At 43.6% G+C, this 60948-nt stretch overlaps 3 protein-coding genes across 4 annotated transcripts; all 3 read right to left on the minus strand.

Moving 5' to 3' along the window:
- Positions 1-3580: 3580 nt before the first annotated feature.
- Positions 3581-36406, minus strand: hcn2b (hyperpolarization activated cyclic nucleotide-gated potassium channel 2b). The gene is made up of 8 exons (XM_076278254.1): positions 35769-36406; positions 32993-33416; positions 27943-28104; positions 20165-20383; positions 11619-11765; positions 10996-11236; positions 7850-8014; positions 3581-5218 (listed from the first exon to the last, which is right to left on the minus strand). The coding sequence occupies exons 1-8, from the start codon at positions 36338-36340 to the stop codon at positions 4206-4208; spliced, it is 2943 nt and encodes a 980-aa protein (XP_076134369.1). The 5' UTR covers positions 36341-36406; the 3' UTR covers positions 3581-4205.
- A 1703-nt stretch (positions 36407-38109) lies between these two features.
- bsg (basigin) lies at positions 38110-50435 on the minus strand. Of its 2 annotated transcripts, XM_076278257.1 has the most exons (9): positions 50219-50435; positions 44565-44915; positions 43306-43474; positions 42241-42329; positions 41982-42118; positions 41598-41871; positions 39820-39844; positions 39558-39632; positions 38110-39411 (listed from the first exon to the last, which is right to left on the minus strand). In XM_076278257.1, the coding sequence occupies exons 1-8, from the start codon at positions 50280-50282 to the stop codon at positions 39572-39574; spliced, it is 1170 nt and encodes a 389-aa protein (XP_076134372.1). In that variant the 5' UTR covers positions 50283-50435; the 3' UTR covers positions 38110-39411; positions 39558-39571. The 2 variants fall into 2 exon arrangements, with proteins under 2 accessions (XP_076134372.1, XP_076134371.1); XM_076278256.1 differs by lacking the exon at positions 44565-44915 and having other exon boundaries at positions 50219-50432.
- A 680-nt stretch (positions 50436-51115) lies between these two features.
- On the minus strand, positions 51116-59457 carry LOC143116893 (E3 ubiquitin-protein ligase RNF126-like). The gene is made up of 9 exons (XM_076278255.1): positions 59368-59457; positions 57951-58009; positions 56564-56624; positions 56180-56415; positions 55995-56063; positions 55838-55907; positions 54543-54636; positions 53485-53600; positions 51116-53212 (listed from the first exon to the last, which is right to left on the minus strand). Exons 1-9 carry the CDS (start codon positions 59443-59445, stop codon positions 53066-53068), a joined length of 930 nt encoding a protein of 309 aa, XP_076134370.1. The 5' UTR covers positions 59446-59457; the 3' UTR covers positions 51116-53065.
- Positions 59458-60948: the final 1491 nt, after the last annotated feature.

A 60948-nucleotide genomic window follows, 5' to 3' on the forward strand; every position in this document is an offset into this window, starting at 1 on the left:
GGGTTCAATGAAGGGGTAAATGATTTGTGCTCAGAGTCTTTTCAGTTATTATTGAGTATGGCGTTTTCAATCTCTCCCATTTTCTCAATGTCAACATTTGCTGTTTGCAAATGGAACCAACACAGTCCTTGAATGCAACTGTACACAAAAGATCAAGAGTACACACACGCCAAGACGGCAGACATCAAACATAATCCAAACCATTTTCTTTGTACTCATTGATTGTTTCCACTCATTAACATATGTAATGTATAAAAACATTACATTAAAAAAAGCTTTGTTCTGTTTTATCAGCCCTTTCAAATGAACATTCTTCCATGATTGAGAATGTATGTTGGACACCAAAAAAAAAAAAAAAAAAATCAAACAACAAAATCAACATTGAAAAAAAAGACTGCTTTATCAAATTAATAAGAGATCCAATTACAACAGATCTAAGAGATCTCATTCAGTGACTCTTCATAATGACCCCAACTAGTTTGTTGGTATTGTTTGGTCACTGGGCAGCTTGTGTTAGTGGTGTGATAACCACAAGGCAAAGGTAGAATGGAGTGTTTTGCCCTGTGTCAATCTGCAGTCTATTTCAGGTTTTATATCATCATTATATTATATATGAGTTGCATTTGCTAGCTTTTTAGATTCCCTATTATGAACTGGAAATAGGGCAGAACATCCATAGATGTTCTGAATAATAAAGGTATGGGATAATGAGATGCTGCAGGTCCCTATACTGCTTGGGCCTCTGTGGATGGTCTTCATTCATTTGTAGTGTTCTGCCTGAGACACATTTTCAGATCATTGGTCACCTCGAGCAGTGTCTGACTGTTTCATTTGCGAGGCTTGGCAGCATGAAATCTATGTTCTGGCCTTTACTAATCCACACTCGAGCTGATTTGTCAGACGTTGCACGCTCATCTTTAATCAGTAGTACTAATTTAGTCCTGCCACAGGAAAACAACACTGAGAGAGACTGCATCATTCCACATCACCCTAAAGCACGGAAAGATGTTTTTTTGTGAATTATCAGTGTCTGTCTTAATCCTAGGGTCTTAATTAACGTAGAAATGCATTATAAAGTTACAAGTGTCCTTCACAAAACATATGGGCATGCATGGAGTTTTATTCTGAGCATTTCAAACTTCACAAGCGGAACTTTTGAGGTTGGTTTTGAGGTCTTAGTTTGTGTCAAGCAGGGAAAAAGGTCCCCAAAATCACAAAGAGTTTAAAAAGAGATAACACACACACAGTAAGAATGTACTTAAGAAGAGGAGCATTAACCCATAGCAGTCTCTGAGACCTTTGGGAAAGCTTTTAGTTTTTGCAAAATCATTGTATGATTTGTATTTTACAGGTGGTTTGATAGATAACAGTTTATACATAATTTATGTGAGAAATGTGTTTGTTCTATCTAGAACTGTTCTCTGAGGGAACAGGTGTTCATTTATTCATGTTTAAGCCAAGAATGGAATTCTCGCTATGAATAAAATGCAGTTACTAGAAATTGTGAAGGACAGGCGAAGGTCTTATCTTGCACTTTAGATTCAAATAGTACAAATATGCTTTATATATTTTCTATAAATATCTTGGATGTACTGCATTCTGTAAACTGTGCCAGACTGCTCATATTTGTTGTCATGTTTTCTTGCAAACATATTCCACTTATTTTCAGTTTAAACTTGTTTTGTTAGTTTCAAATCATTAATGCACTTTCAAGTCTGCACAATATAAATATGCTTACTTCATTACATAAGAAACATGTAAATAATAGATGTTTATTTTCTTTGTGCATTTTCCCATAATTGTCATGTTTTGCATATTACGCTTCATGTAATCCATACATTAGGAACGTACGCTGAATCTGATCAGACAATGCAAAGCTCTATTAACATAAATTATTCAGTGACCTTTACCCTCCTGCATATTATGAGACACAAACCAACCTGGCTTTGAATATAAATCCATTCATAGTCATTCTAATGTGTTGGCATGGCAGGGCATGGTAAAGAAATTCAATGTTAGGCAGGCGTTAGCAGCCTGCTGTAAATCCATTGTACCGAATGAGGCGTCAGCCCATACAGAGACTGCACAGGTATTTTTGAGCCAGGAACAAATGCATAGCACCGGAAATCACCGGGGTTAAGAAGGGCCTCTTGTTATTGCTGCAGGAAGGGCCACACATTTCATATAAGTTGGCAAAAGGAAGGGAAAGGAAAGGAGATCAAAGACAAGAAGGAAAAGCAGCTTGTCTCCTAACGGCGGCCCATTTGAGGGGAAGACTACATTGTTTTCTCACACAGCCAAGAAGATAAATAAACCTTTACTGTGCACACATATCTGATTCCTGGTCACCATTGAAAATGGTAAAATATTTTGTACTTGTAATTCATGGCCACTTTTATTATTAAAAGTGTATGCATATCTCTCTCTTTCTCAATTAAAGCATGGGGTGTGTTGACACTTTTTATTGACTGTTGTCGAAATAGCTATCTTCAGAACAGCCTTAAAGCAATTTATTTGATGCACATGAGACATACAGTACAAGCCCACCTGGGGTCCCTTTCAAATATTAAGAACCTAACAATCTTATTATTTTATTGCCATTATAACCTCCTTTTCCACAGACTCAGTCTTTCCCATCAATTCCAAAAGCAATCTTACAGACATACTCACTATAAATAAGTTTGTAGGACAGACATACGAGTTTGGAGAAGTGACGGCATAACGAAGGGCGACGGGGGCGGAGGCGCTGAAAGCGAATCAGGAGGCTGTTTATGCGGAGTCAATCAGGGGAGTTCATGAGGGGTAATGAAGAGAGGCAGGACTGAGGGGGGTTCGGTAGGGACAGCGCTGGATTATAATAAGCCACACCATCTCTGATGGATCCCAAAGCTCTCCGCCACAGTCCCAGTCCACTGACGACAGGTAATCATTGGCAGTGCACCATTTGCAAATAGCACATTTGCAATTATAATAATACAAATAATAAAAAAATGGAAAAGTAATAATAGTGGTAAGCCTATACCAACACACACCCTAAGGATTTGGGGAGGGATGCTTTGTTTTGGTCAAAAGAGAAATGGGGAGTTCGGATGTTTCAGCTTGTGCAGAGAGCGTTGCTAGACTGGCAACTTTGGAGGAGCTGCTTAGAGTAGCATTCAGAACATCACATAGCCATTTTTAACACCACACTGGAAGTCATCCGCATCTTAACTCATTCAGATCCAACATGGAGTGAACACTGTACGAGAAGGGTCTCAATCTGGCATCTGGTATTAGAATTCAGCCGTGTTTTAAGTCAATGTTATTTGTAGAGAGCATTTGATGTAAATATCTTTTAAATATCTGAAATATATTTGAAACTTTTTTGATGTGTGAGATTGACACAAAGTGTCAGGAGAAAAAATAAGAAATGTTTGAAGAAAGGTGCACATGCATGGCACACACATATGGCTTCTAAAGTCGTCTTATAGGCTATTTTAATGCATTTACGTTGGCTCCATCATTGTGTTCTGATTTAAGACTCACTACACGCCACCTTCCTTTGGTCTGAAGAAAATGTAATGGGGTGAGACTAGTTGAAAAGACACCTTTTTGTGGTTTGATTATTATTGATCATATTTGGTTGAACCATGTACTGTACCTAGATTCTACATGACACATTTCCAAACCAGCTACTGTTACGTATTAAATCTGATTTACAGTTTATAGAGAAACAAGAAAATCCCCAAACACAAACTGTTTAGGTCACTGTCAACAGAAAGAGCTCCCTGATTTTTCATTAGTCCCAGCTCATGCAAAGTTTGCATCGTTGAACTGCACCTATGAGATCTTGTACATACAGTGAAGTGGAGACTACAGCAAACAGCAAAGAAAGCGAACTGGAGGGCAAGAGAAGGACACGCCACGTCTACGTTTTTGCCTGTGTGTGTGGAACCAGAAACATCCCAGCGTTGTATTGTACAGACTTTGTGTGAACCAGTAGTGTGAATCGGTATACTGTTGCTGCTTGGCCTTGTCTCCACTTTCCTGCGCAATTCTCCAGTTTCACTTGCACACATTCTTATACATTCTCAAAGAGGAGTCCATGGGTCACAGGAGAAAGAGGTGGGGCGTGGAAGGGCGGAGGTCAGTTATTAGTAGGTCAGAAAAGCTCCCCATTCTAAAAAAAAAAAACACATTGTTCTACAAAGTCTCCCTCCTCAAGGTCACAAATTGGAAGATAGCCTTGATCTTATTTGTTCCGTCTCTGGGAGGCTGACTATGGAGTCTTTCTTGGGCAGTCCAGACTCGTACGGGGCAGGCCTGAGTGGGGGCAGGGCGGCCGGCGGGAAGGCCCCCACCGACATCTGATGGGTCAGCGCCATCCTCTGGGGCACAGTGCTCCTGAACACCATGGGTCCAGCCAGCCCAGCCTGTGCCAGTGGCAGAGGGCCTATGGATGTGGAGGAGACCCGCGTGGACTGTGGGGGGCTGGGGGCTGCCGCAGTCGCCATCGGCTGCATGCCCAGACCCATGATGCCGATGCCGCCGCCGCCGCCGATGCTGCCGTCGTGGGGGAGGGAGAGCTGTGAGGCAGACAGCGCCCGGGTGTCCTGTAAGGAGTGCGTGCTCCGCCGGTGGACAGTGGGTCGGTGCGTGGGACTAGGCGCGTGTTGCTGCTGCTGGACCAGCGAGAGCTGTGACCCCGACAGTACGCCGCCTCCCACGGGGCTGGAGCTGTACTGGAAAGTCCTGCCCGCCGACGCCAGGGGACTGTGGGTGGGTGAGGCGAACGCCCCCCCGGAGAGAGCCGGGTTGGTGGCCTGCTGCTGCTGCTGCTGCTGCTGCCCTTGTCCGGCCTGAAGCGGCAGGGACGACACGGGGCTGGAGACGTTCTGCAGGACCTGGAAGCGCCTGACCATGCGGGGGGACTGCAGCGTGCCGGGCCCCACCAGCGAGCTGGCCATCTGGGGGCAGAAGCTCATGGCCACGGCCTGCTGCAACGTGGCGATGGCGGAGCCGGTCGAGGGCTGGCCGCTGGAGGAGGGCGAGGCGAACATGCTCCCGCCATGGAGGGAGGACGTCATGGACATGGCCCGCGGACGCTGCAGGTCCACCTGCTTGACCATCTCACGGTCGTACTTCACGATCTCCTGGATCATTTCGTTCTCGTGGTTGTTGAAGACCCCAGAGTTCAGGTCGTGCTGGACTTTGTGCATTAAGACCGAGTTCTTTTTGCCTGTAAATTAAAAAGAAATAAAAAATGAATGACTGTTAATCCAATCAATAGAAGACCTTTCACAATACAAGACAGACTTTGTGAGCAGCATCTTAAGAATACATCACATTCAAAAAGTCTGAAAAGAGGAACATTTTGCTGCTGGAACTGGGTAACTATTCTGTACACCTCTTTGGTGGTACAGTTTGAATCATCATCACTTACATCATGGCCACTTTGAAATCAGGTAATATTCAAGCAAGTCTCCTTACTGCAAGTCAAATATTTAAACCACAAGACATGGTTGAATTTTTAAGAAATAACTGAATAAAACAGCACTCTCTCCTCCTCTGCCAGACTCAATTCACTTGATCAGGACAGACAGGTTTGTCCACCTGGAAGCCCCTGATTAAATTTACATTCAGAGTTATGAAAAGGTGCAGGGATACTCCCCTTTGTGTTCATGCATAGGAATCCATTATTTATGGGAGTAGATATGTTTTACTTTCCCACACATACATGTATGCATGTGTGAGAATGCATAGGCTTTGTTTATGTTGTGTTTACCAGAGTATAATTAGCACACAGACAACGGCTTACTAGAGAGTGGGTCAGAGCCACATCTGCTGTGGGTCTGTTTCCGCATGGGCTGCTGTTTGGGCAGTTTTTGGGAGCCATTGTTTTCTGTTCCGCCGCACCAACTTACTCCACACAAAACACTTCTGCTCCCCATCTCGCCCATTACACACACACACACACACACACACACACACACACACACACACACACACACACACACACACACACACACACACACACACACACACACACACATAGTGTCCTGTGGGGGTGTTAGGGTTGGGAGGTTGAGTGGGCTGCTTTGTGCTGAGTCACATTAGCTGTGAGGCGGGGAGGAGGGGGAGCATGTGCCTCTGGCCCGTCAGCCTCTGCGCCTCACGGCCTCACGGCCTCTCAGCCTCTGCTGGCAGAAAGCAATTTGCAGCCGAAATTGCCTTCATCATGGGGTCCCCGCGCAGATAGCAGGGGCCACATCTGAGGACCATCTCCAACAGCCATCTCCCCGGCTCTCCAGCGCGTCAATAACGCTTAGCCGCAACACATCAATAATGGGCATAATTGATGCTCAATTTAGTCCTCTACACTTTTTTGTGTTCATGCTTTATTTTGTGCTACAGCGCTTCTCATCGTTGCCAAATTGCACTCCGTCGTTATTTCTCTTCGGGATTGTTTAATTTAGGCGCCGCACCCACACAAATACAGTCAGCTCTTGCTCTGCATTGTTCTGTCCTTCTTGAAGTTTTTTTTTTTGGGGGGGGGAAGTCCACTACCCAGAGTGACAGTGAGTCAGTGACTGATCCAGAATGGCACCAGAATAGCATTGAATGGGGACAGAGAGACACAATGGAGCTCAAGTAAGCTAGCTAGGGCTCTAGGGCTAGGGCTGCCTCGGTGAAGAAGTGGACTTCCAAGAGGTCCATATTAGTTGTTCAAGACGTAGAATAAGTTACAAGGAAATAGAAAAACTTTGCTTTCATTCTAGTATAAAAGTACTGCGGTTACATTTCAATCTGAGGAGAAAGACCACATTTTAGAATGTCGGAATTGAATCGTTATTGGTTACAGTTGGTTATTTCTATTTGAATCGTTATTTCCTTGTCAAGTATTATTCTCTACGGTTTACTATCACCCTAACCTTTTCAGATAATATGAACCCAATTAACACTGACACACCCTTTCATTCAGTTTATTACATAAACATTTGTTTGAGCTGCACTGCCTTGTCTAGCTCAAACATTTCATATCTGCGGGCTATTAAACAGGAACATGGACTGCTGTGTTGTGGGTTCAAACACAAACAATGAGAGGAGCGGAAGCTGCACACACTTCATCAGCGAAGCCCCCGCCCCCCTCCCCTCCCCTGGAACCCAGGAAATTAATTGATCTAATGTGGCTTCCATGGCAACCGTGTGCAGGTGGCAGATGCATGTATCACGCTCCTTTGTAAACATCTGGCGTGTTATGCGGCCGCATGTGACCTCAGCGGAGCGCTGACCTTGAGGGAATCTGAAGTGTGTGTGTGTGTGCGGAGAGGGTGGGTAGGAGGGGGTTGCTCTGTTTAGCAAATGATACACTCTGCCTGATGACATCCATTCCACACTCTAGGTGACCTCCATGGCGGTGCCGTAGTGTAAACACAGCAGCACGAAGCCACACATTTGTATGCAGCTCTTTTTGGCTCCATCTTCTGAAGATTTTGCTGTAATTTGCCACGCAGGATATTGGGACGACTTCTTTTTCAATTTTCAATTCAATTTTACTTATAGAGTGCCAAAACATTACACATGTCTCATGGCGCTTTACAGAATAAGAGAAGACCCATGAGTAAGGGGCGAGGAAAAACTCCCTAGAATTGGAGATACATGTGGGAAGAAACCTCGAGCAGATCCACGACTCAAGGGCCTGACCCATCTACCTAGGGTCAGTTACAGAACAGTAAGGTCTGTATACATAATAAATGCATAAGTTAGTTAGATGTAGAGAATAGAACATGGTGTTTAAAGCCACCTGTCTTCTGTGTCTTTAAAGGCTTGTCAGATGACCATAGCACTCATACTGTAAGGCCTACTGTACCTATTCTGTTGAGCCGGTCGATGGCCACCGTCTCGAAGGCCCGCCTCATCATGGGGTACTCCTCCAGCACCTCGTTGAAGTTGTCCACCGAGAGCGAGTAGAGGCGGCAGTAGGTGTCGGCACGGACACTCGCCGTTCGTCTCCCGCGGGTCAGCAGACAAATCTCTACACGCGCGTGGACGTACGCGCGTGTGTGTGTGGGGGACAGACGACAGAGAAAACAGACACAAAGTGAGGCCCACTCACAAGAAGTTTTCCAGCCCAGAGTGCAGTGGACAGAATGTGCAGAATAACTGACCCAGACCCCTTTCCCTCGTAGACTGTTGTATGTTATATGATGTATAATTTTAGTTACTGTGAGTCTACCCCCAGGAATCACGCTTTGTTAGACATCGTGTCCTTGGAAGGCCAAATGCATAAACACAAGCTGCTGATGGTGCTGTTATGTGTATACAGCTCTCTCTCTCTCTCTCTCTCTCTCTCTCTCTCTCTCTCTCTCTCTCCGCCTAATGATGGTCCATTTTCTTTTGGAGCAGCCACCAGGTTTTTTGCACTCAAGGGAAAAAATATAATCAAAACTATAACCCGAGTTAAAAAGTCAAGGAGGAACTATTTTTGCTGTAATAATGCAGCACATTAACTGAAAAATATCTTCTGTTTTAAACTTAGACTTAAGGACTCACAGGGAAATCTTGGCTACAGTACTTGAGCTTGCGATTTGATATTGAAATGACTCAAGAACATTGATATGGATTTTCACTTCACTGTCTCAGTCAATACAACTGAATCATTCCAATCAGATATATTTGACAATTGAAAGAATGAAGGCAAACTACTGATGAGATATCATTACAAACAATGCCGAGGTTCACTCAAAGAGAGGTTGGAACTTTTCTGTGTGATGTAGTGTTGTCTTGGTAACCAGTGCTGCCTTTTATCCTGGCACTCCCCTCATCTCCCTCAGCGAATGCCTACTGTATGTGTCTTAATCCTCCGCTTTTAGTCAGACACTTTCAGCTTATCATTTATTGAGTTTGCGGAAATGTCTGGGTGCGCTCCTCATGTTAATTTCTCCGGCAACCCTTACGTACAGCCTGGGGTGCTGGGCAAATAACAGGTGCAGTCAAGTGAATGGGCAATCTTGGCTAGAAGCTGCCGCTCTCTGAGACATGTTGTGCATGCTCGTGCAGAAGCCACATGAAAAGGAATGGAGGCTGTGTCACACAGAGGTACTGCACAGTAAAATTGCACATTGCTAAAGTGCACAGTAGTTCAACATAAGATAAGCACACACACACACACACTGAGTCAATTATTGCATTCATCTTGCATTTTACAGTTTTTCAGTCCCTTTTGTATATTTCTCAAATCATCAATGGAACAATTGCATACCACCCCGATTCCTTATGAAGCAAGTAATATCACTGATTACAATCACAAGGCTGATCAATTACTTTTCACCTTCATTCATTCATTCAAAAAAAAAAAACACTTCTGCACTGGCGAATGCAATAGAGACAGTCATAGATGAAAAGTGCAGTGACTGAAAAACTGTAATCGTGGGCTCCTGTCAGATCTGCACTGCAACCTTCAAGTTGCGTGTGTTTAACGGCGTCTAGTTATTGCTACGTTTGAGATAATGTCATGGGTAATTTTCACTCAGAAGCTCAAGATTGGCATTTCAGTCAGAAGGCAATATGAGGCTTCTGTCCTTGGGTGTCTTGAGCAGCCACAAATATCTGATGAGGGATTTACACTCGGCAAGATTAATGGCCTCCCTTCCTGGCGCAGAAAGCCTGCCTGCTGGCGTGTCATCGTGACTTAACCCCAACGCTTGCCCCAATGCTTTTCCCTGACAACAAAGCGCTCTCAAGTCACGTCACAGGATGGAAAAAAAATCCTCCAGCCTATTAGGTGTTCCATTTCCAAAGCATTCCTTAATCCATACATCTATACATTCATCAATCAATCACCACCTTTCAAAGCCTGTCTTACCTACCATTCCGATCCTATTAAGACAAGTGTAGCCATATTGCGATGTGCTCTGCGAAGCTTGTGTGCGCGCGTGTGTGTGTGTGTGTGTGTGTGTGTGTGTGTGTGTGTGTGTGTGTGTGTGTGTGTGTGTGTGTATATGTTTGTGTTGGTTAGTTGGTTAGATTAAAAGTTGGTGGCGGGGGTGGGGGGTCTGACATTGTTTAAACAACTGGTCTTTTGTAGCCTACAGTGAGAAAAAAGGGATGACTACCTCTTCCTGACACAATGAGTTTGACTAGAGAATTCCACAGTTGACGTTACAAATTGCGCTGTCTTGGTCGTTCTGCTCCACTAATTAGCTGTTATTAATTGACCACATGTTCAGCCTGTGGTGCATTCTTCCTCTTCTGCTCTGCCCGTTGGCAGCTGGCACATTTCGCAATACCACTAAGCTCTATTGGTCTACTGTGGGAGGTAAAAATGGGGGCGAGGAATCAAGCCTTTAGACCTCGCCTGAAGAGACTGGGAGGAGAGAGAGGAAGGGGAAACTGGGATGGCAGCCATTTTCTGGGTCAACATCGCAGGGTCTCTGCTCACATGCTCTTGAGGGCCATCTGAAAGTGGGACAAGAGCCACTAGAGATGGAGAAGAGACCTGCACGGGCAGAACCGCACCATGAATTTAGATGAATATGGTTCGGGTTGGCTGGTTCCGGCTCACAAGTTCACTGTTGAAAGGAGGGCTGAAGCCTCTGAGGGAGAATTTCCTGGCAAAGCTATACTACTATAGCTATACAGCCCTGGCAGCCCTCTGGCATCTAAAATGAAAATCAATGCTCCGATAGAGGAATGTCTGAGCTCTGTGATCTGTGACAAAAGGTTCAACAGGATTTGAACGTATTAAAAATCTAGGAACCTCCAAAGAGATGGACACCACTGCCTGACAGTTATTTTAAACACACTGGCAAAGACTTTCTAACATCACTAAGGGGCTAACATTGCTTAGGCTTCGAATAGTTGTTATAAAGTAAAGTAAAGACATGTTGTGCATGCTCAAAAAAACACCAAAATTACGCATTTTAGGGCTCTTCACAAATTAAAGTTATGTTAAGTCTCCCCATGACCGACCATGAGGAGACTGATTTAGGGTTAGGGTTAGGGTCTGAACTCTACCTCCAAAGTAGGAGCCGTCGGAGAGCTTCATGCCCATAGTCCCTTTGGTGATGACGCTCACCACCCCGTGCTGAATGAAGTACATCTTCTTGCCAATGGTGCCCTCGCGGACGATGTAGTCTCCGGGCTGGAAGACCTCGAAGCGCAGCTTGGTCAGCATAGCAGTCACAAAGTTGGGGTCAGCATTGGCAAACAGAGGCATGGAAGCTACTAGCTTGCGACAGTTAAAGTTGACAATTTCCTGAGAGAGGAGTTAAGCAAAGGTAGAGAGGGTTTTTTGGCAGGTAATGAGAGAGGGTGGTAAAATATTAGTGTTATTAGTGTTCCATAATTGATGTCAGTGGTTTCCTTTGATAATTACAATGATGATTGAATTGAACTTCCTGAAGGTATTTCAAATCAAATAATGATGTCAAACAAACATAAACATTGATATCAAACAAAGCTTTGTTGACTCACAGGGTGCCAAAATAATAAGTTAAACAACCATTTGATGAAGGTCTAAAATGAGTTGTAATTTACAGACACAATAGCAAACAGTAATTTACAGAATAATTTCATTTCTGTATTATAGTACTAGACGGAAGACTGCAATAAGACTGCAATAAGTAATACGGTTTTACCTCTCGCAGTGGCTCATTGAGCTCCTCTAAAATGCTTTCTTCATCAAACATCTTCCCCTGGTATCTGTGCTCATAGTAATCATGGATTTTCTGCCGAAAGTCCGCCGGCAGTTTATGGAAGGACATGTACTGCTCTACTTGCTTGTACTAGAGGGAAAACATAGAGAGGGGTACAAAAACAGATTGCAAAAGTTTTGATGTTTTAATGACAGGACAGATGTGTACAGAATCACTGTCACCTCCAATACTTGAATTTCATTCTCTCAACAAAGGCCTGAAACAACACTTGAGATGAGAATGGTGGAGGACATTAACAAATAAAAGTACAATATCGACCCAAACAGAAGATGAAAAATGTGAAGATGTGAAAACGGCATGACATGACTATAAAACCAGAAGCGTTTCCTCTTGGCTCTGCTGCAGAATGATGCAGCGTGCATCAAAAACACAAGCTCAACTGCCACAACAACAAAAAGCCATTTTTGTCTGTTACAGCACACACAGACTGTTTTCAGTGTTACTCACTCATGCTTAAAGGGGGAAAGATGTAACTTTGCTATGACAAATACCTACAGATGCATACATGTGGAATAAATAATTAATACGAAAGCCTTGTATTACTTCGTCATTTGTGGCTATTTTAAGAGACATCAAAGTGAGCTATTTGTAGTGGAAGACTTGGGCTGAGAAGAGCTACATGAGGCTTAGTAAACACTGTCAGGAGTGAATGATTGAGGAGCTCCTCCACTTCTGTCTGTTTGGTTTCTGCTTTTATCACCATGTCGTGCCGCGTCACGTCGATTAATGCTGAGTTTTGTAAAACTGGGCTTCTTGAAGATAAACTAAGGTTATTGATTCAACCTTTCAATTAAGGTGTTTTCACAGCGGCGGGTCATTTTTTGTCTCATGCAGTCTGGAGATAAATGAGCGGAACCCGCCGCCGCTGAATTCAAACAAGGCGGCGCTGGAGGTAGGAGATGCAACCTCACGATCAGCGGCTAAATAAATAATTGCATGTCAAAGGCTCATCAGAGTTGCCTGAAGGACTTGGGTGTCATGACTCATACCGACTGAATAATGTTTTTTTCCGTGAACACCCTCCACCCCCCCCACTCATACCCTGTCCTGCAGACCCCCACCCTGGAGCTCTGGAGGAATGTTGCGCAAGCCGAAGCTGTCTCCAGTGGGCTTGAGAGGATGTGGATCTGCCTGCTAATAGGCTCCAGTTTATGACTCATCGATGCAGCACAAGCACAGAACACTCCTGCTGGGTGTGTGGGTGTGTGTGTATGTGTGTGTGTGTGTGTGTGTGTGGGGGGGGGTTAGTTGTCAGTGGTCAGTCCAGTGGCTACCGCCAACGAAAGGGGCCCACTATCAGCCATTTCTGGCAACTAACATCAAACAAACAACTACCTACCAAAAAAGTATCTACCTCACTGACAAATGGTCCACAGTAACAGTCATCTTCTATACCAACCATTATCTACAATCACAGGATCCTGAGGCTCATGCTTCTTTCTTTGTATACTCTGTAAAGATTCTTATGCACACTGACATTATTTGATCTCAAAGCAGGGAGAAGTCTGAGGTTAAATCAGTTCAAGACACCTCCTCTGTATGTATAGTTAAGGTCTCTGTGATATGATGAAATTCTGAAATCAGTCGACACAAAAAATCCTCTCAAGCCATCTTGCTGTACTGAAGGAGCTGGGTCATTGCTCAGCAACAACCCGTGGACATGAGATTCTAGATATCAGCTCACTCTACAACAGATAAGGCCAGACGGCGTGCATTCATCTACCTACCCATTCCAGCCGGCCGCTACATAATAATAAAGGCCTCTCGAGAACTGTCGGCTCTTTCATTTGGTGGCAGAAGTGCCATTTGTGAGATGAAAAGACATGGAAGAGAGCGTGACTGTGATTGGGGCAACACACACTCACAGCGGCACAAAGCCCGCGGTAAAGGAGAGGCCTAATCTGTGCGCCGTCAGGTCAAATGAGCAGCGCCGTGCTTGGCGGCCATTCTTCAGAGCACTTCGCGGGACGCCAATGACCCTTGACTTACACGCTTAGAAAATGAATCACTCATCCGCAAGAGGTGGGGGTCATTATCTGGCCCTGTGGTGAACACAACAGGAGAGAGCTCAGCAATATGGATTCATTAATGTGACCAGATTATGGATGAACCGCTCAGATGTGGACCAAAAGCCCCCTTGTGCCATATGGTGTTGATATTATAAATCAAAGCGTTTGCTCATGAGGACTGGCTCTGACAGACAGATAGACAGACAGACAGAAAGACAGACAGCTGCTGTCAATCACTGGGGGGAAAACCTGGGCAACAGCTCCCAGGCTAGGTGTGGGAAGAAAAGCAGCTTTCCTTTTATCCCTTGGCCCAGGTTGGCGTGTTTTCCTCTCTGTTCCCAGCAGGGCTGTGAGCGTGCTGTCTGTTTATTAAAGAGCCTGGAACCAGACACTGGGAGGAAGGTGCCATCGAGGCAATCTCCCTTCCATAAATCCTGGTAATTTTACTACAAGGCCTTTCATCACGCTATGGGGGAACATGTCGAGGTAAACAACGTCGCAAGTCAAAATGAAAGGGATGATGTGTGGTCCGGCTACGTTACAACAACACATGCAGCACGGTTGCAAATACACATGCCCTGTGTTTACAGCCTGTATCATGCCCTCGCCCTAACGAATCATCTCAGAGAAAAACATGATTCAATATTAATGAACATATATGTATACTCAAGGGCCTGACATAAAGCATAGCGTAAACATTTTCTGTCCGACGCAATCAAGCGTTCTCTTACAGTATTTAATGAGTTTTATGAGATTTATGCTCCTGTAGGTGTACGGTTAAATTATTATCTCTAGATTGGATTGCTTTTGTAATGTAATCAGATCCCCTTGATGATACTACTACTACACCAGAGCTACAACTCCACTAAAATGAGTAATGTTAATCTAGTGTGCATAAAGGAAAGTACATGGCACCTAGGACCAATGTAGGCAATATGCCACTCACAAACACAGGAGGGAGAGGGAGAACAAATGATTGCCTGCAAATTAAAATCCTCATTAAAACCAATTTAACCGAACCCCCAGTTCCACATAAGCAGATCCAGATCTGAATTTAATTTAATCTTAATTAATTACTAGTGGCTTTGTGAACCTTTCGAGAGGCTTTATTTGTACAACCTCTCTCTGCTTCACATTGCTCCTTGTTTCTCTCTGGCTTTCTCTCTGAAGGATAATGCAGTTGTGTCATCCTCACAGATGGAAAACAGAGACTCACATTTAACTGAAATCAAGTCCGCTTCATGGAAACCCCCTCCCCCCCCATAACCCAAGGCCTTTATAAGCCAGAGACCGGATGTGCCCACCAGACGTTTGGAGGGGCCGACATAGTATATCCGAGATGACACTTACATGAAGCCATGTCAAATGAACAAGAACTGATCTCTGAGCTCCTCTCTCTCTTCGCCCATCAAGCTGGCCTTGCCCACTTTACGCTCGCAGCTGAGTCCCTTGAGATAACCCTGTCGTGTGACTGACAAAGAGAGTAGGGAATAGACGCCACAACAGAAGCTTACTCAATTTATTTATTTACACTTCATAACACTCTCTGACAACACTCCATGTTTGGCATGTCACTTCTCCCACGGTCAAGCCCATCCTCATCTCATCGGAACCAATATGTGCAAATTCCTATGACAATACAGTTAACACACGTCGCTGTATATCCATTTGGCTTCTTATTTCTTCTTTCATTTTTTCTTATTTTTAATTGTTGTGCTTCACAAGTACACATATCCCCATGCCACAACATAAAAATACACACTGACAGCCCTGGTTGTGTTTTGTGAGTGTCATGTGAGTGTCGGGTCTCAGGAGGGACCACAGATATTTTTCTGTTCACTTTATTCTGCCCTGTTTCAGGCATGCATGCTGTTTTCCAAGACCATGTGCCAAGCATTCTTCTATGGACAACAGAAACAGTAAGCACACAATACTCACAGGGCTTTATGCACTGAGCTTTCTGCTCTACTTCTTGCTCTGTGCTTATTGGTCAATATGCAATAGACACATATTTACGCAAAAAGCCTGTTAAAAATACAACCCATATACTGTAGATGCAAAGCACTTTTAAAAATAGACTGCTAAGAATAGAGCACGTATAGATGTGCAAAAATCACCAATTAAGAAAAAAGCTGTTGTTGATGCACGTGGCAATGCTGGTCACTAATGATGAGATACAGTACATGTGCTGGTTCTTTTGTTGCTATGGCCAGAGATGATATGTGGTCCTGAAAGGACTTTGCTTTGGCTTCTCCCCACTGCCAGCCTGCTGCTCTATCTCTCTGCCGTGACACAATGCTGCCCAGAGCCACGAGGAGTGGGCCGAGGACGTGCACACCATCAATGCCGCAGTCCGACCAAAGCATACACACATACGGTATGTGTAGACAGTGCCCTGAGGGGAAAGAGTTAGCTTTTTTTATAAGGATGGGATTAAATGTAAACTAGAATGAGTGTCATCGGGGATTCTCTGTGCCCATTCAATGCTTTTGTGAGAAATACCTAGAAAGATAAGTGCAATACCTGTAGGCCACGCTTATCACTTGTGTGTAACTATTCACAAAGGAGCTATACAGACTCTGCAATGACATCAATAAAAGCATGAGCTCCTTACTCATTAGAATTCCAAACCGAAACCAAACACAGACAGCCATTACGCAACACCTAATGCTATCGATATGGGTTTAAGAAAACAACAAAAAACATTTATATGAAATCAACTAATGCAGACAGCCCTGATCAGAGGTCACTTTGAGCCGTAATCTCTGCTCTGTGCATCCACCCTGGCTGCTCAATGACAGGCCCGTGACATAGAGGGTAAATATGGATCATCTGCTTAGCAATTCAATTATGCACTGTCCATCCTCAGTGATCCATAAGCTCAGTGAAGTAAGACATATTGAGCAAGGTCTATATCCTTGAGGCGGTTACATAAAACTATTACTTTCATTGCATTTGGGAAATCCAATCTGTTACCCTCGACTAGTGGGCTCAAGACTTATGAGGCTCATACAGGCTTTTTATGGCACCAGAAACTGGTCCTCCTTAGGCTACGTGGGTTGATACACGGCTGTCATGGCTATTTGCCTGGCAGGTCAGGGTGGGCCTGCGTTAAATTGTCAGTGACTGCAGCCTCACGTATCACAGGAATCTGTTAGGGGACAAATATACACTCTGTCATGCTGCCATAAACACAAAGGTCCTTGTCACAAGACAAAAGGGCCCATTTTGTCATCTGCCCACCAGTATCTCAGTTCTACTGAGGTAGCTCCAAATATTGTTGAAAATATTTGCTTTCCACAATAAGCTGGTTGGTTTTAATCAAGTCAGGGCAGACTTAATTATAGTTCAAGCAAATGGAAATTTCCTCAAATACCAAAAAAGGTTGGTGGTCAGAAGTGCTTCGTCACTGATATGTGTCTCGAAAGCAGGTGCTCTTTGCTATGATTGTAAACTTACTTTACAAGTCAAACCAACTCTTTTAAGACGTAAAATGGAAATTTCCATTCAATCATTCGCAATGCTATCATTAATTACAAAGCTAGCTGTTGTTGTGGCTAACTTAGATTAATAGTTCCCTGTGGAGCAAATGGAAGCTACCAAAGCCCTGGAGATTGTGGAAGCAAAAACATTGCCCCTAGCAGCTGAAGTAGCATTACGTAACAGCCGCTTCCTCTGTCCATTTTGCCCTCCGGGAGCAGGGAGTGTCAACTGTCAGGGAGGGCCAGGCGCCTGCGAGGGGGAGACAAAGCCTCCATCACCTCTGGAAGGACAACACATGGGAAGAATGGCTGCGGTCTCATTACATACAGTAGATACTGAAACGACTAGTCTCACAGAGACCGACCTACTGCATAATGCAATATATATCTGAAGACTACCATGAAGGACTTTGAACTAAATGTACAAGAGAAAACGTGTGGAGTATGCTGGAAACAGTATAAACCAAGCTGACAGCTTGGGAATAGAGGGTTCAAAGTAGCACTAGAACATTCTCATACAGAATACAGGAAAGACTGTTAAATCGCGGACACATTTGAGGACAGAAAATAGCTTCTTTCCTTGTCAGTCTTTGATAACATCCAATACTACAGTTACAACAGACTGTATCCAGACCGTGTCAAGTGCCAAAGTCACATCTGCCGGTACTGACCTGAGAACACAGCCTCCGTCCTTCTCGTCAGTACTCTGAGCACAGCAGCTCTGTACTGGAGAACTGGAGCTTACAGCCTAGCCTCCAGCACCCTTCACAAGCGCTCAGTGTCTCCCAGGAGCGTCAAATCCAAGCTTTAAAGAAACACCTTGATTGGAACACAGGAATATATCTAGAAGGTGTGTGTGTGTGTGTGTGTGTGTGTGTGTGTGTGTGTTTGTGATGTGTGTGCCAGCATTGATGGGTCTGCCTGCTTCTGTGTCTATGTGTGTGTGTGTGTGTGTGTGTGTGTGTGTGTGTGTGTGTCTTTTGATGGTGTGTGTCTTTGTGTTTGTCTTTTGATGGATAGCTGTGTCAACAAACAACAGCACTCTCACTTTGAACACAGAGGGCCCGACAGAGCTCTGTGTTCATTTTGATAAATCAATGCTGTTCATCGCCAAAAACAGGTGAGCGCTGCCAGCAGCGAGCTACTGTTACTCTTTGAAGATAACAGACAGGTGTGGATACAGGTCTGACCCAACTCTGGCATCTATGTTTTAGAATACAATCAGCATGTGTTCACTCAGTAAAAAAACAAAGCCCCGTGATGAACCCTGTCTAATGTTCCTGTTGCGCCTCCATTTTAAAAAGCCTCGCATCTGTCGGGATCTTTTGCAGATTTGACAAAGCCTACAAAACCGTCAGCGTTGCCTTGCCATTATCGCTGATGTCAGATGCGGCCCCGTCGGTGTGTGCCGCCCGCGGCGATGTTCTGCGATGCCCGACTCGGCTCTCGGTGATTAATAACGAGAAGCAGCTGGCTCCCTGGGGCCAGCGTGACGAGCGCTCGTGACAGGCCCTTTGGTTTCTGTGTGTGGCGTTACATCATTATTTCAGGGCCCGATCAAAAAGTGGAGCACAAGAGAGGGGGAGACGATCAGAGAGATGAGTGGCGGGAGTGGAGGAGAGAGAGATATCGGATGGAGGTAGAGAGAGATGTGGGATGGAGGTGGACGGGGGGGGGGGGGGGTCTGTGTGTCACTGTGGCGGTCGAACTGACAGAGGACAGGACAGGAGTGTCTCGTTACGGCGCTCCTCTCGTCTCCTGGCGGGGTCAGGGGGGGGCCTCCCCGCCCCACCGCCATCTGGACCCACCTCCTCCAGTGCTGCTGCTGCTGCCGTCGCCTCATCACGAGCTCCTGAAACCTGCCTGGAACTAGGACTATGGATGCCTCATTTTGTGTAAACAAGCCTGGTCAAACACACACACACACACACACACACACACACACACACACACACACACACAAACACACACACACACACACAAACATGCCTGACGTTCCCTAGCTGCCTGCTATTACGCCATCACTAGCGTCTGACGTAGCTACAACAAAAAAGGAGCGCTGGACTCTCTGTCTGCCGAACATCTGGGGTTTCAGTCACTGTCTCCTCTGTGATGTGAAGTGATAAAGCGCCTCCAGGACCCGGATAATATTAGCAGACACTACTCTTTTCACTTAGTCATGAGAGAGAGCGTTAGCCCAACACAAAATGCAATCACGCTTTTGACACGCTTTTCTCTGAGGTCATACTGTGACCTAGGAAATGAGATGATTATCCCTCTCTTTCTCTCTCTCTCTCTCACTCTCTCTTTCTGTCTCACTATCTTACCAGGGAAAAAAGGCAACAGAGAATCTCTAGAGGAGAGAAAGAGGGAGAGATTGAGAAAGAGAGAGAGACACTGAGAGAGAGAGGGAGATGAAACTATAAAGGGGTTTTTGAGGATCAGCCAAATGGTATATGACAGGGCTGGGCCTCGCAGCACCGCTGTTACCGATGTAAACATGAGCCAGATGCTGCAATTAGGGAACAAAGACCCAGCAATTACCTAAGTAGGTGGTGCTTATGGCGTACGGCGCAAGGGCACAACAGTGTGTTGTGGCGCCCAGATGTAGCAGCGGCCCTCCCAGTGGGATCAAACCCAGAGCTGTCTCGTCTGGACGTTTCATCTCCAATAAACGATCAGCGGCCCGTCGCCGCATACACACACACACACACATATGGATGTACATACATATGGATGCTCACATATACAGACACACAAATAATTGCACACGCACGCACATGGCAACGCACACGCACGTGCACACACACACTAAAAGGCCTCGTTGCCAGTAGGCTGTGCCACTGTGCATTGCTTACCTCAGGTAAGCGTAACGCAAGGTAACGCAGGCCGCGGCATGGCAAAGGCACATGGTGTAGCAGGTGGCACCTACAATCATGCTGAGCACACACACACACAGAAACACACACACACTCACCTTTTCCTGGTACTGGCGGCGCGAGGAATCCAGGGACTGGATGAGGGCGGTGGCGTGGCCGATGAACATGGCGTAGCAGGTGGCGCCCACGATCATGCTGAGCATGGTCAGCCAGATATCAGACATACTCTCCGGGGCCTGGCGGCCATAGCCAATGCACAACATGTGACTCATGGCCTTAAACAGAGCGAAGGAGTAGAGCTCGCTCCACGAGTCATTCTGCAGGAGGGAGGGAGAGAGAGAGAGGAAGAGAGGGGGGAGAAAGCCAAGAGAGGAGATGGAGAGAGAGAGAGATGGAGGAGAAAGAGAGATAGAATAAGAAATAGGTGAGAGAGAAACAGCCAGACAGAGAGGGAGTAAAAGAGAGAGAGAGAGAGAGGGGGGGGGTATTATGAATAGGCAGCGATGAATTCTTAGCCAAGCTCAAGAGAGGGTCTAATCATCACATCACAGGATTTTTGGCTCTGTGGAGAGAACACTTCAGACAACTCACTGACGAGGAGCCATTAAGTCTGTTCTCCTTCAGAAAAAAGATGTGTTAGATATGTGTGTGTGTGTGTGTGTGTGTGTGTGTGTGTGTGTGTGTGTGTGTGTGTGTGTGTGTGTGTGTGTGTATGTGTATACAGCCCCAGCCCCCCTAACACCTCGTGCTGGATTCATCATAAACGCTCTGCCCTCATCAGCCTTAAAAAGGAAGCTGTGTCAGACCAGCCAATCCACTTGTGCCAACGCCACTGATGTCACCTCCCTCCCAAAACAGCTGTTCTCACACACACACACACACCGTTCTCCATCTCCAGCCGAGGAGGAACAATGCCACGGAGGCCTGGAGAGGCTCCTTATCGACGTCCCGCATCCACCCCCACATCCCACCCCACATCACGTCCGGGAGGAGGGCTATTTGGGGAGACCGCCATTGGTATTCAGTGTGGCAGCGCAACAGGCTGCGGTGGCTTGAGCAGAATAAGCAGATAAGTGAGCGCAGCTTATGATTGCTTTCCAATGGGGACACGGTGAAGTTGGGGGACGGAGAGGGAAGTCATGGAAACAAGGCTGGGAAGGACAGAGCTAATCTGAGGATGACGAAGAGGTGGGTGTGAGCTGTGTGTGTGTGTGTGTGTGTGTGTGTGTGTGTGTGTGTGTGTGTGTTGGAGGGATGGTGGGGGTGGAGGTGCAGAGCGGTGATGTCCTTGTCTGTCAGGCTCAGGTTGGTAGCAGTCGGGCCCTCGCCTTGGAAGACAGTGGGGGGCAGAGTGAAGCACTCTACCGTTGCCCATCAGCATGCTGGGTGCGGCCTGTGTGTGTTTCGTAGGGGAAGCATCAACCAAGACAAAAAACACACACATACACAATTCACACACACACAAACACACACACACACAATACACACACACACACACACAATACACACTAGACATGCATTGAGTACATAAATATGTACACAGTAAAATAATAGCCTACATAACTACAGTCTGCACCAAACAAACACAAACACACAGACATGGAAAACATTTTCCTTTTTCCCTTTGTTTGGCTCAGTGAGCATTAACCCATGTGATTATCTGTGCATAATCACTGTCCACACACACAAGACACAGACACACACATGTATATACACACACAAACACACACACACATATCCACACAGAAACACACACAGGCATACACACACAAAAATACACACATTGAAGGAGTCCATTGTGTTTTTTTTACTGAGGCCCCTCCTATAAAGCGAGGCTCCTATAAGTCGTTTGTGTGGAGCGTGAAGCCGTGCCATCTTCCCACCTTCCACATTATTAACAAACACAGTGCACCTCGGGAACACAGAGAAAAATGTAATGCCTGTGTGTGTGTGTGTGTGTGTGTTTTTAAGCATTTCTCTCCTCAGTTCAGCTCTTCTCCCTCGTCCTCCACCTAAACACCAGACCACCTCAAAACCACTCTTGTGATGCATCTATGCGTCCAGCTAGCAGTATCAATAAATAAGATTGCTCGCTAGATAGATAGCCATCTCCGTCTGCACGCACAGCCACTGCTGTTGCTGTCGCGCCACTGCGCCGCGACTTATCTGAAATAACTGCTCACTGAGGCTTTCACAAAGCTGCCGTGCCTGACAGCATTTTGTCTTGTGTAAACATATGTGATGTGTTTTTTCTTCTCACTCCTAGGCTTACCGATGGCCCCATTTTATAGTAGGTTCAGCAGTTACATTTCATTTCAGTGGAAGTATGCACAACATCTCCTCAAGGGACCCTTCTGACTGACAATATTTATGTTCATTACACTGAACACACTTATGCATTCAATGTATGGAGTCCGAGTCCAGTGGGCCTATGTTGTTAAACCAAGAATCCTGTCATGTCCTGACAAATGCCTTTATGCCCGCTCATGCATCTTAATGACTCCTGTCACTGTCAGCAGTAAAAGTGACTGATAGAGTGAATCTCCTGACTGGAATATCCAAGACCATTAGAGATCAGCAGGAGAAAAAATCTATCTAGCATCTATCTGGTACAATAGCCATTCCATCGTAAGCAACAGAGAGGAAGTCCTTTCTGTCTAAGCCAAAGAAATTATACTAACTGTACTTTGATCCTTTATTGATTAAAAGAGAAAAATCAAGCACATCCCATAGTCCATAAAGATGGCTGCAGGTTCAGAACAGGCAGCATAGCATATATCAAATATTTTATTGAAGTACGGAATGAACCGCTCACACAACATGGCTTCCATTTAAATATTTTTTTGCTTGTTATGATATTTATTCCATACAGTAATTTAACATTCTTATACATGTGTGAACCAGTAGCCTACCCATCTTCATTGGCAGACTTTAGGATGTGCGTGACTTTTCGTTTATTATCTGTTCCATCACCGCTCATTTAGCCTTGAGCGCTACTATGTTCAGCTGGTGTACACACAGTCGCACAGTAGGGGCCCCATGCAGAGTTATGCTAACAAACTGTAAAAGGATCACAGGAACACGTTGTATTTGCATTATACTGCATGTCCCGTCCCCTTAAGAGAGTGCATATTGCTGTATAATCCATTTTACAAGGCGCGCTAGCTGGCTGGCTAGTGTTTGAGAGTGTCCCAGTAATACATGATAATACATGGTTCCAGTAATATTGTTACTGCTGTGGACTTCAGTGCTCTCACGACCCCCGCCACAGAGCAGGAAGACCTCCGGGGCTGGACATTTAATCAGGGCTAGCCGTAGCGCTAGGCTAAACTAGCGCTAGTGCTAATAAAGGGCTTCCAGCCAGGTGGAGGCCTGATGATGTGTGGCAGACCTCAGGGCAGACAGTCACACACAACAGGAGCACAGTGGGGGCTACTGCGGCTGCCGCCGCGAGGAGAGATGGAGGAGGCTGTAGGGGGCAGAGCCAACCAGGATGGGGCCAGGGCTGAGCAGAGGATGCTGCTCGGAATGTGTTGTGTCTTTAGCGGGGTTAAGTGTGGCGGTGATGCGGGGGCCCGTGGGGGCATCAGGGGACGTGTGCTTCTCATTAGCCTTATGTGTCCTGACAGGCCAGTGCACCACTGCGATGGCTCCAGTAATGGAATAAATGAATAAGGAGGAGAGGAGGTTCTAATTAGCAGTTAAGGAAGAGAGATTTCCTGTGGCAATGTCTAGCTGTCTCTGTGTGTGTGTGAGAGAGAGAGAGAGAGAGAGAGGGAGAGAGAGAGCGATACTGTGTGACTATGTTGCTGTTTACATTGTGTGTGACAGAGAGAATATGATACCTGTCTGTGCATGTGCATATGACAGCGTACTTGCATAACAGGGTTTTTTATATGAATATGTGAGAGAGAGGGACACAGGGATATATGGGGAGAGGAGTGTGTATGCCTGTTACCATAGTTCATTTATATGAGTGTGTATCTGCATGTGCATGTGATATTAGATACATGTCTGTGTGTGTCTGTGTGTGTGTGTGTGTGTGTGTGTGTGTGTGTGTGAAACTGCGTGGGTGGACGTATGTTCTGGTCTGATGGACAGTGGCGGGCTGAACGGATGACATGCTCGTCAGCTCTCAGGACACATAGAGAGTTGGCGGATCAGGTCTGAGTGGATGGAGAGGTTTTATTGTAATTCCATTGATCCGCCGGTGATTGAAAAGAAGGGTCTGGAAATTAAAACCAAACCACCTGCCGCTGATTTACGTAAGTGAGGAACTTTAATTCAATCAGCCCGCCACAACAGCGTCATAAATCCCTCCGCTACACAGCTGACGCACAGGTCCAAATTTATTGCCTTGTACTCCCCAATCTCCAGGGTCCAGACAATGCTTTAAACGGTACTGATTGATCGCTTCGTCTGGTTAAATAAGAGGACGCCAGCTGTAAGCACGCGCATCTGTGTGAGTATCACTGTGCAGTAACCTATAGGCCTTCTGTCTCCAGCCGGATCATATATCGCTGTGTTGTGGGTTTGAGGCAATACACCTCTCCAGAGGTTGGTGACCTTGACTGCTGCACACACGCCCGCCGCCATGGTAACAGGAGTGGCGGTTCCCTGGGAAACCGGGAGTAACAGGAGCAGTGTCCAGAGCAGATAGAGGGGCCTGTCGTGTGTCTCAGGCCACACCCAGATAGCTGGTCCAGATATCTGTATTTATGCAGTGAGACACTGCGAAGGAGCACAGCCGCAGCTGTATGGCAGACTACATTTCCCACAATCCCTTTTCTTTGATACGGAATCCAAATGGTCACAACTACTTCTAAAGACATGTCATTTGTTCGCAGCTCCTCTCTCTGGTATCATTTCAATTTCAACTCAAGGGCAACATCCACCTTCTCCGATTTCACCAGACAGAAAATGAGTAGAGATACTAGGTGGGCGCGGCCACGCTAACATCTCCCACCACTAAATACAAGCATCAATCCATCAGACACTGAGCCAGCATAAGTAACTACATACCTATAAACAGTGTTGTAGTCAAGTCACTATGCCTCGAGTCCGAGTCCAGGTTCGAGTCCTCAGTGTTCAAGTCCGAGTCAAGTCCAAGTCATTAAAAAAAAATTCCAAGTCAAGTCCGAGTCGAGTCCACTACTCATCCGAGTCAAGTCCGAGTCGAGTCACTATTGATCGATCCACGTCGAGTCCGAGTCGAGTCCCCATTGATCAAGTCGAGTCCAAGTCCAGCACTAAAGTAAGCATAGCCTACATGTCGTTCCATTTTTTTCCATTGCAGATGAAATCCTTAAAAGCAGGGTGCCATCACTTGTGTGAAAGTAGTATTGCCAAATTTCTTGCCAAACCCAATGTGTTGTATTTATTATATCGGAGAGAATACCATACCATAGCTATACCATAGCCTATAGGCCTATAGGCGATGTAGAGCAATCCACATCCCAATCACACAGGCCATTAAGTCACATTATGCTGACTGCTGACAATTGTATAGGCAGTGTTGTAGAAGTTCATACTTCACAAGAGCTAGATGAACGTTGGAGTAGGCCTATTTTGTAAGAGGTAGTGTGGATCATAAAAGGGCATTTTTTTAAATTCTGGCTGTTAAATAGCCTACACAATTTTAGCGCAGTTTGGGAGGGACAGGAGCAGGGCCCGTCTTGGTAGCTTCTTTCTGACTCCCGTGACGTGAACACTGCTACCGGCAACTGCATAATTATGTTATCTCTTCACTGACACTATGGAGACATATTTCACGTCAACAATAGAGATGAAAACTAGCTTTAGGTTAACGAAGATGTAGATCATCTGCCTAATTAATATATTTGTGCAACAGGCCACGTTCATTTCAGCGAGATGAGTGAAATAAATGTTTTTTTAAGCTGCCATCGCCATACTATTTGCTACGATATTCACCTGTTAGAAATAGAACACGTTGCTATTTCCTTTTTTTTCGTGCACTGGATTAGGCTATCAAATCGCTCGTTTGAACAGTAACAGTAATCCAGTTCATGTGGTTTTAAATATAGTTGTTTCTGGCCTACCCACGAGAGGTTCAGTTTGTCAGTATAACTTGCGCAGACACGTAGGCCTACATTGACACTACATGGACACTCTACTAGGCAATTTAATGTTATGCTTCTATATTTTATGACACCAAAATTAAGAAGTATGCTACATCTTGATAGGGAAAACGTTTAGTTTATTTTTCTTTCATCCGATAATAGCCTGCTGCAAATTAACAGACAGAAGCACAGCTGGGCACGCCCCGAATGAAAATGAATGAATGGAACCTCGCTTCTCGTGTCAGTCAGGGAAAACACTGTTCACCAAGTCACGATGATCAGCTATCCAGCAGCAGTGTGTGTTGTTTAGCCTAGGCTAATCTTAGGTAATGTTATGTCATGTATGAGAACTAATATTGCCTGGCAATAGCCTACTACATTGAAATAGCGGCGGCCATATCTCCAGGCATTTTGGTGTTAAAGTTAACGTTAGTTTGCTTTGCATGTGAACATGATGTGACTTGCGATGTAGCCTACGACACGAAGCAGTAGCCTAACATTCCCTTGAACTAAAATTAGTATTACGAACAATTTAGATATTAAAATCATATAGCAAATTATAGCCTAATGACATACTACAATTATAGCCTTATGATATATTACAAAAAAAAGTCGAGTCCTCGACGAGTCATCGCGAGTGCGAATGCACGAGTCCGAGTCCAAGTTCGAGTCATCAGTGCTCAAGTCCAAGTCAAGTCACGAGTCTCTAAATTTAGCTAATGACTTGGACTCGAGTTCGAGTCTCGGACTCGAGTACTACAACACTGCCTATAAATATAGTAGTAAGCACTGTACTTGAGTACTTGAGTGTACTTGAGACTGAGGTGCAGGTGCTTGTGGTTGTCATGGGTAACAATGCCCAGCATCATCTGCCTGACTTGGCCCTGCATCCTCTGGGTCTGACACTAGGCCGTGATGGGAGTGACCGTGCTGGAGTGGGCTGGGATGGGCACTCCTGGAGCAGATGGAGGCGCCACAGTTGGGTGGCACAGCTCACAGACATCACCCACAGGCACCCTGGCACACGATAGGATCGCATATGCACCCGCTGCCAATGTTGCCTGATTTCTCTGCTCTCTGAGCTGTTCTGTGGCAGCTGAGTGCTCTCTGGTAGAATATTTAAGATGGGATTTTTAAACACACTTTATTTGGATACTGTACAAGACACTGGCTATCAGTACACTTTCAGTGACACTTCGGTCAAAGTCTGCGTCTTATGTTTGTATGTGTTTGCATCTGTAGTGAAGTGAGATCTCTTGTCTTCCCACAAAAGGAAAGGATTTCTTTGAACTTTCTATGAACTGAGACAGAACAATCAGTGACAGGGAGGTCCACTGGCAGGGCTAACTGACTCTAAGCTGAGTGTTCACAGCCAGATAAAGCTGAAGTAGGATACACACAAACACACACAGACACACACAGACACACAGACACACACACACACACACACACACACACACACACACACAAACACACTCACACACTGTATATTCCAAAGCAACTGAGGGCAGATGAGGTGTCCTCTTCTGACGTTCATCTTCTGACTCACTGAAGAGCACACTTTCCAGTCACTCTGAAATTTGGATTGCCTGCATTGAATTCCTAGTTCACCTACTGCTGCAATATACAGTATAAACAACAGCTGATAAACAACTGATAGAGTTGAAGAAGTAGGAAAAAGTTGGCTCACACACACACACACACACACACACACACACACATACACACACACAATATACAGACATATAGCAATATGAATTCACATTTCTCTGATGGACCTTCGTAAGGGCACTTACCACCATCTTGTTGAGGGAGACCCAGCAGTCAGAGGGGAAGTCCTGCAGCATGGGCACCAGGAACTGCAGGCATCCGTCCCAGTGGCACAGCAACAGCATCATGCCAATCAAGTTAAAGATGCGCATCACCGCACTGGCCAGGTCATAGGTCATATGGAAGATCTGATACATGGTAACGGGGAGAGAAATAGGGGGAAGAGGGAGGAGGGAGAAGAGAGAGAGAGAGAGAGAGAGAGAGAGACATTCCTCTGTATGATTGCTTTGGCAATGCAATACTTTTCTGTCATATCATACTTTAAAGGGAAACTTGGCAGGATTTCCCCCTCTGCTGGAGAAATTGTGCATTATGCTATTTCAAACTGTGGGAAAAGGTAACTAAAGCACATGGATTTGTTTACAAGCTAGCGAACGGTTAGCATAAGTTTGGCAGAACTATGTGGATGTTACAAGGTAAGAAACACGATTTAAATCGAGTTTATTGTTTCTCACTTCTCTTTCCAGGACGGTAGTCTCAATGTTGCAAGGTTGGTTTTCCGCCTGGGGACGCTAGGCGCAGCGGGGAAAGTCACCATTTTCACCGGAACAGGTAATTTAACCATCCAAATGATTTCTAAACGGGTTTATTACGTTGAAATTGTTACCAAGTTCCCCTTTAAATTGGAATTTGAATCAAGAGAGAAAATATTGGAAGGCAGGCCCTGGTCTGATGTACATATCCTGCATATGAATGATGAATCCATTGAGAAATTGTAACACACTTTCAACCAAAGATTAGGGCCAGATGAGTCACTTCTTTACCTATTCCTCTCTCAGTTACCTACCCAAACGTGCTACTTCCAAGACTGTTTTGACCTTGCTAAGTGCTAAATACCAAACACTCACTTTTGTTCAGACACTTTCATTTGCTTTCAGAGTCTCTGAAATGCGTAGAAAATGTACATGATGATGAAGAGCACGTTCATTACCACGCCTAAACTGCAGACAGGTTCAAAGATGCAACAGACTGCTGTCGGCTCTTTGATGCCAAAACATTCGCTTTATTAAAATCATGTGTATCGATACTCACACTCAGCTCATTACCCCACCACCGTTTTAATGAGCCCAAATGTGTGCTTTAAGACTATCCACTCATCCCATCAAAAGTCGGGTAACAAACACTAGGCTACTACTTCGCTCTTTGCCCCAATTTGTGTTTAATGAGCTGTAAAGGGGTGGACAAATGGCATAGACAGCTGTTCAAAATCTACTGGTGGCTCACTGAAGACTCTTTCTTGAGATGTACTTCTGTTTATGTCATTCTGTTCTGTGTCTGTCGGTCTTGTCAGTCTTTCTGTCTGTCTATCTCTCTCTCTCTCTCTCTCTCTGTGTGTATACTCAGGTGCATGCTTTTCAAAAGGGCAAAAGAGCTGCCACTCTCCTCGAGACCAGAAACAACGCTAGCCACACACCTGAGACGCACTGCATGGCCTACATAAGGACTGGGGCTATAAATATCCCCCCAAGAAGACGTGATGAGTTCTCTCTTTCTCTCCCTCCGTCTCTTTATCTCTTACTGTCTGTCTGCCCAACTGTCTCTCTGCTGCTCACTCACGTTCAGACTCACATACAGCGTGTCATCATCATATGGAATTATTCTGAATCTTTGTAGGTTAGTGGCTGTTAATTATTCATGCCTTGAACATCCTCTGCAATCTCTCGCTTTCTGACATTACTGGGGGGTATAAGAATTCATGCACCAGTCTTCTGCATATTGTTTTTTGTTTTGTTTCTAATACGGCAGCCTGTCAGACCACATTAAGGTCAGGACCCTGCGAATATTTGGTTTCAGTGTGCACTGCGAGCCCCTCCATTCCCCCTCGTCAGCTCTGATTCACTGTGTTCCGCCTTGACCGCCCCGGCTGCTTTGATCAGGGTCACGGGCAGAACGGGGTCTCCCACCACGGGGAAACACTCCCCAGCCCGCCACGCGGAAGGGACGGCGACGACCCCAGCACGCTGTGTCTAATGGACCGTGTCAGGCTTCAGCACACGCGCCGCAAGATAAGATTTCTTCAAGACATTCGGCACTGTGGTGTGTGTGTGTGTGTGTGTGTGTGTGTGTGTGTGTGTGTGTGTGTGTGTGTGTGTGTGTGTGTGTGTGTGTGGCATGGGCCACGTCAGTGAGACAGTTCGCCTGTTTCAGATGCTTCATGTGTACCAGAACTTCCTGAAGTATTTAAGTTATTAAGAAGGACTGTGCATCACAAGAAAAAAATGCATTTTGATCCATCATAAATTATTCAGTTGAAATGTGATTGCTCCACTGCTCAAGTGGATAATGGTTTAATGTCAGCTGGAACATTCTTAATGGATTAAATAAAATGTAAGGCGAAATCAAAAGAAATCAAAAGCGGAAATATGCCACGTAACAGTCAGGAAAAAGAGAAGAAAAAAGATGTGTGACCATCTTTAAAGGAGAACGAGAATCCAATGGAGCAGAATGCACAAGGGACCACTCCTCCATGGCAGAGCCAGTTCATGAAAAAATGAAACATCCGCCCTACAATGTGACAGTGGATGGAGTGGGCATGATAGAGGCTTTCCTCTTGAGAAAATAACACACACACACACACTCTCTCTCTCTCTCTCTCCCTCTCCTCTCAGCGGCTCTATTCCTGGCCTTGTTCTGGAGAAGGTGTGTGTGTGTGTGTGTGTGTGTGCATGTGTATGTGTATGTGTGCTAGGGATGGGCAATACAGGCTCATACCACTCTATGTGTGTGTGTGTGTGTGTGTGTGTGTGTGTGTGTGTGTGTGTGTGTGTGTGTGTGTGTGTGTTATGTGCATGTGTATGTGTATGTGTGCTAGGGATGGGCAATACAGGCTCATACCACTCTATGTGTGTGTGTGTGTGTGTGTATGTGTGTGTGTGTGCATGTGTGTGTGTGTCAGAGGGGCCCTGAGAGAAGGTGCATCTGACACAAACAACAGCAGGCTCCTCCGCTCAGCACATTTCATTCGATATGCGTCTCAGAGAGACCCTCAAGGACACAGCATGGCGAGAGGGCTATGCTCCAGTGTGTCGGTGTCCGAGTCCGAGTGACAGCGACCGGACCAGACTGATCTGATCCCTTCTGATGCCCGTTTCGTTTTCCTCGGCCTCAGCTGTCTGTCTCCAAGCATCTGAGAGTGTCTCCTTCCTGACCAAGTGAAATGGTGATCTAAAAATATGAAATGGCCATCTCCCAGTCCTCTAAGAGGCTGACTCAGACCCCGCCCCTTCATGCAACACTTTTCCGCCTTTTGGCTTATTATTCAACGTCCTCACCTATCAAAGTGTTATTTTTGTTCAATGAATGTTTATTAAAAGCAAAAGGTTAATCTTGCTAATATTTTCAGACTCTGCTCAGGTCAGCAATGTTGTTATTAAACAAGGTGGTCTGTTCAAAGAGACGACAGAGTCTAGCACTGCAGTCTGTGGCATAAGGCTGATTCAGTAATTGGGAGGGGGGGTGGCTCAAATGACCGGCCTACAATCAGGAGACGGGCTGTCCCAATGAACCGAGTGGACAACCACACAGAGATGAGTCAGAGAGCCTCTCTTTACGTTTCCTTAACACACGCAGGGCAGGCTCAACGTGTGGAACAGAGAGTCCCTCTAGACAAAATATTGAATGATTCATTTCAAGGCTACCGAGTTCACTAAGTGCTAGACATAACAAAACAATGTGTGGAATCACATTTAGATTTGTTTTGCCTTTCTAAACCTCACACAGTTGTGCTCTAGTTTAACTAGAAGCTGAGGGATTCATTAGAAGCTGTTTAATAACTCCGTTGCAAGTTGTAATTTGGACTGTTCAAAAGGAAAGGATAAATATATGTCACAGCTGTTGAAATAACACATTTTCATGCTTGAAAAGGCCAGATTGCCCAAAAGAATATTTCATTGCGTAAGGCCGTCAAGCAATAAACAACCTCTTAGTATTGTCTCTTCCATTCAGTTTCCTTGTACTGAAGCTTGCAAAGTAGGCCACATCGGCACATTAGAACAACTTTCAAACCCCCCAAAATATAACATTAATGTAACAGATGTTAATGTTAACATTAATGTAACATTTCTAATCACTGAGGAGATTGCCTTCCATTATCTTTGAAGTGAACAATTTCATATGAGAGTAAGATTATCCCATACACAACTATTTAGAATAGACCTTTGGCTACTATATATACTTGCTCTACATGGCTATAAAAACTATATTCCCATAATTTATTAACAAATCTGTGGAATTCAGATACATTTTTCATTTTCTGTCACCCTTAGGAAAACATGTTTCATGTCCTACAATCTTTTCATCGCAGATCACATTAACAAATCATACAAATGTTAAAAATGTTTTCTGTTGCCAAAGCTCCAATGCTCAAATGTCACACTGGTGAAATCAACATTGGCTGAGCAGAAATACATACGCAATAAGAGAATTTTTTTTTTTTTTCAGGCCCAGTTCTCAACATATTTCTCCAAAGACTCCTATCCAATGGAACTCAAAGCAATAATGATGAAAGAATAATTATCATGGGACCTAATGTCTGAGGAGTATAATGTAATATCTAAGACCTGCAACTCATTCAGTCTGCTTATGACAACAGAAAGCTATTTTACCTTTTCCTAATGTCACATAAAATGTGCTGACAGAAACATATACAGAGCCTAACCAAGACATTTACTTTCATCATTCTGGCTTCACTGCTTCTCACTGGAGATAGTAAATTGCCTCTGCATTACGTCACTCTCGCTGCCGATTGTGTGCTGGCAACCTGTGTACTGCCAGCAGAACCTAATGTCCTCGTCTGCAAAGTTTGTTTTCTCGGTCGCCATAACTCTGAGACCCCTGGCCTGCACTCCTTCAACCTCCACTGCTCTGGCACAGTACAGACACTTCAGACAAGCCCTTCCTTATGAGGTCATGCTTATCTGACGGAGCTCTTTGTAGATGTAAACTCTGTCTGGCCAGCTGTGTTTAGCCTTCCCACTCGTGTCAAATACCAGAACCTGTTGCTGGGACGACGCTTACCTCCTCCCACTGATGGATGTAGCGGATGAGTCTGGAGAGGCGCAGCAGTCTGAGCAGACTCAGGATCTTGGTGAACCGGACGATGCGTAAGGCGCGGGCCGTTTTGTAAACCTCGGAGTCGATGCCCTTCTCCACGATGAGGAAGATGTAATCCACGGGGATGGACGAGACGAAGTCCACCACGAACCAGGACTTTAGGTACTTCTTCTTGATCTTTTTGGGGTCGAGAATGATCTCTGTGTTGTCCTCGAAGACAATGCCCGTGCGAAAGTTCAGCACCAGGTCTACAAGGAAGAAGGTGTCAGACACCACGTTGAAGATAATCCACGGAGTGGTGGTCTCATCCTTGAAGAAGGTGATTCCCACAGGAATGATAATTAGATTGCCAACCATAAACATGAGCATTGTGAAGTCCCAGTAGAACCTATAATATGGGGGCATATGAAACACCAAATGTATTCATGAAACTGTACATCAAACTTCCATGACAATACAGTAACCATATTTGCCCATTTTGAAAACTGTTAATTGTTGCATGTACACTCATGAAGATACTGAAGCAACATGATCACAGTAAGAAAATAGACATAGGCCTGCATTTCTACATGTCCTGAACCTGGAAACCTGAAAAAGCTGTTCAATTTAATTTGAACATGGATTTGGACTTGAAAAAGAAATACAATGAAATATTATCAGTAGGAGAAGATATGCTTACTTATTTGTAGCCTAATTGTTTGACAATACTGAAGTGAACTAGCTTAACCTGTGCCACTGGAAAGCACACCACTGTTTCAGCAACCTAAATGTCCACAAAGAATTTGTGGTAGCGCACAGGGTTACATAAAATAGGCTGTTCCAGAGCCACCAGACACATCAGAGGCTAAGTATGTAAAGTAGGTGTGTTACTCCGTGTCTCTCAGATGGGATGCAAATTCAATATTACCCCCCTCCTCTAGGCAAGGTCATCACAAGGACAGAGTATAGGCAATCAAAGGAGTATGAACTAGCGAGGGTGAACGGCCAACTGAAAACAAAATGCAGCCATATTGTGCTTCAGTCACTTCTGTGTTCTGGATAAGCGAAATTATGTCGTCGAAAGGATGTGTTTTTTTTTTTTTTTTTTAAATAAGATTAATCACCGAGAAATAAGCACGTCGGTCGAGCAGGAAAGTATGTGCCACGGTTGCGTTGACCGGTGATCCGGTGTAGGGTGTGTCAAAGCACCGCCTCAATATCATGAAGTGCCGTTAAATGCTTCACACGAGGAGCAAAATCTCTGGAAATGAATTTATGATAGCTTTTAGGCTAATTGAGACATATGCTCGACCGCTTTTTCCTCATGCTACCCTTGGTGCTAATTCTGCTTTTAACAATGTTCAGTAGCTGTCCCTGGTTCTGAAGCCGATGCCAAACGCCTCGGAGTGACTAAAGTCTCAATGTGGCGTAGACGTAGACTAACAAAAATGGCAATGCAATCAGCAGCTGTTCACAATAAGAATACGAAAGTTAGAGATCTACATGGTTACGATTATAGGCTACATGTCCGCCTGTCAATCCAATGGAAAGAGTTTAAATCTTCACAAAGGCACTGTAGTGACTGCCATTTATTGTACTCTGTCGCCTGACATTTGCATGACGTATTGTAGGCTACTTTTCTACCTCATGCAAATTGCACTTTTAACCAAGCTGTTCAGAAATGGTACACCAGGCTTCTACTCAAAGTAAAAATACAATGGGAAGATATCTGAGATGCAATACTTATATGTAATAAAGGCATTCGTCAGAGATTAAACCTGTCTAGCATCCAATGGAATAGACAAATAATATCGTAACGCGCAAGCAAGGTAACAGGTAAATGCATGGTACATAACAGCATAATTCAGCAAGCGTGTGCACGAAATTAATACGAGGTTGGGAAAATATATATAGCCTACGTTGAAACAGGGCTTAGAATGAGCAATGCAATGCACCTGAGCGCCAGGGGTTAACTTTTTCTCGGGATGCTATAAAGATCTTCGCTAAGGCACTGGATATTAAAGACAGAAACATAACATATGTGAACACTGAAATCATGTTTAATATGTTAGAAGACAAGCGTTGCCAGTGCGCCTTATTCCAAGATGTGTAGCCTAAGCGCAACTCCGACCATTACAGTGATACACTTCAGAGGCGCATGGAATGTTTTGTTGGGGCGACCAGGGAGTGATAGTAGTTGGACTATACCCAGTGTATAACATGCCTAAATCAGTGGCATTAGGGTTATTTTAGGGTGATATTTGTAGCGTATGACATTCATTTGAACTGCGCCTCCCGGAGAGTCGTCGTGAGAAGTCGTTAGGCGAGTTTTACGCACAGGTTTTGTACCTAATGCAAACATTTAAGTCGTTTTAAGCTTTCTTATAACGAATTCTCAGATATGGCAGATGAAATTCATACCAGTGAATACCTGTTTGACATTGCGATGTAGTCAACGTTACAACTTACTTTGTCAAGCATTTCATTTGCGCACAAATGAGGGAGCGCAACAAAGCTGACATTCTGAATTTGAATCCACAAATAAAGTTGGCATACTAAGGAAGGTAAGGTAGGGTGTCATTTCCAGGGGGAGTGGCTCAATTATGGGTATGTCATTTATGATTCTGAACATTTGTCCCCAAGTTGCAGAAAGCCTACCAGCAATAAGGTCGTTCATCATATTGTTTGGGGTCAGAAGTCATGAATCATGATCACAAACCTGAACGTACCAAACCAAACCAGACCTACATAGAGCTCCTACCTGAAATCACTGTACGGGTGAATAATCCAGTTGCCAGCTGATTTGACTCTTTCTTGCTCCTTTTCCACTGCTTTTTGACTTCCAAACATACGCAAGGAAAACTTGTTAACTCCAGGCTGCAGCATGGAACTGAACTGTCTCTGCATGTAAGTTTGATTGTCTCGTGGCTCCCCATCTTCTCCCACGAGGTGAGGTCCGTCTTCGGACTTGGAGAAGGTGACAGAGTTTCTGGGCTGGTGCTGGTTCGGACCCGATCCAATTCCCTGCACGGACGAGGCCTTCCTGCTCGGAGCATTGGAGAAGGAAACCCTGGAGTCCTTTTTCTCAGAAACACCACTGGTAGCAGTTGTGCCCCCAATACTGGACGTCTCGGCCCCGTGGACCTGTGTAGAAGATCCGGTAGGAGTTATTGAGCCGTCCATACTGGCGGTGGAATTACATACAGTTGTTTTTTTGTCGTCGTCAGCCGCGACTCCGCCACCTGTCTGCGTCTCTTGTTTAGAGACAATTGAGGGCAAGCTCCTAGGACCGACAGTGTCTCTAATGCAATCTCCGTTTTGGTTGCATATCATGCCGGTGCCAATTCCACCTCCAAACCCATTGCACAACCTGGTAACTCTGGCTCCATTTGTTAGGTCCCTTCGGCTTCTGAGGATGCAAGCGCCACATCCAAAGACATCTTTCTCACAAAGCAGCGCTGATGTTGTGGTGGCCGTGGAAGTGAGAGGCGCGGAATCCTCGCCTTCCGATGATAGATCGTTGTCGTTTGAAATCTTGCTCGCCGTTACGGCTGCTCCCCCTCCTGGTGTGAAATTCCTCACACCGAAGCTGCCAGCATCCTCACCAGCACCACTGCTATCACTTCCTTCATCCATCAATGGCTGCAACTGTGGTTGTTGGAATTTGAGCTGTTCTTCTCCATCTTCTGATTCATCCATGACAGACCTAGCTCCGTAAAATGTCCTGTCCTGTCATGGCTCAGACGAAGGGAGGATTATTCATTGTTTGCATCCAGTGACACCAGTAGCCTACCAGACGCCACACCAGTCCCGCTGCTTTGGCTACAATCGCAGCTGTTGCTTCCTCTCCCGGCGACAAAACAAGTGCAGCCCCTATCTTTTTAAACATCAGTGTTACACTGAAACATAACGGAGATAAAAAATATTTAAATTTAGTTAAATTACATCTGTGAAAAAACAAATTAATGGAGATATCTGTATTTCTGCAGTGATGAGTAGGCGACATGTCTCATCAAACAAATTTAGATAGATAGATAGATAGATAGATATAGATAGATACTTTATTGATCCCCAAGGGGAAATTCAAGAAAACTAGAGTTTATTGACAACATAGCCCAATTGTTAATTCACTTATCTGAAGTGTAATTTTGCTATGAACGGACAGAAAAGTTAATTTACTACAACACAAGTTGGTAGCCTATGGCTACTGCACACTTCCAACAGTCCGAGGCCTACACAACACACTTCAGAACTGAGCAAAGGGCTCCATCTAGTGGCCAACTAAATATTCTCCGATGCATGATGCCTTTTTGTACATCACCAAACTTCTACTACCTGACTGTTTAAAATCAAGAAATGTGTTGTGGACTCGTGTTGAACAACTGCTTGCATGTGACACATCAGCACTATGTGATACAACATGAAAATGGACAGAGGTAATATGGCAGCCAGATTATACACGTCACACGTGGAGAGAGAGCGAGAGAGAAATAGACATCTTTATATCTGAGGGCAAAGGGGTATTTGCTAATAGGATACACATTGCCATTGTGAGGGAATTGGGAGCCTCATGGTGCCTGATTACATCCTCCTGTGCTCAGGAAAGGTGGGGAGGGGAAAGATGCAGCAATGAGTCTGCTGGAAAGGTCGTATTTTGGAAGACTATATTTGTGGAGTAACTTGTATACTGCAGATTAATTAGTAACTCAAATATGACACCATTACATAGCTCTGTAACTACCATACACTTTCTGAATGGTCTTCTGTTTTAAGTAGGTAATTTCCCAAACTAAGTTGTCCATTATCTTAATAAAGTAGACTTTATTTGTTAAGTATAAAAGGGTCCAAAACCCAAAGTGTGTTTTTTGGACACCAACACAGAAAATACCTGGAGGGCATACAACCCGAATAAAAATTAAATAAAAGTATGCTACAGCTCTACACCATACTAAGAGAAAGATATACCAAAACTGAAACAGTGTGGAAACCAAGAGAAAGGAAAGGATCTTTACAGAAAAGGGGTTTCCGAATGATATGCAGGGTCTCATCAAGCCCAGTGGGATTTACAGACCATTAACAGAAACATATCTTCAGGCAAAATGTCAAATCAAATACTTTATTGAGATTGTGCAAGTCAGTACAGGTGACAGTGTTAGAACTCTGCTTGCTATGTTGCTTAGGCAAAATAATTTACACACTTCTAATAAGGGTTTTAATATTTAGTATACTTTTAAACTAAAAGGGGTACACACACACACACCACTTTTTAATGGGTATACTTCAAAAGTATGGCTTCTGCATGGTCTACAAGAGGGAGGAACAAGGATCAGCCTTCACTGAATGGATTTGTTTCAATTGCGTTCACCAATGACACCCAACATAATTTATTACACCATGTACACAAGTCTTTCAAATGTAGTTAAAAATATTACTTTAGCGTTAACCACTTATCCAGAACAGTGATGACACATATTTTCTTCTTGGTCCTTCCTTGATCTTGGTCCTTACATCTACAGAAAATCCTCACAGAAGCCTTTCTGTCGATGTAACTCACAAAGGGGAAAGTATTAATCTCTATTTTAAAAGCTTTCCATGTGATTTTTGTACACGTGACTAAAACATTTTAATTAAAATATGCATGGTTGAAGGAAATGCAAAAGGTGGTGCTCAGTCATAAAAATAATTTCAAATCGTGCAGTCTTGGTATTGCCATTTAGATTACTGCACTACATTTTCACCAACAGTACTACACTTCTAGGAAACCAGAGAATATAAAACAATAACGGACTGGCATTAAGGCTTAATTTAGAAACATAATCAAAACAACAACCAGAGGCCTCTGGTTTCTACCTCAAAACACAGTAGGGTGTTTGTTTGTTGACGCATTAAGGTTAGGAGATACTCTCATCCCAGACTACAGCTAAAGGCTTTCCTCACTTTTAAAAATCAACATATGGAAAGCAAAAAAATAACAAAAAACCCTGAAGGGACAGTGCAGGAAAAAAAAAAAAAAAAAAAAAAAAAACTTCATCATTCCCACATTCACAAACGGTTGTCACTAACACACTTTGATTACTGCAAAAACATGCAAACATCCATCTGAAGCCTCCATGCACGTTTGCTGGCAGCACAACAGGTCGGAGTAATACACATAGATAGATACATTTGTATATATATATATATATATATATATAGGTTTGCTTCTTTACAAACAGCAAGTGGAAACCAAATCATTATCCCTACGCAGATGTACAGTCGAGCCAACAAAAAAAGGGGGGGGAAAGAAAATTTAAAAAGGTCTTTAAAAAAAAAAAAAAAAAAAACTGCATGGTGCACAAGATCGTGTGCTACTCAGCAATCCAATGCTCCTCTTAAGAACTCTTGTACAGTAGTCATACGGAAACCTGAGGAGAAGAGAAAATAATTCATTAGACGACTTTCTTTCACCAGGAAAGTTAAAATTCAACTCATTCAAGTCTCCCCTTTGGCCATGACAGCCAGGGTGGGGACCTGAACCAATGCTTCTGCCACACTTTCCGCTCACTCTCACCTTCCTGGCAGAGCTCAGTTGGAGTTCCTTTGCCGGACGTTTTTGTCCTTGTGGTTTGTGGCAGCATTGCTCTTCCTATGGGAGCACAAACAATAGTACACGTGTGGGCTGGAGCTTTACATTGAGGCCTTCTTATACACAGGGAAACATTCATGCATTGTTCCAGTGTAATGCGAGCAAATCAAGTGATCGCATATCATCTTTAAAATGCCCAGTCGCAGGATTATGGCAGTAAGGAACGCTAATAGTGGATTATACTTACAATGGTGCAGATCCTGAGTCGTCATCTGTGTTCCCGCACAGAGGAGCACATTGAAATGGGAGGAGAGAGAGAACGAGTGTGAGATTAAGATGATGATTACTGGGGCCACAGAGCTGTGAATATCGGAACACAGGATTTACTTGTCCCAAACAAACATCTGTGTCTGTGTGAGCTGAGAATGTGTCTGCTGCTAGCTCCTTGCTGTCCAAATGAGACAGCCTTTTTTAGGCAGTCCATAGCACAAGAAGCGTCTATGGCAATTAAGTTACATTGTAGTGTCCATAATAACATTTTAGAAGACATCTACTTTGGTTTGGACAGAGCTGTGGCTTCTGTGCAAGTTCATCCACTGGGGATAAATGTGCGGTTTAAATAAAAGGCCATCCTTAGTGTGCTCATTTTAGAAGTAGGTAATCTAACCAAATCAGTTTTATAACTGTGCAACATTGACTTACAGCTGGCCTGTGGAAGCAATATGTCCCACCCTTCCCTACTTCCTTGATTACAGCAAAGCTGTTATAGTGCAGCAAGTGACTCTGACCCTTGATTAAACTACACAACTGCACTCAGCAGATTTAATGAGTATCCTTGCACTGATAGATGACCACTGTTTTCATGCAAAGAGCATAGCAGGAAAACAAACAAACAAAGAAAGAAAAACAAATGGAACCTTATTTGGCAAGAACAAGCGGTTAGAACTAAATGAAGTGCAGATGAACTGTGAGGGAGAAGAAGCATTCAGGGCATTCTGGAGGGCTGGGTCGGCTGGACGACTGACAGGACCGGTTAGTTCGGCGGTCACAAGACAGCCCCCAGTCCTTCGCCTGAGGCCACGGATTAGAGCGGGCCGATGACACTGCAATTACCCGAGGCTGACACACGCATGCGCTTGAGAGAGGATGCAGTCGGCATGCAATATAAGACACCGCCCTCCCAAGAAAAAGAAAAAAGAAAAAGAGAACTCCTGCTAGAAGTTACATTCTTGGCCTCAATAGCTAATTTCATTTGGATGACATTTTATTTTGATGTGTGTTTTTGCTCCACGATGCATCACATCAAAACCCCTCTTTCACCCTTTCACTGGTACTGGGCAGCGCAGTTTACTCCTTCGGATTATTATGGTCTAGTTTTATATATAGAAATGTATACTGTATGTATGTATGTATATATATATATATATATATATATATATCCATCCCTTTCGATTTGTTGAGATGTTTTTTCCATCGAGAGGAAAAAAATCTATAATACACCAGTGAAAGAGCTGCGCGTTCACCACTGATTAAAGGCATATGGTTTAGGTTATGAAAAGCAGTGCATTCAGACCTCAACTCTCAAAGTGCTTTCTCCCTCTATTTTTTGCCCAAAACCCACTCCAATCTGGCATGCAGTTCAGCACTTACCAACACGTAAAACCAGCAGCAAACAGAGGAATAAAAGAGTAAATCATAAAAGAAATACTAACAACTGACAAATCATGGGGAAAAAATAAAATATATTTCCAATACAATAACAAATGTAAAAGATCTGTATGTAAGGAAAATTTAGAAGATTAAAGGAAACCTCCAAAAACAAGTGCTATAGTGGAAGAGTACATCACGCTGTTGTTTAGGGTAAAGAATAGCACTTTAATAAGGAAACGTGTGATCTCTACTGCTGTGGTTGTGGGTGAGGGGTTGTTTGGGACTAGGAGGGCCGCTGTCCTGGCTGCCTGAAGTGGAGGGAGCTACTCTACTGGTCCTTAGGATAGATTTTGGCAGACGGCTGGCGGCCCTTACCGTCGGTGATCTCGTCGGGCTTTCTCTTCTTCTCGTAGATGAAGATGATTGTGACGAGGACAATGACCTCAGCCACGATGCCCAGGAAGGGCCACAGGGCAGCCAGGCGGCTGCGCACGCGCAGGTGGATCTTGCCCGAGGCCATGCCCAGCTCACTCACGCCCTGGCACAGGTAGTCGCCCATGTCGGCGTTCATGTCCAGTGAGGTGATGTACAGATAGGTCTTGTTGGGCTGGCTCTTGATCTCATACTTGTCGGTTCCATTGATGATTGGCTAAGGTGCACAAATTCCACATGATCAACACACTGCCAAAATCATTTTAAGGTTATACCTGCTGTTGCAGAGGGACTTTAATACATGTGATATTAGATTTAGATTCGTACCTCGTTGCCAGTTTCAGTGATCTTGTACCAGGTCCAGTCAGTAGGTGCGGGGTAGCTATGGCTGACACAGGCCAACACTCCTTTGTCATTCTCGTTGCCATGTTCAGAGTCCTTGTAGGGCTTCACATGGGGAGGTGCTACAGGGAGAAGTGCATGTCAGACATGCCTTCCCAATGGACATGTCTCCCAAAATACACACATAACATTTGTCCTGTAATGTGCATGCGTGTATATGGCGTCCCAAGGACAGAGGACTTACTCTTTACTTCAATGGTTTTCTGAGAAATGGGCTCCGTCTCAAAGACGCAGGTGTACACACCTCCATCAGTGTTCCCAATTTTATCAAGACTGGAAATGTGAGACAATATGCAGAAAAGAATAATTAGCCACTTTTTTCCCCTACAGGCCTGTCAAGAGACAGCCTACAATGTAGGCATACCACAAGAGACCTGCTGAAAGGCATCCCATTGTTTAATGTGAGCAGGGCCTTTCAAGAGGAGAGGTCGCCATGTCAGACTTGACTGGGCTACTTTACAGTCTATGGCTACACCCCAGTTTTACTCTGCTAAAAAAAATCCAACTCTATGATATCACTACCCATACGATTTAGCCCCTCTCCAGCCCCATCCTTTTATTCTCCCACTCTTTCCATCCTTCTCTTCCTCTCTTCACTACATTCCTCTCTCCCCCACCAGTCTTCCCCCAATCCTCTCTTCGTTCATCTCTTTCTCACACTGATTCTTCTCCCTCTGATCTGTTGGGCAATTAGGGTCAGCGCAAGTGGACGGTTACACCAACGCCCCCGCCCGCAGGGGCTACAGGCAAAGCTGCACGTCAGCCCTGTCCAGCTTATAGCAGCTCAACCCGCGCTAGGCACCACTGTGCAGCCTGCAGCGCTGCCACTAATGGACACCAGAGTGGCCGTCTGTGCACGCAGAGGCCCTGGGGCCCAGGGGCAGCAGGAGCCAGGGAGGGAGGATGGGAGGATGAGAGGGAGTATACGAGAGAAACAAAGGCTGTGGGAGAAACAGAAAAAGAAAGAGACAAGGCGGGGCAGGGGAACCATGTGAGAAGTATAGAGGGAAAAAATAAAAGGGGCTACAGACAGAGCGAGAGAAGAGAAAAACACAGGTTTCTGCACACTCACACACAACATAAATACACATCATGCCATGTCTGGTTAGCTCCCCAAGGTTGCATGTGTCAAACAGAGGGCTGTATTTAACGTCCCAGTACATAAATTAAGAGCAGAGCAGCACTCGCCACACATACAAGGCTTGCCGTTTCCAGTGGCAGAGTCAGGATCAATGTGAGTGTTACTTACGTGAACTGGGTGGTACTGGCGGTGGCTTCCGACTTGGTGTTCTTGATTTCAACGCCATCCTTCATCCAATAGTTGCCCTTGATTGGAGAGGGTGGGTCGGTGATGTTACAGGTAAGGACGGCATTGGTCAGGTTGAACACAGACTCAGGATTTGTCAAGATAGTGGGGCCTGTGTGAGCACACGTGCACAGGGACAGAGAAAAGCATTAGGAGCTTTAAGTCATCGATGAAAATAACACCAGTCTCAGGAGGCTAGCTACTCCAGTGGCAAGAAGCCAGAGCCTGATGGCTGCTGCACAAATCTAAAACCCTTTGGTGGAATTTGCAATCATGCAAAAAGACACTACACAAAATATGCTCTCTAGATGGCTAGATATTATTGACCATAATGTATAAGCTTGTTCATCACTCCACTACAAAGGCCAACAAACAACACAAACAAACACCCTTCACTGCAGCAGCTTAGGTCTATCTAGGTAAGGACAGACAAAGCACACTCCAAAGGTGACTCCCAATAACCACTAAAGAGACTTGAGAAGGCTGATGCTTTTAGGGCGAGGAACAGGATCTACGCTAAGAACCACGAGGAAGGAGAAGTGTAATGAACACAGGCAGTGGCAGGTCAGCCAATGAGGCACAGAGGACCCACAGCTCAGAACATCAAAGAGGAGCAAGGTGCAGGATTGTTCAACAGAGGAATTTTAAATAAGGAGGGGGGGGGGGGGGGTGCAGGGGTGATAAGAGTATAATACTCAGAGAGAGAGAGGTCCCGTGGCTGTGTTTTGCCATAAGTCCAGTTGCCGTGTTCTTTACAGGAAAATCAGCTTTCCGGTGAAAAAGAATTCAAGTACTGTACATATTAATCTCTATACATCAACCTAAACCTCTTTCTGATCAGTCTTAAGAAATACACAATTGGAAAGCTAAGCTAATAGGACTGACATAATCTGGACACAGCATGACAAACAACCCCTACTAGAAAGCAAATCCTGCTTTCCATGGGTTGTATTGGAGGAAATGGAGTATGGGGGAAGGTAAGACTAGCAGAACTAGGCGAGGACTACTGGTGGGAAGGGCTGTGGATGGAGAACTGAGGGAGGGTCTTGATTCCCAGCCGAGCTCCTGTAAGAGGAGGACGCCTGGGACAATGGGGAGGTGGGTGGAACAGAGGGTGGGTTCAAAGGGATGACTGACAGGAGCTAGAGCACTGGCCACCCTCTCGGTGGTGGACCGCCCGCAACACCCGAGCCGTCACTCACTTTCGAACACTAAAACGTTCGCTTGGGAGCGGATCCACTTGATTTTGGGCGTCTTCCTCAGGTCGTTGCGGTCAGGGTCGTTCGAGGCACGGCACTCGTACATGCCCGAGTCGTTGAGTGCGAGTTTGGACAGGTAAAGGGTGCTGGTGGCATGGTAGATGTACGTGGCGTTGATCCGCACTTGGTCGTCACGCGCCCCGTCAAACAGCTGGGTGTAGATCTCAGCCGGCTCCTCACCCTCAATAAACCACCACTGCACCTCGGGGATGGGGTTGCCTATGACCTCGCAGTGCAGCTCGGCACTATCGCCTATTAGTTTCATCTGGGACAGGGGCGACTTAATGAAGCCCGCTGGAGGTGGCCACCCAAACACCCGCAGTACACAACACATGCCCATTGATTAAATGTGTGTGAGTCAGTACAATCATTTTTAGAAAGGTGTGATTTTTTTTAAATGGATGAGGGGCAAATAACAAAACAGATGAAAAGGAAAATAAGAAAAGAAAAGAAAGAACAAATTATTAGTGAGTGAAAACAGACATGGCACACATAAGAAACAGTCATGGTGTTCAGTTATCATTAAGGACTCATTATACTTGCTGGTAATGACGCATACACGCATGGATCATGGCTGCCAGCAATACGTATTCTGCTTTCGTTTGATGCGTTGGTCGTGCATGTCGACGCGAGATAACGTGTCGCGTCCGCAAGATGCAAAGACATGCAGTATCATGCGTTTTGCCAGTATTTGCTGCAGCAAGTACATTGACAGGATGGTGCAGGTGGCATATGCATACACTTGGTCAAACAGCAAGTATAACTGAGCCTTATTCCTTAGTTGTTTTTGCTTCTCCTTTACATTCTTTTGAATGATGCAATGATACTGAACACCATGATGATTAAGAGGGGGGAAAAAAGATGTGTGTTCAAATGAAAATCATGAAGAAGCAATGCAATCATTGATAACAGATGACACAAAAGAAAAACAAACACATGAAAATGAGAAGCAAATAAGATGAAAAATCATGAGAAATTGAATGGGATCATTTAGCAGCACAAACGCTGATGAATGTTCTCATTCAAATTGATCTTTTGGGTGTGTGTTACCAGGATGGACTTTTATACTTCTCCCCAAGCCCCCCACCAATCTGTCTCTTCCCACCACCCCCCCCCCCCCCTCCCTTGAAGTTCATAGTTGAAAAGCTTAGCACTCCAGACACCCAATCTCATTGCAAAGGGATTGCTGTGTAGTTTCGTGCTCCCAACAGAGTGGGAGGAATAACATTCTTGTACTGGAAAACAACTTGTGTTTTGTTTAAACCCCCAACAGAGCCACCTCAAGTAGATTCCCCCAGGCCGGGCCTGAAACAATACACACTATATAAAACCTGGGTGGACACTGAAGATGGAAACATGCTGAAACAACAACCTACAAAAGACCAGTGCTGAGAACAGGCTGAGATCAAAACAGCAGGTTCTTAGTTTTCTTTACTTGGGGGAAGAAAACTGAGAGACTGCAAGTTTACTTCTTTGTGTAGAATGAGAGCACACCCTCATGTTTTGACTAAACTGCAAGAAAAGGGGCGTAAAGAATGGAAGACGCAAGCACATGTGAGGGCTTATCAGCCCTGACCACTGCTGCCCGAAATCAAACCACTGGTTTCAGATGCCTTCGGCTGTAAATAACATTCGCCCTTTAAGAGGAAAGGCTAGGAGCCACTACTCTATTGTGAAAGGTCACCTTCAAGCCAATCGCAGCTGAAAACTGAGTAAATATCAGATTGCACTTCAGGGACCTTGGTGATGTTTTAGCATGTGAAACGTAACTTTACAGGACGTTTTGATCTTCCAGTGAAATACAAGCACTTGTGTGAGGCTTCAATCAAAAATAAACAGGATGTTCTAAAACTGTATCTGTGCTGCAACCAAAATGTCCAGCCTGATCAGAGTCCAAACAGTATATTATTTATTCACTACCAATAGAGTAGGCCCTTTGACCTGTCAAAGTCTAGCACAATAATAAACTAAGCCATTGTACATGGATAAATAATAACAGCATACTCTGTAAAGATCAGTGACATGACATTTTTCCTAAAATAACATTCCTGCATTTGTGCCACTAAGGGGTGGGTGACTGGTAGGGAAATTGAGGTTCTAGCTTTGTGTGCAGTTTAGGCCCATGTTGTTTACTCTGAAGTATTGTTAATCAAGATTTGCCTGAATGAGTGGTCTGAGTCCACATGGAATCACCAGCCTCTACTAAACGTAGGTTTATGAAGAAAAAGATATCAGCCGGGAACATACTGGGGCTGGTTTCCCGAAGCCTTCTTAACGTTACGTAGTTCGTAACCTCTACCTTAGCTCCATCTTAACATTTTCACGCATTTCCCGAAAGGTACTTTGCTACGAATGTCTTTCATACACAGAACTCTGTTAGCTGCACCTTAGCAATGTTTCGGCTCTCGACTCTAGTCGCTGCCACTGTAACCTACAGCAATCTTTAGAAATATCTGTTGCGTATACAACTCGTATGGTATATTACTGTTTTGGTTCGCCAATGATTTTATGTAAGTAGGCTAATTAAGAAATTAGTTTCTGGAAACGTTTTCACACAAATAATAAAATGTGCACACATTTGAAAATGATTAAAAGCTTTATTCTCTTATTTCTTGCTTTATCCCGCACCATCTTCTACAATGTTTAATGTGGGGGATTGCTTTTATGTTTAATGTTAACCAACGGCACAAAATACTGAATTAAATTAGGCCGCTGGTCAATCAGCTGTGATTAAAAAACAATGAAATAATATTATTCAAATAAGTCCTTCTTATGGAGTGATGAAGGATGGCGTAGCCCTAACAGGTAAAGGTGTAAGGGGTTATAGTTGGTCATGCCGACAGATTGCAGATCACTTCCCCCTACAGACCTTCTGAAAACTTTGTTAATTAAGGGTAGATCATTTAATTTCTACTTTGTATCATGGTATGCTATTAATAAGTTCATCCATGTTGAAGTAGTGTGAATGTTAGGCTTACCGGAAGCGATATTTGAGCAATGTTTCTTTTGTGCAAAGAACACACTGCCTTTCATAACGCTGTCATATGCCTCCGCGTGATGTGAAAAAACGATTTCTGAGCAACCGATTTAGCACCTTTAGGGTGGACAGTGCCTTGTACGTCGGATGTAAGGAGCTTTTTGTAAGAAGACTCTTGAGGGACAGTTCGGGAACCAAGACTATAAAGGTAAACAACTTCGGTAAGGTTTACTTTGGAGTCTTCGTAGCTCGCTAAGAAGTAAACGTGGCCCCTAATCTCTATAAAACCAAATGCAGTTGCAGATTTAAATTTAAAATCAATAATGATAATTGTAAAAGTAATATTTTTGAGCATCACAGCAACACAAGAACATCCGAATACCCACTCTCCTTGATTATTTCCAGCAGAAAAAAAAAAGATAATACCTGTTTTCACTAACCTAATTTCTAAAGCAGGCAAGCTGGAACTGCATGACAGAGCTTGAGGGAAATCTAATTTTAATTCTGTCTGGGCCATCAATGCTGAAAGTCAGCAAGCTAACACACTTGTCCCTCGTGTCTTCCCTGGCATCCTCTTGGACGGCTGTAGTTGTACAACAGCCAGTGATTAAAAGGTGCAATCAAGCATCTCCGAGCAAAGGACAAGGAACATGTTCCCACAGTAACCTTACTAAGCAAAAAACAGTAATTGGTAACCAGTAAATTAGATAATGTTTCCCACAACTACTCCATAATGCGGACAATAGAGATTCCAGTTAAACTCGAACGGTTGCTAACCAAGATGCAGGCCTGATGCAAGGGACAGCCTTGCTTGGAGACAATCTAGACTTGGTTCAATTCAATAACAACTAAGTCTTCTCTGCTGTGTTTGGTGCGGCACTATTTCCATCCAAGAGTGTAAAGCTGCTTAGACCAGGATTAAGTGTCATTCATTAAAACTGATTGCAACAATGATGACAACATAGTAAACATGTAAACAAGCACCAGAATCCATCTTCCACATTTGCAACCATTTCTATGTTGCATATTCAAATAAAACATACAAAATCCTATGACAAAAACCCTAAACATTTTTGAACCCTTTAAACCCAGGCCAAATTGTGTTTAATTTGACCATTTCAATTACATTACATAATCTGCTAACAGGGCTTTGTGTTCCATGATAGAAAGTCTGCACTGCCACAGGACATGGGCTTTTAGACACTAATTACTGTATGAAACAAGGGTCTTATCTTGCGGTTACCAAAGCTAGTTTTTAGTATTAATGCAAACTACTGGCCCTACATTATAAATCATTAGTGCAATTCGTGGGTGACACAAATAAATAGTTAGTTACATATCCAAATATTTGAGATATGTATGAATGATATTTCTGCTCAGTAAATTAAGCCTAACTCGCTAACAGAAGGCCTGAACAAGGCTACTCTCCGACTGACGTGACAAACTGGTCTACACCGGTTTTGTCATGTTAGCTGATGGAAGCGGTAGCCTCCATTCAACAAGATGGTCTTTTGTGTTGTCCCTGGGATCTTTCTGAAATATTAGATCTGGCACCTATATTCGGAAACTACAATTCGCTCTGAGTTAGGATTAACGTTAGTGATCATAGCTTTTTTGTTGTTGTTTCTATGTTGGTTAATCTGGTCAAATGTACATTAATGTGTGGTCACATGACCAGCCGAACCTAGGTGAATAACAAGCTAATGCTGAAATAACTTCTCTTAACCATTTCACTATTTATTCCTGACGGTGTTTCGTTGTTTTAGAATAATGAAAGGCGATGTATCCTTGTATCATGTTGTTCTGCCCTTCAGTTCTGCTACAACACACGCGGCTTTAGATGACATTACTTTAATGTTAACTTAACATTAACGTTACACATCTTTCACCACAGTAGCAGTAATTGCAGTTCTTGCTTAACGCAAGCTGAATAGCCTGCTGGTTAGGCACTTTACCAAAATGGACGTTCCCCCGGAAGACAATTTTGTTTCGACACAAATTGAAAATTTAGCTGAGGTTGTTCCCTCAAAACCCATAAACGAATGTGTGTGTGGTTAGCTGCTAGCTAAGTTGGCAATTTAAATACCATCAGCTATATTGCTATACCTATTATATATGAACTAAGTTAACGTTATGCTATGACAGCTGCTGCCAAACAATTTACACCACAAACCTTAACGTTAGTGAACAAACTTAATAAACGCTGACAAACAAAGATTCTAGGTCCTAGAGTGTTTCGCGCAAGTATATCCATCCAACTAGCAGCTAACCATCATAACTATGCTAAGTAACCAACGGTTGATTAACATTAGACGTTGCCTGCTAACTTAACGTTAGCCTTTCTAGCCAAAATACCTCGGTCGCTAAGCGTAAACCTGATAGCATTCAGCTAACTCAACAGCAACGCTGTTAGCTCATGTTACTAACGTTAGCGTTAACTGTCGATATTATACAATGGCAAATAACTGTGGTAAACGATAAAGCCATCATCCTAATAATTTTAAATTCAGAAATGTAAAGATTGTGGACATATAACGCTATGTGTGTTATCGTATGATAGCAATTTGCTTAGCAAAAGCAAATTTTAGCGTTAACAGGGGGGAAAAAATCTTAACGTTACCTGTCGCAGCGTTGGCGTGGTAAACACATAAGGACAGGGTAACAAACCCCCACAGTAACCTCATTTTTACGGTATCCTTTTCGTGTACGTTGACTGTACAGCTACCTAAAACGGATCCCAAATTATTTTAAATACGAAACGTTCAAGTGGCACTGCTGATCACACTGAGGTTGACCGCAGCCGATCGTCCTCTATTTGTTCCTCGTGCCTTGCCATGAACCCGCACGTACACAGTGGGGCGTCACCACGTCCGGGGAAAAATCATGGCAAAAATAGGGTGTGCAGCAGTCTGAAGAAGAGTCAAACCTACTACTGATGACTTGAGCATTTAGCGAAGTGAGTGCTTTTTTGCCATGGCCGGTAATAAGCATTGGTCCTCATGAGGAATATTGTAGATTACTGGTAAATTACTTTTTGAGGTAGCCTAAATCAACATTGGTCAGCATCATTTGGCTTGTTTAAAGGCATAAACGCATTTCCGTATGCCACCGAACAACATAATGAATTTGAATAGCCTGGAAGAAATGTCTGAGTTCCCATAATCAGTAATTAAGATAGTTGGACACAAGGGACTGAAAAAAAACATATATATTCCGGGCATTGAAATGGTTGTTTATGAACACACCCTTAACATAATGGTTTATTATGACCTCAAATTAACGAATGAATAGGTTAATTGGGCTTTGGGTATTTTTTTCCAGGGCATCCGTGTTTTGTTACATTGTTTAATATAATAATACATTCAATACATTAATGTTGCCTTGTGTGTCTCCTTCTAGTGTTAAGAACATGCATTACATTTTTAGTGCATATACTACATTTTTTAGTAGTATACCTTTAGTAGCCTAGTATACTACTACTATGCTAATTTAAAAAAGGAAAACGCAATGGGCAAAATACAAAATCCTCAAATTTCATTCACAGAACAAAACATGTTGTCATGATTCAGCCACGACTCTACTGTATTAATTTGTCAGAACCCAGTATCTACTAAAAAGCATATGCAGTTCTCTTCAGTATAAAACAGCAAATATGTGCACATGTAAAATACATAAAAGGGGGGGTGACCATATTTCTGGGGCACAGAACAGTGCTTAAACAATAATAGTTTGACTTCATTTCCATTTTACATTGACTTGACAATTCCCAAACACCTGATTTCAAGGGCTGGTTTCCCAGACATGGCATTAAGCCTAGTCCTAGACTAGTTATTCATTAGTTGAGATCTTCACTGAAGCTCTTCTAGTAGGACTATGCTTAACATGTCTGGGAAACCCAACAAGTCATAGGTATGGTGACAGATTAAACATAATGTCACACTAAATCTGTCAATCAAGAACTGTTCATATCAGGGCAGTACAGTGCTACATATATGTATATGTATCACATGCTGCAAACAAAAGAAAATCAGTCTGCTATGGACGATTTACCAGCTTAGCACTGGTGACTTATTCAACATTTTTTCTAGAGTGTAGAGTTCCTAGATAAGGTTTTTGTAACTTAAATTTAACTGATAACTGATCTTGAATTTCCCCTGGGGATCAATAAAGTATCTATCTATCTATCTATCTATCTATCTATCTATCTATCTATCTATCTGATATTCGTCAAATGTGGGTTGTCAGACACAAAACAAAAGACAAAAAAAAAAAAAACATTTTAAAACTTTTTTGGAATTCTGCCTCAAGAAACCTATTCATGGCACACTCAATCTCATTAACATTATTAAATAATGTTTTGGCATGACTTGTCTCACAGCAATATCTCCCATTTCCAAGTCTGACTCATATCAACAAAGATTTTCTTAATCATAACTTGGTTCAGGATACAGTTTACTATATTCAAGATGCACCATGTTCAATCTGCACTGAAGTTGGTACACACCATTTGAATCGGTGATGGCATCCTCTTACAGTACAGACAGTCATCCTTCCTATCATGCAAGGTTGTGTCAGTTTCACTTCTCAGCTGCTTTACGGCAGACTAGAATGCTTGGTGACTGCAATAGAGAGCAGAGAATGTCATCAGTCTCTGCCACTTTCAGCAGGGTAACTGGATTTTCACAACCACACACACATCTGAGTTTTCATTTTCTCTTCTGACACTACACAAACTACAACCTAAATTATTTACCACTAATAATGATTTTCCTCTGTGTGTGTGGGGGTGAGTGTTGAACATAATGTTTCCCTTACAATCTGAATGTTTAGACTTGGCTTTCAGAGATTCACATCTGGTTGTTGTTGTCCCACAAGTCTACCCCCGGGGGCTTTGTACAACTGTTGTCCAACAACACTACATACATTTACAGGTTTAGATTCTAAAAAAACTAACAATCATCAAAACAGTTAGCACAAGCCATTTTCACAGATATTGGCTCTACTCAAAAATAATAGGCCAGCATGTGAGCACATAACATATAATTTCTCCTTTATCGCCTTAATTGTGCTGCCAAAATATTAAACATAATAAATCTTTCCTCAAGAAAGTGTTGCATGCCCGGTCCTTCCCTTTTTGAGAAGACAGAGCACGAGCAAAATGTCTGCAGTTCAAGGAGTCCTCCTGTTCTTTAGCTGAACGAGGCCCCCTAGAGGACGGACCCACCCACTGCCTGCAGGAGCTCAGGAGCCCTGAAGCCATTCACTCTTTCTCCCGCGCAAAGGTCCAGCTGGCAAGGGGCCAGGTTTCACGGAGACCTGTCAGGGCAGAGGTAGGGCTGCCCGCAATGTATAGATTTGTATACGTCATGTCATCCGCACCAAACATCGCTGAAGAGGCCCCAGGACCACATACCCAGACCGAGAGCAGGAGGCCAAATGCGTCTGCAGCCACTCGGAGCATCTGGTCTTATGAATTGTTTGGCACGTGGTCATCATTCGGAGGGCTTTCTCCGCTCCCAGGGCCCGGAGGAGAATTCATCTCGGACATTCCGGGTGGGTCCGTGGCCGTGTTCTGGCCACTCAAGCTTTTCCGGCACACAGGGCACGTGTCATGCTGGGGAACACACACACACACACACACACACACACACACACACACACACACACACACACACACACACACACACACACACACACACACACACACACACACACACACACACACACACACACACACACACACACACACACACACACACACACACACACACACACACACACACAGATATCCAGATATCCACAACAGGTATTAGCGACAAATCTACTGCCTCGTCATCACATCTAAGTGCAGCCTGCTAATCCCCATGCTTCTTGGCTTGGCCTTACCTGTTCCAGCCAGGGCACTATGCAGTCATTGTGAAATAAATGATTGCACGGAAGCTGCCTGACCATCTCCCCAGCACTGTAGTCCTCTTTGCACACCGGGCACTCAAGTCCAGAGCCTGAAACAAAATCGAAAGAATATTCAGGGAAACTGACAGACAATTCAAGTACTTGAGCTAATAGCAGGGCTCTACAGTGCGCCCATTTCACTCGCATATGCGAGTAAAAATGATGACGTGCGAGTGCAAAAAAATATTTAGGCGCACTGGTGCGAATGACTTCTAACCATGTCAATGTTTGTCTACAAAATACACCGCAACATCGAGAAACAGTACTGGTGCAAACCATAGAATCACGTCGCGAATGCAGCATAAAACTACACCTCCCATCAACGTTAGCAGTTTCGCGTTGGGACTCGATAGTAGTAGTCGCTTCTATGAAATCCATGAGCGCGCAGAGAAAGCGGAAAGTTAGACTAGCCAGCCAAGATGAAAAGATTGAAGAAATTAGTTCTTCCGCCTTCTATCCACCGAATTAATCGGATAGGCCTATAGGAGGAACAGGATAAGATTCTGAGAATGCAGTGAGAGAAGGAAAGGTAACCTAACATGCTTTTTAGCCCAGTTGACGTATTGGCTGCAATATGCAAAATATAGCTGTAGCGAACAGGCATAAAAGTAGCTTCCCGTAATACTCCCATTTTATTCAAAGGTAGAACGCTACTGACAACTCCAGGCTTCCACGCATCTTTAAAATCCTGTTTCCTGTAGCCTAAATGTTGTCAGTCATTCTTAATATTCGCAATTGGTGCACTGGCATGTTTAACTGTTAGCTGCAGTGTAATGTTAGATTATGTGTAAGTTAAGTACAGAACTGACTGTGCTCCCAAATTTTTGTCTGTGCTCCTACATTTTTTAACTTGGGGGCACAAGTGCTCCTGGAAAAAAATGTTAGTGTAGAGCCCTGAATAGTAATCCTGTGTTTTTAAGACGAAGATGGAGACAGGTTAAGAAGCAAGGGATAGAGTGCCCAGAGATGAATGGGCTTCTTTGCAAACTCACCGACATGTTCATCTGTGATTTCCACCGTAGGGAGGTTTTTGATCTTTTCCCTGTCTGCTGGTGGTGGGCCAGTGTTCTCAAACTGATTTAGTAACTGGTGAAGGTGGGAAAAAGTCTTGTTTTATGTATTCAGATAATTGATCGGCTTGATTGTGGTAATTTTAAGCATGCACATTGCTCTGGTATTATCACCAATATTTCTATACAATTTATATACACTCACCGGCCACTTTAACAGTTACAGCTGTTCAACTGCTAATTAACACACATATCTAATCAGCCAATAAAATGGCAGCAACTCATTGCATTAAGACATGTAGATTTGGCCAAGTTCAAAAAAAGCAACAGAATAGAGAAGAAAGGTGATTTAAAGTGTAATTTGGGCAACAATTGACCCCAGGGTTTTTTTCTGTATAAAAATACATCAAATAAGCCGTGGAGACCGTATTTTTCATTGATCAACCACTACAGAGCTTGGCCCGGTATATGCTATAGCCCCAAATCGCAAACAGTGGATTAACTGGGGCAGTGAGCCAAACGCTTCCCAAATAAAAAAATTTAAACCAGTAATATTGCTCAAAACAGCACCAAACCTTGTCAGTAGCTTGCTCAGGGTCCCCTACACATAAACCGAAGCACCAGCAACGTAGTTAGCGAACCCGGAGTTTATTAAAGCAGACTGTTAATATCACAGAAGACTGAGATCTCACACGGAGCGTGACGTCTATTGCCAGAAGGTACTAACTTATATGGACTTTTCTTCGAGAGGACCTGGTAGGGGAACAGTTGGTAAGTGTTTTTAACAGTCACCTGTATGTTACCCTTGATTGTATCATCTATCTGCACAGCTACAGTAATTGTCTGTCAAAGTTAAACTGGCTGCGATAGTAAACTTATTTTTGACGAAAAAGCTTTTGGACCCGTGATGAGGACTTAACAACCGGATAGAGCACTTTTGGGATGTGGTCGAACAGGATATTGAGTCATGGATGTGCAGCCGACAAATCTAGAATCAACTATGTGATGCCATGCCAATATAGACCAAAAACTCTGAGGAACGTTTGCAACGCCTTATCGAAAAAGGGGGTCCAACCCAGGAACTAGCAAGGTGTAACTGATAAAGTGACCGGTGACTGTATGTCTACAGATAAAAAAAAAAAACATAAAAATGGAAAAACATGCCTTATATTTCTGAGTTGCATCTTGCATAAACATTGACAGAAACATAAACGTAATCTGAACATTTCACTGCCACTGCCTGACTAGTGTTTGTGCTGTCTATAGAGTGTGCATACCTGTGTAATGATTGCATCTAAGCCATTGGCACCCCATGCATAATCCATAGGGTTCGAGTGAAGAACACCCCTGGAAAGAAAGATTTTCTTAAAGCTCAATTTAAATACATAATCGTGTTTAAACAGAGAAATTATAAATACTGATCTTCACTCTTACCATGGTCCCACACCGATATTTGGCATTGCTGTGGGTGCGATTATTCCATTCACCAGTTGCTGAATGATTCTATAGAATCATGAGCAAAAACATAAATATCACTGATATCATTCAGAAATTCTGAAATCAGCTCAGTGAATAAATTAATGATTCAATGAAATGACCAATGGGTGCACGGAGCTTACCCCTCTAGTGTGGGCACACCCTCGTGTCGTACGGTGTGCCTCCTTGGCACATGGCGTCCCCTGGGCTGCCTGGCACCGTACCGTTGCCGAGATGCCATCTCACGTTCCCGTCTGTTCTCTGCCTCCCGATTGTCTTCCGGTAGCAACCCTGACCCAAGTTCGAAAGGGTCATCAAAGATGCCCAGGGCGAATTGCCCATATGCCGAGGGAAATGTAAACATATGGTGGTCCATATTCTGTGCAAAGACAACACGTTCAAATGATGATTATGTGTCATGGTCAACATAGCCAACATATTCTCATTAATTGCCTTTACTCTAAGTCCTTGGTTGTACACACAAAGGGTAAAGACAATTGAAAAGAAAGCAAGTGCATTTTACAAACCTCAAACCTCTGTTGGTGTTGGTCACTGCTTGATATGCTTGATGTAGACCCATTTTCTGTGCTAAAGGATAAAAGTCATATGGAATCCTTTTAGTGGAGTCAGATGTTGCAGTTCACTAAGGAGCAAGAACTGTAAAGGCACCAGTCTATGTAGACTGAACATATCAGAACTGATCGATTTCATAATGGGTAACAGATTAGGGCAACTAAGGTCATGTTTGAGGCAACAAAGTTGGCTGATTTTACATCTAAAAGGTCATTGCACTGGATTTGGCAATGAAGTTGGTAAAAACACAATTAGTTGATAATTATGTTCATCTAGTTGATTAAAGAGTCAATACCTGCATGTTTACCTATTTTACTCATGAGCCATTCCATACCAAATCAGGCAGAATCCAGGAAAATGGTTGCTGCACAGTCTCAGATTTTGCTTAGAGTTTGTCTACATGTCTACATATACTACAAAAACAAAAGACTAAACAAAAAAATATATATTACTGTACCCACATGACATGCAGCATTTTGTCTGCAAATATAATACTTTATTAATGCTGTGCTAATATCTCCACAGCACATGAACATGGAAAAATTAAGGATAAAGGTGTGGTAGCCATTTTGGTAATTTGTATAGGACACAAATAGGTAGCTAGAGGGAACCTGAAAAACTATACAGGTATAGGTCAATATTTAATCAGTTAGTATACAAATGATTCATTTCTCAATGTTGTACCATTTCCTTCATAGACAAATACACTTAATGTGATTGTTATACTGCTGCTTATTCACTCTTGTTCAAGAGGAACCTATGGTACATCATTGATACTTTGTAAACTAAATGTCCATTCGTTGAGCTACTTCTACATACATTTCAAGTTCCTACTGGCAACCACATCATACCATAGTCTTTTGAAAATGACCGCAAAAAGCAACCGTCCCCCATTTTGACAAGGTCTGAACAAAATCTGAGATGGTACCAGGCTTGTGCAAAATTCAGAATTTTCTGAATTGGCCTCCATTAAATTAATGGATCGGAATTTGAATTGAATTGGCTCTGCCCCACAGGAAGTTGAATTGGAATTGGAATTACAGAAAACGGAATTAAATTCATGGCAATTCAAAGAAATTTCACATAGTCACACAACCGAAAGAATGTGTTGAATCTCACATACATTCAGTGTTGGGAAGGTTACTTTGGAAATGTAATTGATTATAAATGTACAGTCATTTCCTATGTATTAGCCACATTGTGTATAAACCGCAGGATGGTGTTTTAAGCAAGTTAAAAAAACAAATGCTTTGCACTTCACTGGGTAGCACTCTGCACTTTCTCTGTATTATCTGATGCATTTCTCTTTTAAAGAAATACACAAATCAAGAACATACAAACCTTCTCTCCTCCAGTAACTCTTCAATAAAACCAGAATCACAACGAGGGCATGTGTAATCCTGTAAAACACAACCAGCATGTTTACCAGTTCAGTCTTAAATGGGCTGTTAGATAAACAATCCCACATAGATGGTATTATGAATTATGAGTTTGTTGCTAAGAAACATTACATGTCTCATGTTAAATCTGTATCAACACCGATCTCAACACAGTGCCTAAAATGGACTACTCAAAGACCTGACTGTAAGACATGGACATATACAACATAATTTTCTGCATAAAAATCAAGGCATTGTCAATTCATATTACTTACAAGAATAATGCTTTGCTCAACGCCGGCAGAGATTAAAAATATCCATATAGAATATTGACTAAAGGAGCAATAATGTTGGTCAAAGCAGGTAAGTAGGAAGGAAGTTGCCAATTCAGAGGTTCTCAACTTATTGGAGGCACTCAAAGGTCCAACCAAAACGCCAAAGCACACCGACTTAAGGTTACAGATTGTGAAGTATGTCACAATCATTAGCTATAGGCTGTAGCAAGGATGTTCTTTGATTCTGTTGGCCATATTTTTTCTCTGCACATATATAGTGTTGATGAGTGGAGACCACAGCGATAGACATTTGCTCACATGAGGCTGACGGAGTTGGGGTAATAGATCTGTAGCCTATTATTGCTTCATAGCCACCACTTTGTTATTAACATAGCCACCACTTTGTGATTAACATACCTAACCTGTGTCATTGATGCATTTGAAAATAGCCCTATAGTTTATTTCATGAGCCTGTAAAAACATTGGGTTCCTAAAAATCCCACGGCACACTATTAACTTAGAGAACCACTGGAGCACTGTACTGGTTGAGATGTAGCTGCTACTGTTTGTTGTTGACACAGAAGTGCACTTCAAGCAATCAAGTCTCCAGTGTTTTACCAAGTCAAGAACATGTGAAGGACATGAAGTCAACCGTGGAGGTACACGACTGAACCCTGATTAAAAGGAATTCTAGCAGGGAGACAAATTTGAACAGCTAACATTAGCGTTGTGATAAATGAGCGAATCGATGAATAACAAGCAACCTAACAATAAGACCAGAAAATATACCTTCCTGGTGAATAAAACATATCATTTCTAAATGTAGAGGTTGAAAATACACGCCATTAAGTGACAGTTAGGCATAGTCTATCATTAATCTAGACAGCAATCTATTTAAGTTATAACGTTAACGTTAGTGTGTTAGCTTGTTCAGCTAACATGCTAGCACTATGTGCAGTTTGATTCTTTACACATTGTAAGTTGTTAGGGTACGTTAACGTTAGCTTGGAGGCCATTTACAAATCGAAGGGATCGCTTATCTGAAGCGCTCCCAAAATATGCAACTTGTGTCTAGCAAGTGTGCTTCAACCAGTAGTTACTCACAGGGAGACGGGGACTTATCTCTGTCGAACACCTATGACAGAAAAACCGGTTGGTGGGACATGGTGGAGCTTCTGCCATCTTTCATCACTACCCTCCTAGTGAATCATGAGGGGAGGGTTTAAGTACGGATCACTGTCACGGCCAAAAAGAGTTCAACGGTTTAGACAAAGCGTTGGCAGCATAATTATGATTTAATTACAAAATAGGCTCTCAATTTCCCAATGTAGGCCATTCAATTTTAGCATACCCGTACAGATCACTCACAGAAAACCAGATCTACATACATAGGTTAGGCAGTTTTACATTTTGAAGATTGCTTAAAAAGCATGCTGTTTATTCGTTTTTGATTACACTACATTTAAAGAATTATTGATTAACATTAAAGATCAGTCTGTCTAATTAGGCATAGCCTATCTATTTGAGTTGATAAATAGCCTACTAAAATGTTATATTTCAAAGAGCGCCACAGGGTGGTGTCCTAGTGGCCAGTCTATGATCATGAATCAGAATGAAATTCCAATTAGCCTGTAATACGCATTTAAATTTTTGTTTACATAATTGTTTTAAATAGGCCGTGTGAAGTAGCAAAGACAATGCATTTTAAAATGTGATGCAATTTGTCATGCTTAGCAGACTAAGATGCACCTGATTTACATATAGGCGGCCACCCCAACTTGATCTGTGAGCAAATGAGTATAGGCTAAACGGCCATGGAGTTAGAGCCAGAATCATGCCATAGTCATCTGATCTATGGGCTATCCTAAGCTAAAAGTTAAGGGAGTGATACATCTGGCATAATTTTCTACATTTTTCACAAGCATCTTTAATATGAATCCCAGATACCCATAACAGACATTCATTTTCCAGAAGCTCGGTGGTGCACTTTCATCCAGGCCCAACTGGATCAGCACTTCTCAGTTTTAAAATATCTCTGGCACTACATCTCACATGGAAGTAGGAGTGCCTATCTGACAGCCTGTTATCCATTTCCCTTTCAAAGAGGGCAATGTTAAAACTTCCCTAAATGCTTGTTGACATTTAGAAGCATATTCTCCATCTGTTGCACAGTAGGAGGCAAGTTGTTAAATCTATCCACCTGACCTATTTATGCACACTAACTCACTATGTGGAGGCTTTTTGACATGCATTTAAATCTTGATAAACAAACAAAACCAAAATAAATACACCCTATGCAATTGACTCCACTGCAAGAAATCAGTGCACAAAGAGTTTGGGTCTCTGTATGAAACACGAGCACCAACTTGTCTGAGAGAGGGAAATTAAACAAATATTAAATTAGGAATATTAGAAGAACATTGTAATTCTATCAGGCTGGGGTTCCGTTGGCCTGTGTTGTGTCTGTGCACTGTGGGAGCTGCAGAGTCACCACTGTCCCATGGACTGCGATTAGAAAGGTCTGATACCAGAGAAGTTGCTGTCTGTGTCAGTGAAGTGAGCCATTGTCTCCCGGTTCCAAATGCGTCATCGCAGCAGCCCAGTGTTCATTGTAGCACTCAGAATGAAGAGAATGAAGGGCCAGGAACAGGTCATGAAATTGACACAAATGCAGACAGCAACATG

Source organism: Alosa pseudoharengus, unplaced genomic scaffold, assembly GCF_046254945.1.
Source record: "Alosa pseudoharengus isolate Yale_2024_CS ecotype anadromous, Long Island Sound unplaced genomic scaffold, YU_APseudo_1.1 YU_APseudo_1.1_scf_11, whole genome shotgun sequence".
Lineage (NCBI taxonomy): Eukaryota > Metazoa > Chordata > Actinopteri > Clupeiformes > Clupeidae > Alosa > Alosa pseudoharengus.

Bases quoted from the DNA above. Each gene is read 5' to 3' on its own strand.
- hcn2b (XM_076278254.1), bottom strand. From the start codon at position 36,340: ATGATATGCAACCAAAACGGAGATTGCATTAGAGACACTGTCGGTCCT. The intron at 11,766-20,164 runs GTGAGTGTGTGT...TTTTCCCTCTAG, and splicing joins GCCGCCAGTACCAGGAAAAG to TACAAGCAAGTAGAGCAGTA. The intron at 8,015-10,995 runs GTAGAGTTCAGA...ACGCGCGTGTAG, and splicing joins CGACGGCTCCTACTTTGGAG to AGATTTGTCTGCTGACCCGC.
- bsg (XM_076278257.1), bottom strand. From the start codon at position 50,282: ATGAGGTTACTGTGGGGGTTTGTTACCCTGTCCTTATGTGTTTACCAC. The intron at 41,872-41,981 runs GTACGAATCTAA...TGTGCACCTTAG, and splicing joins TCACTGAAACTGGCAACGAG to CCAATCATCAATGGAACCGA. The intron at 39,845-41,597 runs GTAAGGGCCGCC...GCGGGAACACAG, and splicing joins GCCCGACGAGATCACCGACG to ATGACGACTCAGGATCTGCA.
- LOC143116893 (XM_076278255.1), bottom strand. From the start codon at position 59,445: ATGGCAGAAGCTCCACCATGTCCCACCAACCGGTTTTTCTGTCATAGG. The intron at 58,010-59,367 runs GTGAGTAACTAC...TGTGTTTTACAG, and splicing joins AGATAAGTCCCCGTCTCCCT to GATTACACATGCCCTCGTTG. The intron at 56,064-56,179 runs GTAAGCTCCGTG...ATGATTCTATAG, and splicing joins GGTGTGCCCACACTAGAGGG to AATCATTCAGCAACTGGTGA.